The sequence below is a fragment of the Pristiophorus japonicus genome, chromosome 16 (assembly GCF_044704955.1).
Source record: "Pristiophorus japonicus isolate sPriJap1 chromosome 16, sPriJap1.hap1, whole genome shotgun sequence".
Lineage (NCBI taxonomy): Eukaryota > Metazoa > Chordata > Chondrichthyes > Pristiophoridae > Pristiophorus > Pristiophorus japonicus.
Window position 1 is genome coordinate 54,033,055 of NC_091992.1, and position 58,310 is coordinate 54,091,364.

Here is a 58,310-nt window from a genome sequence, read left to right on the forward strand (position 1 = left end):
TGATCTTATTGAATGGCGGAGCAGGCTCGAGGGGCCAAATGGCCTACTCCTGCTCCTATTTCTTATATTCTTATGTTATGCCCTTATGTTAAGAAGGCATACGGAATGCTTGTCTTTATTGGCCGAGGCATAGAATATAAGAGCAAGGAGGTTATGCTTAAATTGTAAAATACTTTGGTGAGGCCACAGCTGGAGTACTGCGTGCAGTTCTGGTCGCCGTATTATAGGAAGGACGTGATTGCACGAGAGATGGGTGCAGAGGAGATTTACTAAGATGCTGCCTGGAATGGAGAATCTTAGTTATGCGGACAAATTGGATAGGCTGGGTTTGTTCTCATTGGAACAGAGGAGGTTGAGAGGAGACCTCATTGAGGTGTACAAAATATTGAGGGGTATGGACATAGTGGATAGTAAGAGTCTATTTCCATTGGTGGAGGGGTCTATTACGAGGGGGCATAGTTTTAAGGTGGTTGGTGGAAGGTTCAGAGGGGATTTGAGGGGAGGCTTCTTTACGCAGAGGGTTGTGTGGATCTGGAACTCGCTGACTGGAAACATAGAAACATAGAAAATAGGTGCAGGAGTAGGCCATTCAGCCCTTCGAGCCTGCACCACAATTCAATAAGATCATCGCTGATCATTCCCTCAGTACCCCTTTCTTGCTTTCTCTCCATATCCCTTGATCCCCTTAGCCGTAAGGGCCATATCTAACTCCCTCTTGAATATATCCAATGAACTGACATCAACAACTCTCTGCGGCAGGAAATTCCACAGGTTAAAAACTCTCTGAGTGAAGAAGTTTCTCTTCATCTCAATCCTAAATGGCCTACCCCTTATCCTAAGACTGTGTCCCCTGGTTCTGGACTTCCCCAACATCGGGAACATTCTACCTGCATCTAACCTGTCCCATCCCGTCAGAATCTTACATGTTTCTATGAGATCCCCTCTCATCCTTCTAAACTCCAATGTATGAAGGCCCAGTTGATCCAGTCTCTCCTCATATGTCAGTCCAGCCATCCCAGGAATCAGTCTGGTGAACCTTCGCTGCACTCCCTCAATAGCAAGAACGTCCTTCCTCAGATTACGAGACCAAAACTGAACACAATATTCCAGGTGAGGCCTCACCAAGGCCCTGTACAACTGCAGTAAGACCTCTCCTCTCCTATACTCAAATCCTCAGTGAAAAAGAAGGGCGGTAAGAGAAGGGATAACCAGCCGTGAATAACCAAGGAAATAAAGGAGAGTATCAAATTAAAAACCAATGCGTATAAGGTGGCCAAGGTTAGTGGGAAACTAGCAGATTGGGAAAATTTTAAACGACAGCAAAGAATGACTAAGAAAGCAATAAAGAAAGGAAAGATAGATTACGAAAGTAAACTTGCGCAAAACATAAAAACAGATAGTAAAAGCTTTTACCGATATATAAAACAGAAAAGAGTGACTAAAGTAAATGTTGGTCCCTTAGAAGATGAGAAGGGGGATTTAATAATGGGAAATGTGGAAATGGCTGAGACCTTAAACAATTATTTTGCTTCAGTCTTCACAGTGGAAGACACAAAAACCATGCCAAAAATTGCTGGTCACGGGAATGTGGGAAGGGAGGACCTTGAGATAATCACTATCACTAGGGGGGTAGTGCTGGACAGGCTAATGGGAGTCAAGGTAGACAAGTCCCCTGGTCCTGATGAAATGCATCCCAGGGTATTAAAAGAGATGGCGGAAGTTATAGCAGATGCATTCGTTATAATCTACCAAAATTCTCTGGACTCTGGGGAGGTACCATCGGATTGGAAAGCAGCTAATGTAATGCCTCTGTTTAAAAAAGGGGGCAGACAAAAGGCAGGTAACTATAGGCCGGTTAGTTTAACATCTGTAGTGGGGAAAATGCTTGAAGCTATCATTAAGGAAGAAATAGCGGGGCATCTAGATAGGAATAGTGCAATCAAGCAGACGCAACATGGATTCATGAAGGGGAAATCATGTTTAACTAATTTACTGGAATTCTTTAAGGATATAACGAGCATGGTGGATAGAGGTGTACCGATGGATGTGGTGTATTTAGATTTCCAAAAGGCATTCGATAAAGTGCCACACAAAAGGTTACTGCAGAAGATAAAGGTACGCGGAGTCAGAGAAAATGTATTAGCATGGATAGAGAATTGGCTGGCTAACAGAAAGCAGAGAGTCGGGATAAATGGGTCCTTTTCGGGTTGGAAATCGGTGGTTAGTGGTGTGCCACAGGGATCGGTGCTGGGACCACAACTGTTTACAATATACATAGATGACCTGTAAGAGGGGACAGAGTGTAGTGTAACAAAATTTGCAGATGACACAAAGATTAGTGGGAAAGCGGGTTGTGTAGAGGACACAGAGAGGTTGCAAAGAGATTTAGATAGGTTAAGCAAATGGGCTAAGGTTTGGCAGATGGAATACAATGTCGGAAAATGTGAGGTTATCCACCTTGGAAAAAAAAACAGTAAAAGGGGTTATGTTCTTATGTAGCCGTTAGGGCTGCTGACCAAGGGCCGTGCAACGCCGGCATGGACACGATGGGCTCTACTGGCCTCCTTCTGTGCTGTAAATTTCTATGTTTCTATGTTATGAACATGGACCTAATCTCCCCTGTTGTTATACACACCAATACTGTCCATTAATACTCAGACTATACCATCGGTACTGCCCTTTACACCAGCCCAACCTATTGTCGGGTTAGGTTGGGTTGGGTTAGATGGGAACAAAAGTTTCTTCAAGGTCTTGCTGAGCATGCGCGGTGGCGGACGTGGAGTCCAGCGAGTGAGGCACACCCCCTGGCGGCGGCGGCAAGCAGCAGGCCGAGGCGCGCGGCGGGGCAGACGGGAGCGCGCGCTGGGAGCAGGCAGGCTGGCCGCGGGAGAAGCCACGCCCCCCTCGCGCGGGAGGAGCAGGCGGTTAGGCAGCGGCTGGTGTCGCTCGCTCTCATCTCCCGAGTTGCAATGAGCTCCGAGCGGTCGGCGCCGGCCGGCTCCCCCGCGCCCCCGTGCTCGGAGCCCGAGGGCGGGTCCGCCGACTACCGTGACTGGGTCCGCCGCAGCTATCTGGAGCTGGTCTCCTCCAACCACCACTCGGTACAGGCGCTGTCCTGGAGGAAGCTCTACCTCAGCCGGGCCAAGCTCAAAGCGTCCAGCCGGACCTCGGCGCTGCTCTCCGGCTTCGCCATGGTGAGTCACCGGCCGCGCCCAGCATCACTGGGGGGCGCATTACAGCCACACCAACTCTGCACTGGGCTATGAGCACTGGGCATTGCATCAATGGGCATTGGGATATGGGCATTGCAGCAATGGGGCACTGGTATGGGCATTGCAGCAATGGGTACTGGGGTATGGGCATTGCTGCAATGGGGCACTGGTATGGGCATTGCATCAATGGGTACTGGGGTATGGGCATTGCATCAATGGGTACTGAGGTATGGGCATTGCAGCAATGGGCACTGGTGTAAGGTCATTTGCAGCAATGGGGCAATGGTGTATGGGTATTGCAGCAATTGGCACTGGTGTATGGGCATTGCAGCAATGGTGTATGGGCATTGCAGCAATGGGGCACTGATGTTTGGGCATTGTGGCAATGGGAAATGGGGTATGGACATTGCAGCAGTGGGGCACTGGTGTATGGGCAATGGGGCACTGGTGTATGGGCATTGCAGCAATAGGCACTGGTGTATGGGCATTGCAGCAATAGGCACTGGTGTATGGGCATTGCAGCAATGGGCACTGGTGTATGGGCATTGCAGCAATGGGCACTGGTGTATGGGCATTGCGGCAATGGTATATGGGCATTGCAGCAATGGGCATTGGTGTATGGGCATTGCAGCAATGATGTATGGGCATTGCAGCAATGGGGCACTGATGTATGGGTATTGCGGCAATGGTGTATGGGCATTGCAGCAATGGGCATTGGTGTATGGGCATTGTGGCAATGGGTATTGCAGCAATGGGTACTGAGGTAAGGTCATTGCAGCAATGGTGTATGGGTATTGCAGCAATTGGCACTGGTGTATGGGCATTGCAGCAATGATGTATGGGCATTGCAGCAATGGGGCACTGATGTATGGGTATTGTGGCAATGGGAAATGGGGTATGGACATTGCGGCAGTGGGGCACTGGTGTATGGGCAATGGGGTATGGACATTGCAGCAATGGGGCACTGGTGTATGGACATTGCAGCAATGGGGCACTGGTGTATGGGCATTGCAGCAATGGGGCACTGATGTATGGACATTGCAGCAATGGGGCACTGGTGTATGGGCATTGCAGCAATGGGGCACTGGTGTATGGGCATTGCAGCAATGGAGCACTGGTGTATGGGCATTGCAGCAGTGGGGCATTGGTGTATGGGCATTGCAGCAATGGTGTATGGGAATTGCAGCATGGTGTATGGGAATTGCAGCAATGGGGTATGGGCATTGCAGCAATGGGCACTGGTGTATGGGCATTGCGGCAGTGGGCATTGGTGTATGGGCATTGTGGCAATGGGTATTGCAGCAATGGGGCACTGGCGTATTGGCATTGCAACACTGGGCACTGGTGTATGGGCATTGCAGCAATGGGGCAATTCACATTATGGTTGAACAACACACTGATGGGTTTGGCAATAGCAGCAAATAAACTTATAATACCACAGTGCCTGTGTAATGTTATTTATTCAGTTATCAGTGTTATCCGATCACATCTCTGCCGTGCAGTCATAACTTCATAAGGAAAGGAAAAATACATTTTACTAAGTTTTTTGCATTTGAATTATGCAGCATAAATAATCAAGTAAAGTTGGAATTTAATGCTGAAAATGTAAATTTTCAGGTAATTTGAAGCGACTTTGAATTAAGAACAGACTGTAAATAAATTTGCTGATTTCTTCTAATATAAGCAAAGATATTAAGGGATAAGGGGCAAAGGCGGGTATATGGAGTTAGGACACTGATTAGCCATAATAATTGAATGGTGGAACAGTTTCGAGGGGCTAAATGGCCTACTCCTGCTCTTATGTTTCCATGATTGAAACAAAAGCAAAATATTGCAGATGCTGGATATCAGAAACCGAAGCAAAAATGCTAGGCAACACTCAGCAGGTCAGGCAACACCTGTGGAGAGAGGAAGGTAGAGTTAACGTTCCAGGTCGATGGCTTTTCGTCAGGAGTTGAGTGGGTTGACCCTACATGCTGCTCCCCACAGATGCTGCCTGACCTGAGTGTTTCCAGTGTTTTCTGGTTCTTCCATAAGGTCTTGTTGTGGCTTACGAAGTTTCACTGCCAGGAGACGAGTGATTTTTAGCTGCTCTTAGATTGTGGGGTGTTTTCGTGTTGCCACTTCCAAAGTGTGGGTCTGGCGCAGGCACGTCAAGGTTAATTTGGCAGAAGATTTAATTTCAAATCAAAATGGCTCTTCCTAATGGCTTGTCTCTGCACTCTGGCAGGTTTGTTCTAAGGTTGCCCGAGGACCACCATGTTGGGAGCTGATAGCACTAACACCCCACCGTAAATCAGTATCAGAACAGATTCAATCTCTGGCTGAGAGAGCAGGAGTTCAGACATTAGCTGAGTCATGTTGGCCCTCTACAACCCCATAATTGAGTACGATTGATCAGTTCCAAGCAAGTGAAAGATTTTGGTGACACGTCATTTTGTTGCGATCGTCACGCTAAATCATCACTTTTGCTGCCAGAAGTGCTAATTTTATTATGTGATTCTGTAGGCAGCAGGGCTGTAATTCAATCCACAAGCCACATATCACTCGCATGATTTATGACCTGAGAATAATTTGTTTGAAATATAGCCTTCATCTGAGTTTTAAGTGCATGTGCTTTAAGTACCCTGCTGCATTTTCAAAAATTTGGCAAGTAAATTATTCATTTGTGAATTTTTCTGTATCTTGGACATCAGAGGCCTGTTTCTGTGTACCTTGGATATCAACCAGCAGCTATTCTCCTTTTCTGATGGCCCGCTGACCACGGCAGTTTTCTGACCTGTAGCACCATGATCAAAATGTTAAACTGGTGGAAAAAGTACATTGTGTACATTGTACAAATTATTGGACATAAGTTATAAGAAAAAACTTGCATTTATATAGAGCCTTTCACACACACAGGAAATCCCAAAGCACTTTACAGCTAGTCGATCACTTTTGAAAGTCAGTCACTCTTGTAATGTCGACAAACAAGGCAGCCGATTTAAGCACAGTAAGGTCCTAAAAACAGCACTGTTGATGGCAATGCTTGAAGGATTAAGTGCCGTAACCTGCAGGGCTACGGACCAAGAGCTGGAAAGTGGGATTAGGCTGGATAGCCTCTTGTTGGCCGGCACGGACACGATGGGCCGAAATGGCCTCCTTCCATGCTGTAAACTTCTATGATTCTTCTATGATAACCGGTGTCCAGAACACCAGGGGAACTCCTCTGTTTCTCAAATAATGTCACAAATCTTTTGCATCCACTTGAGTGGCAGAATAAGACTTTGGTTTAACATCTCATCCAAAATCCAGTTCGCAGCACTAATTTCATCTTCAAGAGATGAATGTTTCATCTATCTAGTAGTAGTGATTAATTTCTGTAATGAATCGCAGCTCCTGTTAGGATAAAGGCCCAATAGACTAACGCATATACTTGTGAATAAAACCATAAAATCTACCGAATAAAGCTGTAAGAAACGGCCATATATAGTTACAGTGATATTTCACTGCTCAAAGTTCCATTTGCAAAACTAAGAAATCCTCCTATAAGACCACGGCAAGGGTGAACGTTACGAAGCTTCTGTCCACCAAACGTCACATCCTCATGTCAGCTGGAGTTCACAAAAACATTTTCTCTCTCTTTTTAATTTCAACCAACACGTTCCTATCTGTTAATGCTCTGCTCCTCCAGCTCTGAGATATTTAAGTGGTGGCATTCTCTCCAGACCCCTACTGCTGACTTTAAATCTCCTTTTTAATCCTCTGGGCAGACTCGGCTTTTAAATCGCCCCCTTGCATCTATCCTGCTGGGTTGTTTCCAGTTTTAAAACCGCAGCAGGTTGAGATCTGTGGCGAAAGTAGCATTTAGATATTGCAGCAATGGAGGGACTGAGTGGGGAAAGAGCTGACTAACCCTCTGATAGCGATGTACTATGTGGAGCCGCTGGATTCAGCACTGAGAGAAAAGAAACCTGAGAGAGCGTTTCATCGGTGTCTAAGATGATTTCACCCCTCCTCTGATAATCTAAAGACCTGAATTTCTAATTTAGTATGGGAGTACATGCAGTAGAAATAGTATATTGTGGAGGAGGACTTAAGTAGTTAAATTTATGGAGAAAATGTTTATGATAGTAATTTGATGAGCGTTACTGTCTATTAGTAGTTGTCCTACATTCCGCCCACCCTTGGATCTCAAACGCAGAACTGCTGAGTTTCCATGTTGATTTATTCTCCTTCTAGCGACATGCTTGGAGCAGATTCAATTGGGATACTTGCTGTATTAATCCTCAAACCGAAGCCAAAAGCAAGGTATTTGAGTGAAATGGGGACGCAAAAGAGAACTGTAAACAGCACATAGAATGAGGTTGAGTGCAGTGAGGAATAGTAACAGAATTACTGGAGAAATAAGAAACGTCACAGAGGGGAAATCAACTGGGAACCGTTTCCAGGCAGTGGGCTAAGAGAGAATAATGGGTCACACAGATTGTGATGACGTGGAGTAGTTTCAGCTTCACATCAGTGCAAACTACTGTAAGTCCGGTTGGTTGTGCGAAATGAATTTAGGCAAACACCAGGGTTGTGTAATGATAATTTGAGGTCACACCCTCTGCCAACAATTTCAACACTTAGTCAGCTGTAGCGTGCAAATCTTTCTTCTGTTTCCTCATCTTGAACAATATATACACTTAATTATTTAGCTGTGTTTTTTCAGTACCAACGTTTATTGTCTTGCATTTCTCTATTAGTTGGTATTTGCCATTCGGTATCTGGTTACATAAGACTCTAAAATGCTGATCATTTATACTTGCCACCAGATGCTCTTTAGAAGCCACCTTGTGAGGTGAATCTCTGGAGGTGCCAGTGTCACTTCATTGTATTACAATGGGCTAGTGGACATCACACAGGTAGCACCCTAATCAATTATTAACTATGCTTGCAGCAGAGGTACTAGGTCCCAGAGCATCCTGCTTGTCATTACAGCTCCGCTGCGGGTAAAAATTCTGATTATCGTCAAGAATAGTCATTCCATTTTACAACTTCCGCAACCATCTTGTTCTTTTCTTCTGTTATTTTTTTCATTTTTTTGTCGCAATTCCTCTTACTCAATGTTATTTTTCTCTACTCTGCATTAATTCATCCTTTATGGGCCAGTTTATGCGAAAGATTTATTGAACTCTCCCAAAATCTAGATATTGGGGTAGGAGAAGCTGTTGACCTAAAAGTAATTAATTTTTTTTTTAAATTGCAGTCTATGAAATGAACATATTTAGTAGCTAGTTGACTATGGACGCAGGGGAACATAAACTTCCTTTGTGAGTCTCTTCCTATCGCAGTGCCCATCTCCCATGCTCTAATGCTTTGGTTTATTTCTCCTAGTCTTCCACTCTCTGTCTCCCTTCTTGTCTCCTTTTATGGCTCTGTGACACTTTTTCTTCTCTACTCTCTATAAATCTGGGTCTGAAACAAGATTTTCTGTCACCGTCTTTCTGTAAGTCTGTCCTTCCTCCAACTCTCTTCTATATGCATCCCTCTCTGTGTATATAACATACAGTTTGTGTATCACTCTATCTGTCTCTATTTTCTCTGTCTCTCTGTCTTTCTCTATATGCCTGTCACAGAGTTCCTTCTCTCATGTTGTGCCTTGTTTTTTACCTTTAGGATTTGCTTTGCATCTTTTTCTTTCTTTCTTTCTGGCCTTTTACTCTTTTGACTTTCGCCGTATTCATTTCTAATTTGCTAAAGCACAGATCCACAGCTGAGCTTGAAAGGGAGTTATGCTTAGGGTTGGAGCTGGCAGAGAGAGGTGCGAGACTCAGCCAGTCAGGACCTGGCTGTACGCAGAAAAAAATAATTTAAAAAGATCTTCAAATACTGAAAATAAAAAGGTAAAAATTCAGGTGAACTAGATAATGAACTAGGGAATTTGAATAACTGGGAAGGATGAACGTAAAGTTAAAAATAAAGAATAATGGCTGCCTTTGTCTTGAGTTGTCAGCAGGGCTCAGTTGGTAATATTTCCATCTCTGGATCAGAAGGTTCAAACCACCTACTGTTGGAAATAGCCAAGTTTAAGGCTATCTCTGGTCACTTTAATAATCAGCATTGACAAAACCAATCTGGTGAATATATTTTGTTTAATCAGAGTTTAAGATGGAATATAACACATTAGTTATACAGCAAAAACATACGACCGTGACAAGTGGTTGATACCGATACCGATCGGACAAGCTGCTGGCGCACAAGAGCAGTTCTCTGGCTTGCAGTCTTTTTCTCTTTGTCTAGAGCTTCTTTCGGTAAAGCATGGCCAGCCCAACTTTCCCTTGCACCGTTTTGAGAACAACGTTGAGAAAGGTACATATGTTCTCTTTTTTAGGGGTGGGCCTGACATGGGATATTGACAAGAACTTTTGATCTGTAGAGGTTTCTCTAAAAATTTGCTATCCAATACCGTATCGTGTTCTTTGTCTTGATTCTTGTGTCAAAGCTCGCCCTAAGGATTTTAGCCACATGTCTTGTTATACCTTCCCAGGATTCATTCTTTGAAATTCGCACCTTATCTCTTTCGTCCGGAGCCTGCCTTTGATGCCATGAGGCTGAAGCCAGAAACCTGTTCGCTTCAGAGTGTTACCTCCTTTATGACGTAACAAATGTTTAACACATTGTCTTAAAGATACATAAACAAAGTTGAAGTCTTAACTTGAAAACAACAGATAATGGCTGTCATACTGCAGAATGCTATAACATCTCAGCAGGGTACCAAAACATCAGCATTTCTAAGCAACTAATATCAGTCTAAGGAGACATTTTGTCTCCAATTCAAAACAATGATTTAAACACAACATTCTTCGTATCAATTTTATACATTTTGAACCCCTGATTTCTAACACGACCCAGGAATTGAACACATGATCAAGGCTGACATATCAGAGCAGGACCAAGCAGGTGCTTCATTGCTGAGAGTGCCATTCTCTAAATGAGATGTTAAACTAAAGTGCTGTCTACAGAATCAGATGGATATTTAAAAGTCTGTAATGCTAATCAAAGAACAAGTAGTTTTCCAGAAAGTTTTGGCCAACATTCTTCCCTCAACCAATAGCACCCAAAGCAGATTAATTTAGTCATTTGTTGCTGTTTGAGACCTGTGTGTGCAAAATTGCTGCTATATTTGCCTATACCTGTATAACAACAGTGTCACTGGATTGTAATGTCATCCATTGTGGAGTGCAATGCAATGTTTCTGAGAAATGTAATATAAAATGCCTTTTGCATTTAGACTTTTTGTGAAATTGATTTTTGGGGTGTGGTTGGTAGCTGTGTAAAAATGCTGGAGGCGATTTACAGTACGTTCTCACATACAAAACTTTTATAGGTGAGCCCACATGAATTTGGAGGATATGTTGCCTTGTAAGGATAGGGAGTAGGTTTTGTTCCCCTTTAATACAATTCCCTTTTGCATAACTGGTTGCCTGATTTATCACAGCTCAATAACACAAGATAGCAAAAGGCATTCATTCAGTGCACAGTGCACTAGGAAGCCACTGCTTAAAAAATGAATATTCACTTCATACAGCTGCCAGCAACGAATGTAAAACACATTTTATACCAGCAACCATCAGCATTACATTAGTACCAAAAAACTACTACAGTCAGCCTGCTCTTAATTCAAAGATAATTCAAATTGTCTGATAGATCACATTTTTGGCACTAGATTCCCACTTTGTTATTTACATCGCTTATTGGATTATTTAGTTTCCCCCATTGCAAAAAAAGACTTCAAATTATCAGGTATAGACTGGATGGGAACCCGAAATTATATGTCAGATTTTTCTAATTTTATTCATCTGTTTTGCACGATGTACCCATCAAAATATGACAATGAAATATAGCTCCAACAAATACACAGATTTGTGCACACTTTTGCCAACCTTCATTATCTTGTTGAACTGAAGACTCTCCCACTCCAACTCATTCTTTCCCAGGTCCTCAAAGCTGTGGAGTGCCGTATCTGTCCCAATGTTCCCTCCTTCCTACAGTCTACAGGTTTCTAAATTGCAAGTTTTGTGTCGCCTAATCGTCATTTGATTATTCTGAATTGCCTCGTCTTCTCTCCTACTCCTGTCACACCGAGTATGGACTTTGACTCTTCACTAAACTTTTTCACTAAAAGAATACATATAAATCCAATGAGTTTGGAGCTATTGTGGGCTCTGATGCACACTTGATACTTCATATTCGTATTTTTCTGAGGAATCATAGAAGGTTTTAATTTATGTGCAAGGTAAGTATTTTGATAGCTCTACAACAACTACTCACTTTCTTGCCATATCCTCAATCCCTTGTCTTCACATCGAATTACCCCTTAAACCCATTTGTACTGCCCACTTCAGTGGTTTTTCATGGTAGCCTATTCCTCAAGTCTATTACTTCAAGTAAAAGATCAATTTCATCACCTTACACTTCCTAATTTACTAAAGAAAACAATCTCAAATTTCTTTATCTTTCTTTGTAACTTACTTTTATAACTTTACCTTACCTTTTGGACTGTCAATCAATGGCTTAGTTTGTAGTACCCTCGCCTGAGTCAGAAGGTTGTGGTTCAAGTCCCTCTCCAAGACTTGAGCACAACCATCTAGTGCAGTGCTGAGGGAGTGTCGGAGGTGCCATCTTTCGGATGAGATATTAAACTGAGGCCCCGTCTGCGCTCTCGGGTGGATGTAAAAGATCCCATGGCACTATTTTGAAGAAGAACAGAGGAGATCTCCCCGGCGCCCTGGCCAATATTTATTCCTTAACCAACATCACTAAAACAGATTATCTGGTCATTATCACATTGCTGTTTGTGGGAGCTTGCTGTGCGCAAATTGGCTGCCACGTTCCTACATTACAACAGTGACTACACTCTAAAAGTACTTCATTGGCTGAAATGCGCTTTGGGACGTCCAGTGATCGTGAAAGACACTATAGAAATGCCTGCCTGTCTGTCTTCAATTGCCCTTTCAATACTGTCTTGTTAGAAACAGATAATGCTGGAATTGCACAGGTCAGTCAGTGTTTGAAAGAGAAAAGGTAGGTTAATGTTTTTGGTACAAGAAGCTCTGCAATTGGAATGTTAAGCTGTAAAGTTGACCCCAATATTGATTTGAGTTCTCAAATGTAATTTGCAGCTACAGCATCAGTGAAAACACATGCTCCATTGCACTCTTACGTATGTACCTTACGGACCTGACCTCGTTCGGACCTGACCCAACCAATGTTACTTTGCCACTTTTCTCCTTCTCGTCCACTGAAAGTGTTGACACATGCTGGGTACAGTTCCATAGGAACGAGAAGCACTAGAACATTTCTGTTTTTACTTGATTTACAGCATTTGCAGTTTTTCATTTTTATTTTACGGACTTTTAAAAAAAAAATGGAGCATTTGGGTGCAGATGAGTCAAGGTAATATGTCCTTACTATACAGTACAAATGCACACGAGGCCCAAACTAGAGAGAAGGTCACTCTGTGACCAGTCCTTTATTAGCCAGCACTGACGTGGAGAAGATGGGTGGAGCTTCCCCTTTTATACCTGAAAGTCCAGGTTAGGAGTGTCTCTCACAAATTCACCACCTAGTGGTCAGTGTTCTCACGGTGTACAACTTAGGTCAGTTTATACATGAATTACACAGACAGTTGAATACATGACACAAGGGGTTTGTGACGAGCTATTCGCAGTTTATGTTTCAATCAATCATCACCATTTCCAGCTAAGTAAAATAGTTATCACTGACGGTGTCATGACAGAGGGTCCAGTTTTGTTTTTAAATCTAAAGAACAGAATAACTTGTACATAGAAAATAGGTCCAGGAGTAGGCCATTCGGCCCTTCGAGCCTGCACCACCATTCATGGCTGATCATTCACCTCAGTACTCTTTCCTGCTTTCTTTCCATACCCCTTGATCCCTTTAGCAGTAAGGGCCATATCTAGCTCCCTCTTGAATATATCCACCGAACTGGCATCAACAACTCTCTGCGGTGGAGAATTCCACAGGTTAACAACTCTGAGTGAAGAAGTTTCTCCTCATCTCAGTCCTAAATGGCTTACCCCTTATCCTTGGACTGTGTCCCCTGGTTCTGGACTTCCCCAACATCGGGAACATTCTTCCTGCATCTAACCTGTCCAGTCCTGTCAGTATTTTATATGTTTCTATGAGATCCCCCCCTCATTCTTCTAAACTCCAGTGAACGCAGGCCCAGTCGATCCAGTCTCTCCTCATATGTCAGTCCTGCCATCCCTGGAATCAATCTGGTGAATCTTCGCTGCACTCCCTCAAAAGCAAGAACGTCCTTCCTCAGATTAGGAGACCAAAACTGAACACAGTATTCCAGGTGAGGCCTCACCAAGCCCCTGTATAACTGCAGTAAGACACCTGCTCCTATACTTAAATCCCCTAGCTATGAAGGCCAACATGACATTTGCCGCCTTCACCGCCTGCTGTACCTGCATGCCAACTTTCAATGACTGATGTACCATGATACCCAGGTCTCGTTGCACCTCCCCTTTTCCTAATCTGCCGCCATTTAGATTATCTGCCCTAGTGTTTTTGCCACCAAAGTGGATAACCTCACATTTATCCACATTATACTGCATCTGCCATGCATTTGCCCACTCATCTAACCTATCCAAGTCACCCTGCAGCCTCTTAGCATCCTCCTAGCAGCTCACACCGCCACCCAGCTTAGAGTCATCTGCAAACTTGGAGATATTACTCAATTCTTTCATCTAACTCTAGTTACTGCCTGCCATTCTGAAAAGGACCTGTTTATCCCGACTCTTTGCTTCCTGTCTGCCAGCCAGTTCTCTATCCATGTCAATACATTACCCTCAATACCATGTGCTTTAATTTTGCACACCAATCTCTTGTGTGGGATCTTATCAAAAGCCTTTTGAAAGTCCAAATACACCACATCCACTGGTTTTCCGCTGTTCACTCTACTAGTTATATCCTCAAAAAATTCTAGAAGATTAGTCAAGCATGATTTTCCTTTCATAAATCCATGCTGACTTGGACCGGTCCTGTCACTGCTTTCCAAATGCGCTGCTATTTCATCTTTAATAATTGATTCCAACATTTTCCCCACCACTGATGTCAGGCTATAATTCCCCGTTTTCTCTTTCCCTCCTTTCTTAAAAAGTGGTGTTACATTAGCTACCCTCCAGTCCATAGGAACTGATCCAGAGTCGATAGACTGCTGGAAAATGATCACCAATGCATCCAGTATTTCTAGGGCCACTTCTTTAAGTACTCTGGGAAGCAGACTATCAGGCCCTGGGATTTATCGCCCTTCAATCCCATCAATTAGGGCAGTGAAGGCTCGGTGAGTGAGTTATTGCGCTGTAGATAGGGCAGTGAAGACTCTGTGGGTGATTATTGTGCTGTAGATCGGGCAGTGAAGGCTCTGGGTGATTATTGTGTTGTAGATCAGGCAGTGAAGGCTCTGTGATTATTGTGTTGTAGATCGGACAGTGAAGACTCTGTGGGTGATTATTGTGCTGTAGATCGGGCAGTGAAAGCTCTGGGTGAGTTGTGCTGTAGATCGGGCAGTGAAGGCTCTGTGGGTGATTATTGTGCTGTAGATCGGGCAATGAAGACTCTGGGGGAGTTGTGCTGTAGATCGGGCAGTGAAGGCTCTGTGGATGATTATTGTGCTGTAGATCGGGCAGTGAAGACTCTGGGGGAGTTGTGCTGTAGATCGGGCAATGAAGGCTCTGGGTGATTATTGTGCTGTAAATCGGGCAGTGAAGACTCTGGGGGAGTTGTGCTGTAGATCGGGCAAAGAAGGCTCTGGGTGATTATTGTGCTGTAGATCGGGCAGTGAAGACTCTGGGGGAGTTGTTGTGCTGTAGATCGGGCAGTGAAGGCTCTGGGTGATTATTGTGCTGTAGATCGGGCAATAAAGACTCTGGGTGAGTTGTGTTGTAGATCGGGCAGTGAAAGCTCTGTGGGTGATTATTGTGCTGTAGATCGGGCAGTGAAAGCTCTGGGTGAGTTGTGTTGTAGATCGGGCAGTGAAAGCTCTGTGGGTGATTATTGTGCTGTAGATCGGGCAGTGAAGGCTCTGTGGGTGATTATTGTGCTGTAGATCGGGCAGTGAAGGCTCTGGGGGAGTTGTTGTGCTGTAGATCGGGCAATAAAGACTCTGGGTGATTATTGTGTTGTAGATTGGGCAGTGAAGGCTCTGGGTGAGTTGTGCTGTAGATCGGGCAGTGAAGACTCTGGGGGAGTTGTTGTGCTGTAGATCAGGCAGTGAAGGCTCTGTGGGTGATTATTGTGCTGTAGATCGGGCAGTGAAGACTCTGGGTTAGTTGTGCTGTAGATCGGGCAGTGAAGGCTCTGTGGGTGATTATTGTGCTGTAGATCGGGCAGTGAAGACTCTGGGTTAGTTGTGCTGTAGATCGGGCAGTGAAAGCTATGGGTGATTATTGTGCTGTAGGTCGGGCAATGAAGGCTCTGGGTGATTATTGTGCTGTAGATAGGACAGCGGAGGTCCTGTGGATGAGTAGTTGCACTGTAGATGGAGCAGCCGAATCCCTGTAGATGAGCTGCTCTACTAGCAGCAGTGATAGATGTGCAGTTCACCCTAGTGTTACACTGCTCCAAATGTCCCAAGTTTGGAAGGACAGGATCTATACTTGTTCTGTGGGATGATTCCATTTGTGGACATTGCATGGAATTTTTACACCCCACTATTGTAATTACCTTAACATGTCAACACTTGATGGAAACCATACAGATTATGTGGAATCTTTTCAGAGTAAAAATATCAAGTGCAATGTAATCACTGCCAATCTTCGAACTACAGACAGCTGGTACAAGAGAGGAACATCCATTGCAGCTGCTGCTAAGAGCTGGTGATTTTATTATGCATGCACAATTTTCTGTATAGTTGCTGAGATGTGTTTGCAGTAAGTACGAGCTGTGGGAAACAATTAACAGGTTTGTTTTCCCTCTGAAGCTGCAAGCCGAGATTCAGATATTGGGCTGTACAAGTGACAGCTGCCATTTTTATTATACTTGGCCCTTGTACTTTTAAATAAAGTCACACTAACTTCCTTCATCCCTCCCCTCCAACTTGAAAAACATGAGCATGAAGGTGCAGCAGACTCAAATGCTGGAGTTTTCTTATGTCTGGCATCTCCCCACCCTCTCAAACGGAATATGGTTCTGCGGGCCTCAGCTAGCTTTTGATACTTTGATGTGGCTTTTTTTCATCTATTAGTTATCCATTGGGTTCCCCGGGCAACCTCAGGGCAGTAAAGCAAAAGAATGAACAGAATTGTGCGATGGAGCAGTTTGTATTTTTCAGCAAAAGTCATGAAACAGACAAAATCGAAGTCTTGACAGTCAAGGTTTCTTTAAAATGTTTAAACCAAATGTCTCTTCGTTGTTCTGTGTAAATGGATTTGATAATTAAACAAACAATATTTCATGATATGGTTACTGTTCCAGCTGTTTTCCAACACCTATTTTCTCATATCATTGGCTTAACAACAATTTCAGTAAGGCCAGGTCTCCTATATTTCCCACTATATTGAAATTGGTCCGGCTAAGGCCTGATGACTAACCCTGTTCGTGATAAGTAATTTACCAGAAAAATATGTAGGATCTTCATTTGTCATTTTGGATAATGGAAACCATTGCACAGTTAGGCCACTTTTTATAGACTAAACCAGTGACCATATTTAGTTGCAATGAAAAATGATTGACAGATGCAAGCCAACATAGGCAAGGGACTATATACAGCTCAGTCAGTAATTTGCATACAAATTGGCCTCTGTTTAAAAAGTCAGTCGTTCTTCCAGTTTATCTGGTGGTACGTAATGCTGTTTATTGAGGACTAAGTAACTTCCATATAAATAATGACAAAGAGGAACAGCAGACTATTTTTTTAAACTAGAAATGCCGAAGTTATGAGGTGCCAGCCATGGCTCAGTGGTTATCACTTTCACCTCTGACTCGGAAAGTCGTGGGTTCAAGTATTACTCCAGGGATTTGAGCACGCAATCTAGTCTGACGCGTAGTACTGAGGAAGTGCTGCACTGCTGGAGGTGATCTCTTTCGGATGAGACGCAAAACTGAGGCCCTCTTAGCTGCACATAAAAGATCCACGGCACGATTCAAAGATGCGCAGGGGAGTTCTCACCAGTGTCCTGATCAATATTTATCCCTAAACTAATGCCTAATTATTGCATTGCTGTTTATGGAACTTTGCTGTGTGCAAATAGGCTGTCTTGTTTCCTATATTATAACAGTGATTACACTTCAAAAATATTTCATTGGCTGTAAAGCACTTTGGGGAGTCCTGAGGTTGTGAAAGGCGCTATATAAATGCAAGTTCTTTTTTTAAAAGATGTATTTCCTTTTAAGTTCAAGCTATCTGAAACAGTTGGGAAACAAAAATGTTGAGCCTTTAGACCTTGGTAGAGTAGGATAGTGGCTTGAAACTGCCAGCTTCCCTGTCATAGCAGCCTTCTCATTTTTAAAAGTAACAATCGGAAATTACATTTTCTTCAGACTTATTGCGTCAATTGACATTTTAATCAAGCTGCTTTCTTCTTCATGAAGGCAAATCCTGCCTTTTCATGCAGCTGGAATGTAGCTGCTTCATGATTAGGAAACTTGAGTGAAAAGATAAGCCTCTGTTTTAATCTATTGAAATTTGAACTGCACAAAAATAAAGACAAATCCTATTTCTGTTAAATGTAACTTTTTAATAAATATTTCATATTGCTGCAACTTTCATTTCAATTGGATGCACCTTGGTTTAGATCACTGCTACTCCATTGCATAAGACTAATGTGCTGCACCTTCCTCATGTTGTTTTTCTGTTTGTGAAACTTGGTTAGGGAAATTGGCAAGGATTTGGGCAGTTACCGCAGCTTAAAATGAATTGTGACATACGCAATCACGCTACTTGCTGGAGTTCACTGCTGTGATGTCATTAAATTCTGGGTTTTCTTGCATAACTACTTGCTGAAGCAGGGAACGTTAAGTAGAGGTGGGACTGTTCAAAAAATTTGAAAGGATAAATAATGAAAGATTACTTCCACTGATCAGTGAGTCAGTAACAAGGGGACGCAAACTCAGGAGTAATTGTCTAAGCAATGATGGGGAGGTTAGAAATTATTTTTTTCATGAGATATTAAAGTAGTTATTGAAATCAAACCACTCGAGATTTTAAAAGGGAGTTAAATAAACACTTGAAGAAAAACATTAAAGGGGATGGAAAAGAGCAGGGAGATTGGGTTAGAGTAGATTCAGTGGCAATTGCTAAATGGCTTCCTGTGTTTCTAAGATTTTATGTGGCTATGTTTAGCATGTATTTTTGTATCATTTTTATACAGAAACCATTTTATATGGTTGCGATTAGAATTCTGTTCTGATTTTCCATCTAGATTCATGAACCCAGGCCGCCTTCATCAAAGAATTGTGAACCTGTGGAATTCTCTACCACAGAGAGTTGTTGAGGCCAGTTCGTTAGATATATTCAAGAGGGAGTTAGATATGGCCCTTACGGCTAAAGGGATCAAGGAGTATGGAGAGAAAGCAGGAATGGGGTACTAAAGTTGAAAAAATGATCAGCCATGATCATATATATTCAAAAGGGAGTTAGATGAAGTCCTTACTACTAGGGGGATCAAGGGGTATGGCGAGAAAGTGGGAAGGGGGTACTGAGGTTGCATGTTCAGCCATGAACTCATTGAATGGCGGTGCAGGCTCGAAGGGCCGAATGGCCTACTCCACCTATTTTCTATGTTTCTATATTGAATGACGGTGCAGGCTTGAAGGGCCGAATGGCCTGCTCCTGCACCTATTTTCTATGTTTCTATGTATCTCTCTGACTAAAATTGTTGATCAGGAGATCATTTTTGTTTCATGGAATCATCTGGTTCAGGGAATCAGGACATATGGAATTGCAGCAATTCTGTACCCATTGGCCTTTACCCATTGAGCCATCCGAGGAGCTCACTGTTGCTTGCAATTCCCCCTCTGCAGTGGGATGCTCCATTTAGTGTTTCACACTTGCCAAAATGCACGCTTTCTCTTAACGGAGTCAAGTTTGAGAGGTGAGATGGGCTCAAGCATTTTCTGTGCAGCTTGATGTGGTCTCTGTCATTCGCTGGTACTGTAAACACATTTGTACTCACAGTAATAGTGATAGATATATTAAACAGGAAATCCTACCAGGAAATCCTCCTGTCACTGAGTATAACTGTAAATAGAGTGAACGGAAGGAGGGTTTGTGCAAGCAATTATTTTCATATACTGAAGATGCTGAGAGTAGATATTGGATGGATAAATCCTATCTCGTACTTTGGGTTATTAAACTCATCAAGAACTGACAAAGTTCTCTCAGTGAGGCAGCTGAGGTTGAGCAGCAAGATGGGCCTGGGAAGTTTCTCTTCACTGTTCCACCTCGTCCCCCTCTCCCAAAAATGGGCATCATAGGAAAATCTAGATTTATATATGTTTAGAAATCCGTGCTCAGCTTCATTAATAGCAGAAGATAAACTGTAGATCTTAATAGCGATGAAGCATCGTATTAAAGGAACAGCTGTGAGAAACAGTGGCAAAAGTTACACCTCTTCTCCAATTCAGGGGGTTCGACTTCTCAATGACTGCATCAGGCTTAATCTCGTCATGCATGACCTCGGTATCGTTTTCAACAGAGTTCAGCTTTACACTCTACATCTGGTCCTGTTGGCAAGATTACCTCTGGAGCATTGCTCATCTATGTTCCCACCTCCCTTGCAGCTACTAAAAACCTAATCAAAGCTTTGATCATCTCAAGGATTGAGTTGCCCAACTTTCTACTAATTTCTGCCTGTAACTTTCACAAACTCCAACTCATTCCAAATTCCGTAGCCCATGTCTTATGCTGCACACCCATCGCTTTGTCCCTGCCAAGATCCACTGATCACTCCCTCAGCAAGCCAACTTCAAAATCCTCGTCCTCATTTTCAGACCCCTCCATGGCCTTGCCCCATGCTGCTCGAGTGATCTGCAGTTTTGCGTCACCAACTGGTAACTCCCGCTCCCCCGATACCAGATTACTGCTTATTCCCTGCTTCTTCCAGCTTTGAAGACTGTTCTTTCAGTCAATCTGTCCTTGCCCTTTGGAACTCACAACCTACCTTCAAAAGCATTTGACCATGTGTTAGGGCTTCCCCCCTCCCCAAAATATTTTTTTATTTATCTTGGACTGTGCCCCCTATTTTGCATCTTGAGTGCTCTAAAACATTTTCTTCACATGATGAGTGCTATACAAATGCAATGGGGAAAATGCTGATGAGCAGTATTTCCATGTTAGTGGTGCTCTGTACAGTACAGTGTGCCTTCCCGGTTTTGCGATTTCTCATTAATAATTGTCCAACACAAGCAGCTTATTAGGCATATATGTATTTGGCATCGGATGAGCAATGAGATAACAGTACACATCCTGGAACTCGATGATTCATTTAAACAGATAAATCCTGATATGCTTAACCTGAGAGTTTAAAAGAACACATTTATGTAATATAGAACTACAGGAAAAATGCACTTAAGATTTATTGCCAAATCTAATGAACCCTCACTCTAAATCTATTTCTCCCCCGCCTTCCGTCTCTGACTCCTGCTGGGTTGCTATTCCAGGGGTGCCAGCAGTACCTTAGTCATCCTTCATGCGTGAGCCTAGGAACTGATTATTGGTAGGTTGTTCATCGACCGAGGATGATATAGTCAAGCCGAGTTGTGTTCTAATCCAGTACCCAGATAGACACACCTAGCAATCAGGAGTGAGAACCATGCTTGATTTATTTTTTTCTGCTTCCTTGCTCAGTGCTGCTCCAGCCAGTTGTAGCACCCCAAATGTACCTGAGATGAGCTAGTTCTGCACACATTAAATTTTGAGTCCGAGATCTGATCTGCATGGACCTCCCTTTATTCTCAACTCCCATATCAAGTATGAGAAGCTCAAGGATTTCTTTGGCTCCAAAAGTTAGGATATCATTTGACTTCTCTTATTCCACAAATCCCTTTGACTCAGCACATGACCAACGTCACTAACCTCTCTTTCCTCGGACTTGGTCCCACTTGTCAAAAATGCAATTAACATCCCCTTCTTTAGAAATTCTACCTTAACATCTCTGTCATCTGCATCTACCAGCCCATCTCTAACCCCTCCTTCCTCTTTTAGGTCCTCAAATGCATTATTGCCACTAAACTAGCATCTACATCTCCCTATTTTAATGCCTTCACTTCGGTTGCTGTCCAACTCACAGCATCAAGGCCATCCTGATGAAAGATGCCAATGATACATGAAACTAACCATGGTGCACCATCACTCTTTCATGATTCTTACTGTCTCTAACTTTCAGCACAATCAACCACTCCATTCTTGCCCATATCCATTCATCTCTGGCCCACCTCCACTTGTCTGTGATTCTCCTCCATGACATTGTTCTATTCTAGTATTTGAATGTTCCAACATAATCAGTACCTCTCCTTGGATTGGTTTCTCCCATCCTTGCATGGTCACCTGCATTGTGTTATGATGACGCCCTCCAATACCTCATCCACATGTTGCCCCTCGCCAACATCATCCCAAAACACGGTTACCTTCCATATGCATGCCATTGAGATCCAATTTTACCTCAACACTACTGTCTTTGACTCCATGACTACTGACTGCCTTTCAGACAAGTTGCAAAATTGGTGGAAGCCTTTCTGCTTGGCTGCCACCCAAAACTTTACATCTTTTCTTGCTCAAGTTGAATAAATAAAGGGATACAAAGCCTTAGTATCATGTTTGACCATGTGCTGAGCTTCAAACCTCGCATCTGGTCCATCTCCAAGATTGCCCACTTCCACTTTTACAACATGACCCACCTGTGTTGCTACCCCACTCCTACTTCTGCTGAAATCCTCATCTTAGTCATTGTGTGTGGCTTGATCTCTCCAAAGCTCTCCATACAGCCTCTTAAGCTCAACCCGAAATAAACTATAACTTTCCCAGAACAGTAATATTCTTCTCTACTAAAATGCACACAACCATCAACCCAGTTGTGGCTGAGCTGCATTGGTTCCCCATATCCCACCCCATCGACTTCAAAACCTTGTGCTCATTTTAAAATCCCACAGTGGCTTCACTTAACTCCAATTCCACAGCTTCCTGAAGCTTTGTGTCTTCTTCATACCGTCTGCATCTCCTGCTATGGCCTATTGTAAACTTGGGTTTCCTTCTTCCCCCCCCCCCCCCCCCCACTGCCCCCAAAATCCATTATCAGTGGCAATCTTTACATGGGATTCCGAAAACCTACCTCTTCAACCACACCTTCAGTCATCTTCAACTTCCTACTTAGTGTCTGCTAATCTCCTGTAAAGCACCTCGTGATGTTTGTTACATGATGGATGTTACACATATGTAAAATGATACCGCTTAGTACTATAGCACGCAGTATATTTACATAAAAGTTAAAATACATGAAAAGAGCTTTTGGCTGATCCCTTGCAGTCAGGAGAGCTGTGTAAATAGATAGAAAAAAATTTGCATCTATAATTATTGTTTTTTGTCTCGGCAAAGTACAGGTTGTGGTAAGGAAATCCCAGTGGCCAATTATAAGCTGGTGTTTGGGGTTAACTCCTATATAACCTCTCTAATTACTGCTTGATGTGCAGTGTGCCATTAACTGTGATCAGGAGCTAGAGTATACCTTGAATGTAATTGCAGGCAGTAATTGGGTTGCTATAGGGACATAACATCCAGTCATTAGTCTTCTGCTTATCATTATAGATGTAGCAAGTTGTTTAGAATGATCAAAGCCAACCTTTTGGCAGAATCTCTTGACACAGTAGCTGCTAGTGACTGCTCAAGTAGAAATTCACAGTAGCAAGTTAATGTGGTTGCCTTAGAATCATAGAATGATTACAGCACAGATGATGGCCATTAGGCCCATCGAGCCCGTGCCGGCTCTCTGCAAGAGCAATTCAGCTAGTCCCACTCACCCCGCCCTTTCCCCGTAGCCCTAAACATTTTTTCCTTCAGGTACTTGCCCAGTTCCCTTTTGAAAGCCATGATTGAGTCTGCCTCCACCACCTTTTCAAGCAGTGCATTCCAGATCCTAACCACTGGCTGCGTAAAAAAAAATTTTGCTCATGTTGTCTTTGGTTCTTTTGACAATCACCTTAAATCTGTGTCCTCTGGTTCTCAACCCTTCTGCCAGTGAGAACAGTTTCTCTACTCTGTCTAGACCCCTTATGGTTTTGAACACCTATCAAATCTCCTCAACCTTCTCTGCTTTAAGGAGAACAACCCCTAGTAACTGAAGTCTCTCATCCCTGGAATCATTCTCGTCTTTCGGATGAGAATTTAAACCAAGGCCCCGACTGCTCTCAAGTGGACGTAAAAGATCCCATGGCACTATTTCGAAGATGAGCAGGGGAGTTATCCCCGGTGTCCTGGCCAATATTTATCCCTCAATCAACATAACAAAAACAGATTATCTGGTCATTATCACATTGCTGTTTGTGGAAGTTTGCTGTGTGCAAGTTGGCTGCCGCGTTTACCACATTACAACAGTGACTACACTCCAAAAGTACTTCATTGGCTGTAAAGCGCTTTGCGACATCCTGTGGTCGTGAAAGCCGCCATATTAATGCATGTCTTTCTTTAAATCATTTCTGCACACTCTCTAAGGCCTTCACATCCTTCCAAGCGTGGTACGCACAATTGCACGCACTACTCCAGTTGAAGTCGAATCAGTGTTTTATAAAGGTTCATCATAACTTCCTTGTTTTTGTACTCTTGCTGTTTCCCCAGACTACTCTTCGAGCAGTTTTCATGGACCTATTTTGGCTTCACTTCCTATGGTTCAAATAAATTCTGAAATCAGCTGGAGAAATTTGGGGAGAAGGGGGCTGACCCTAGCATTTATCTCCCTCCATTGATCATCAGTAAATCTGGTGGTTCACCCAACACGAGGGAACGCCTTCAATACTTTGATGCATAATCTGACTGAGAGTTGTTAAAGGAGAGAGTAATCCTATTTACCCATATCTTGTCCGGCAAATGTCCTCAAAACTCTTGCGCCTGATAAAAGCAGGTGCATGGCCTACTTTTACAGGTATAAGAGTCTTAAAACACACTTAAAACATACAAAAATATAATAAAATAAAATGTAAAAACACATTTTCTTTTTAAAAACCCTGCCCACTACGTTAAATTTATTTTAAACCATAATTTTAAAAAACTTTTTAAAAACATGGGGGGAAAAAACAATTTTCTCGAAGATATTTATTAACTTTCATTTCAATTTATTTTATTTATGTGAGGAGTTTTTATTTTTTATTTGGTGTTAATTGTGTTTCGGTTTTTGTTCTCAATAGCAATGAGAACTCGTAAATATGGAGTTCCCGTTGCTTTTAATTGAGAATACTTTACCTGATTGGTTGAGCAGTCACACATGACTGCATCTTCTGCGTGGGAACCTGGAGGACAGGGGCGCACTTCGCAGCGCAGGAAGAGAAGGCCTCTCCCACGGAATCTTATGCTCCTCTGGGACCACCAGGTACTTGCGTAGAAATTTTTCAGGTCAGAGGCATCTGCCCGCGAGAAGCCTCCGACCGCAATTCCTGGGCCATTGTTTAGCACTTTCAAAGAACTGGTGCAGGTATGATGGGCCGAATGGCCTTTTGTGCTGCATGATTCGATGATAACGTTCAGCTGTAGCCAATTAATGCGTGTGCTTGTGGGGAGCACAGAAATATTTGGAGACATTTTGTTGAGGTAGCACTGGACAAATCACTGATTTCCTGTGGCGTAATCCATACTTCTGGTGAAGGCTAACTTTATTAAACTTATGTGATCAAGGGCCAGACCTCTGGGTGCCGATGCTGTCTGAGAGAGAGAGTTTCACAGGCAGGGGAAATGTATATTAAATGTTGCTCCTCAAGGATGGACTCTAGCATGGAATAGGCCATTATTTATCATCTCCACTAATCTGTATGGCTTTGACTGTACCCCTTGTGTTGAGTACAAGGAAAAGAGAGTGTCAATGGGTCAATATATAAGCTCTGTAGAGCAACTTACAGGTGGCAATGGACTGAGCTTGCTGTCCGATTTATAGCCGGTCACCAGGTTGTCCAGCCACACATACTGTTTTCTTTGCCCAGTACAGATTAGATATAATAGAACAAAATGCAAAATACTGCAGATGCTGGAAATCTGAAATGGAAACACAAACGGTCGTGTACCTGAAAGGTTAACCCGATGTTTCTCTCCACAGATGCTGAGTTTTCCCAGCATTTTCTGTTATTATTTTAGATGTAATGAGTATTTGTAACTGAAGAGAATTTCAGTCCTTGCATTGAATAAAATTGGTTAACCATGATTAATTTTGCCTGCTACTGTATTTTACTGTTTTCCAAATAACAGGGTTGAACTAATGGACTATATATTTTATATTATTATGCGTTCCAATGCTCTCCTGACCGGCCTCCAATCTTCCACCCTGCACCATTGAGCTCATCCGAAACTCTGCTGCCCACATCCTAACTTGCACCAAGTCCCATTCACCCATCACCCCTGTGCTCGCTGATCTACACTGGCTCCTGGTCTGGCACCGTCTCGTTTTTAAAATTCTCATCCTTTCAAAATCTCCCCGTGGCCTCACCCCTCCATATCTTTGTAACCTCCTTCAGCTATACAATCCTTTGAGATCTCTGCCCTCCTCCAATTCTGGCCTCTTGCGCATCACCAATTTTAGTTGCTCTACCGTTGGTGGCCGTGCCTTTGGATGCCAAGGCCCTGAACTCTGGAATTCCCTCCCTATACCTCTCCACCTCGCTACCTTGCTCTCCTCCCTCAAGATGCTCTTTGACCTAGCTTCTGGTCCTAATACCTCCTTATGTGGCTCAGTGTCAATTCTTTTTTGATAACGCTTCTGTGAAGCGCCTTGGGACGTTTTACTACATTAAAAGACAACAGCCTGTATATGAATCTTTAAAAAAAGCACAATTTTATAAGTTAAAAGAGCTTGCATTATCTAGCATCTTTCACATACTCAGGATGCCCCAAAGCAACAAGGTGATTGTAGTCGCTGTTGTAATGTAGGAAAATGTGGCAACCAATTTGTGCACAGCAAATAGATAAATGATCGGTTAATCTGTATTATTAAAGTTGGTTGAGGGATAAATGTTGGCCAGGACAGCAGTTTTCTTGGAATAGTGCCATATGTCCACTTGAGAAGAATGGCTGGACCTCTTTTTAACAACTCATCCAAAAGGCAAAACCGTATTCCTTCAGTGCTGCACTGAATTATCAGCCTGGACGATTTGCTGAGGAGCCTAACGACATTGTTATTCGGGCGCTAATGCTACCACTGAGGCAAGGCTGACTCTTTACAAACATGAGCAAAGTATATGGTAACTCTTGTAACTCTTTCAATTTGCTGAGACACGGCTCTGGCAGTTCAGTCTAGATGATAGGATAGAAATGAAGATCACCCTGTACTGGTAATTATTTGATTTTGTTACCACGTATCCGCTATATTTAATCAAACATTGGACTGTCCTGTACAGTTGCTGTATTAGATTTTATGGAGCTCTTGCAAGCGAGTTGTTTCACTGACACTGGATTCCTTTTTGAAACAGTGGGTACTACTGTGCATCCCTGACTGTATCTCAGTGCTGCTGGCACTCTGTGGGTGGTGCTTTTGGCGCTCTGGGGGCGGTGCTTCTGGCGGCGGTGCTGCCAGCAGTCTGGGGCGATGATTGGTCTTCCTGAAAGTGACTTTCTGTCATTGGGTATTAGTGCAATCATTCCATCATTTTGAGTTTCTAATCAAGATTTCACAAGGTTATTTGATGAGTTTAAGTAGAAGAAAATATGCATATGCCCAGAGTCTTTCCTTTTACTGGAACATTTATTCTGCTTAAAAACCCAGTAACATTCCTTATTTGGAAGTCACTATGAATGTGTGAGGCTTGCAGTAAATGTTGTACGCACAGTGGTTCTGCCCTGCCTTTTACTGTCGGTGGCATCAACCATACCATTCTAAACAGGAAATGCTAGAAAAGTACAGGAGGTCGAGAGCCTTTGAAAAGTAGTGTTACATTATGGGCTGTTTCCCAAAACCATCTCCAAATGTAAACAGCTTAATGAGAGTTTTCAGAAGTCCACTGGAGCATCCACGATGCTGAGAATGACGTGAGTATCACGTTTAGTGAGTTGGTCTTACCGCAGGAGAAGGGTCCACAGCCAGATAGGGAATGGAAGACCAGCAGGAAGAGCAGTGCAAGAAAGATAGTGCAGGGGTTCCCTGTGGTCATCCCCTGCAAAACAGATACACTGCTTTGAGTACTGTTGGGGAGGATGACTCATCAGGGGAGGGCAGCAGCAGCCAAGTTCATGGCACCGTAGGTGGCTCTGCTGCACAGGAGGGCAGGAAAAAGAGTGGGAGCGCGATAGTGATAGGGGATTCGATGGTGAGGGGAATAGATAGGCGTTTCTGCGGACGCAACCGAGACTCCAGGATGGTATGTTGCCTCCCTGGTGCAAGGGTCAAGGATGTCTCGGAGCGGGTGCAGGACATTCTGAAATGGGAGGGAGAACAGCCAGTTGTCGTGGTGCACATTGGTACCAACGACATAGGTAAAAAAAGGGATGAGGTCCTACGAAAAGAATTTAAGGAGCTAGGAGCTAAATTAAAAAGTAGGACCTCAAAAGTAGTAATCTCGGGATTGCTACCAGTGCCACGTGCTAGTCAGAGTAGGAATCGCAGGATAGCGCAGATGAATACATGGCTTGAGCAGTGGTGCAGCAGGGAGGGGTTCAAATTCTTGGGGCATTGGAACCGGTTCTGGGGGAGGTGGGACCAGTACAAACTGGACGGTCTGCACCTGGGCAGGTCCGGAACCAATGTCCTAGGGGGAGTGTTTGCTAGTGCTGTTGGGGAGGAGTTAAACTAATATTGCAGGGGGATGGGAACCTATACAGGGAGACAGAGGGAGACAAAAATGAGGCAAAAGCAAAAGACAGAAAGGAGATGAGGAAAAGTGGAGGGCAGAGAAACCCAAGGCAAAGAACAAAAAGGGCCACTGTACAGCAAAATTCTAGAAGGACAAAGGGTGTTAAAAAAGCAAGCCTGAAGGCTTTGTGTCTTAATGCAAGGAGTATCCGCAATAAGGTGGATGAATTAACTGTGCAAATAGATGTTAACAAATATGATGTGATTGGGATTACGGAGACGTGGCTCCAGGATGATCAGGGCTGGGAACTCAACATCCAGGGGTATTCAACATTCAGGAAGGATAGAATAAAAGGAAAAGGAGGTGGGGTAGCATTGCTGGTTAAAGAGGAGATTAATGCAATAGTTAGGAAAGACATTAGCTTGGATGATGTGGAATCTATATGGGTAGAGCTGCAGAACACTAAAGGGCAAAAATCGTTAGTGGGAGTTGTGTACAGACCTCCAAACAGTAGTAGTGATGTTGGGGAGGGCATCAAACAGGAAATTAGGAGTGCATGCAATAAAGGTGCAGCAGTTATAATGGGTGACTTTAATATGCACATAGATTGGGCTAGCCAAACTGGAAGCAATACGGTGGAGGAGGATTTCCTGGAATGCATAAGGGATGGTTTTCTAGACCAATATGTCGAGGAACCAACTAGGGGGGAGGCCATCTTAGACTGGGTGTTGTGTAATGAGAGAGGATTAATTAGCAATCTCATTGTGGGAGGCCCCTTGGGGAAGAGTGACCATAATATGGTGGAATTCTGCATTAGGATGGAGAATGAAACAGTTAATTCAGAGACCATGGTCCAGAACTTAAAGAAGGGTAACTTTGAAGGTATGAGGCATGAATTGGCTAAGATAGATTGGCTAATGATACTTAAGGGGTTGACTGTGGATGGGCAATGGCAGACATTTAGAGACCGCATGGATGAATTACAACAATTGTACATTCCTGTCTGGCGTAAAAATAAAAAAGGGAAGGTGGCTCAACCGTGGCTATCTAGGGAAATCAGGGATAGTATTAAAGCCAAGGAAATGGCATACAAATTGGCCAGAAATAGCAGCGAACCTGGGGACTGGGAGAAATTTAGAACTCAGCAGAGGAGGACAAAGGGTTTGATTAGGGCAGGGAAAATGGAGTACGAGAAGAAGCTTGCAGGGAACATTAAGGCGGATTGCAAAAGTTTCTATAGGTATGTAAAGAGAAAAAGGTTAGTAAAGACAAACGTAGGTCCCCTGTAGTCAGAATCAGGGGAAGTCATAACGGGGAACAAAGAAATGGCAGACCAATTGAACAAGTACTTTGGTTCAGTATTCACTAAGGAGGACACAAACAACCTTCTGGATATAAAAGTGGTCAGAGGGTCTATTAAGGAGGAGGAACTGAGGGAAATCTTTATTAGTCGGGAAATTGTGTTGGGGAAATTGATGGGATTGAAGACCGATAAATCCCCAGGGCCTGATGGACTGCATCCCAGAGTACTTAAGGAGGTGGCCTTGGAAATAGCGGATGCATTGACAGTCATTTTCCAACATTCCATTGACTCTGGATCAGTTCCTATCGAGTGGAGGGTAGCCAATGTAACCCCACTTTTTAAAAAAGGAGGGAGAGAGAAAGCAGGGAATTATAGACCGGTCAGCCTGACCTCAGTAGTGGGTAAAATGATGGAATCAATTATTAAGGATGTCATAGCAGCGCATTTGGAAAATGGTGACATGATAGGTCCAAGTCAGCATGGATTTGTGAAAGGGAGATCATGCTTGACAAATCTTCTGGAATTTTTTGAGGATGTTTCCAATAAAGTGGACAAAGGAGTACCAGTTGATGTGGTATATTTGGACTTTCAGAAGGCTTTCGACAAGGTCCCACACAGGAGATTAATGTGCAAAGTTAAAGCACATGGGATTGGGGGTAGTGTGCTGACGTGGATTGAGAACTGGTTGTCAGACAGGAAGCAAAGAGTAGGAGTAAATGGGTACTTTTCGGAATGGCAGGCAGTGACTAGTGGGGTACCGCAGGGTTCTTTGCTGGGGCCCCAGCTGTTTACATTGTACATTAATGATTTAGACGAGGGGATTAAATGTAGTATCTCCAAATTTGCGGATGACACTAAGTTGGGTGGCAGTGTGAGCTGCGAGGAGGATGCTATGAGGCTACAGAGTGACTTGGATAGGTTAGGTGAGTGGGCAAATGCGTGGCAGATGAAGTATAATGTGGATAAATGTGAGGTTATCCACTTTGGTGGTAAAAACAGAGAGACAGACTATTATCTGAATGGTGACAGATTAGGAAAAGGGAAGGTGCAACGAGACCTGGGTGTCATGGTACATCAGTCATTGAAGGTTGGCATGCAGGTACAGCAGGCGGTTAAGAAAGCAAATGGCATGTTGGCCTTCATAGCGAGGGGATTTGAGTACAGGGGCAGCGAGGTGTTGCTACAGTTGTACAGGGCCTTGGTGAGGCCACACCTGGAGTATTGTGTACAGTTTTGGTCTCCTAACTTGAGGAAGGACATTCTTGCTATTGAGGGAGTGCAGCGAAGATTCGCCAAACTGATTCCCGGGATGGTGGGACTGACCTATCAAGAAAGACTGGATCAACTGGGCTTGTATTCACTGGAGTTCAGAAGAGTGAGAGGGGACCTCATAGAAACATTTAAAATTCTGACGGGTTTGGACAGGTTGGATGCAGGAAGAATGTTCCCAATGTTGGGGAAGTCCAGAACCAGGGGTCACAGTCTAAGGATAAGGGGTAAGCCATTTAGGACCGAGATAAGGAGAAACTTCTTCACCCAGAGAGTGGTGAACCTGTGGAATTCTCTACCACAGGAAGTAGTTGAGGCCAATTCACTAAATATATTCAAAAGGGAGTTAGATGAAGTCCTTACTACTCGGGGGATCAAGGGGTATGGCGTGAAAGCAGGAAGTGGGTACTGAAGTTTCATGTTCAGCCATGAACTCATTGAATGGCGGTGCAGGCTAGAAGGGCTGAATGGCCTGCTCCTGCACCTATTTTCTATGTTTCTATGTTTCTATGAATTGAAATCTGCCTCTTTATTCTCCATTGTGCATTTTGGCTAGTGTAGCCAATCAGCCTTCAATATGGTAAATCCTCAGGGTACCCACTATGTCTCCGTAACCTTAAATGGGGGAAAATACATCACCAGACCACTTTATACAGGTTAAATTATGTTCTGTGTTTATTTAGATGTAAAATGATGTGGAAGCAAAATGCCATAAATAGGATCAACAAAACATACAACGTACAGAATAAGTTTACTGTTGCCCCATGACACTGACATCAATCCTAAATCACAATCATAATGGATCTCCATTTGCTTTGCCATTATATGGGAACAAAGGACTATAGGCATCTAGCAGTGAATTAATCGATACAGGGGCATACATCTATTATTAACATACCAGTTTAGAATGACATATCTGTCCAGGTGCCAATCACAAACTTAACACTTAAAATACCCCTTTCCCTTTCAAAGGAGCCCCTTAACTTGGCTGATTCAAGATCAAAGTTTCCTGGACACTGTTTCACTGACACAAACAAATTGTCTGCTAATTGCCATTCCAAATTTTCAGTACAGTGCTTTGAGTCCTTATCAGAGTTACCACTGCTTTAAAGTTCATATACAAGATATATTCTTACTTAAAACCTGTTACATCTGTAACATTTTCCAATTCTGATGCAAGATCACTGACCTGAAATGTTAACTCTTTTTTCCTCTCCACAGATGTTGCCAGACCTGCTGAGAGTTTCCAGCATTTTCTGTTTATATTTCAGATTTCCAGCAACCGCAGTATTTTGCCTTTGTAGACAGGATATAATGTGTCTCTCAATGGCTGAAAATGCTACATCCATCATAGATTGGTTCTGATAAGGGGTCACGCACCTAAAATATGTGTTGCAGATGTCCAGCATTTTCATTTTTTTTTATTTCACAGTCCCAGTGTTCAGTTTTTTTAGTTGCTTCTTTCAAGAGCAAATTGCAGCCTCTCCGGGTGCGTACGATGTGCACATGCGCCCGAAGAGGCATTGCAAGTGCCGGTTCTCAGCGCGCAATGCGCATGCACCAAGATCCGGCATTTGCGAACTGTCAAGATGTCTTGACGGATCGCACGCATCCCCGGGAGAAGGACATTCGCACACAGAGATTGGGCTATTTGCCCAACTCCTGCCCAGTGAATGTCCTTCAAACTCTTATGCCTGGTAAAAGCAGCGTATAGCCTGCTTTTACCAGCGTAAGAGTTTTCAAAGATAGAAAAAATAAATGTTATCACTAATTTTTATATTATCATGAAGGTAAGTTTATTTCAATTAATTTTAAATATGTGAGTTTTTTTTTTATTGCGTTGTGTTTCTGTGTTTGGGGGGGGTTTCTCATTGATAGTAATAGGAGCTCTTACAAACGGAACTCACCATTATTATCAATGAGAATATTCCATATTCATTGGTGGTCCAGGCCCACGTGATCCAAGGTTGCGCTTACATTCCTGGGATGTGTGAGCCCATACGCTGGGCTGCGTATCTAGGCCTCGGACAGTAAGTATATGTTCCTCCGGGACCACCAGGTAATTTCGTTTATATTATAAAAAAAAAATTTCGGCGGAGGCATCCGCCCACAGGAAGCCGCCGACCGCAATTTTTAGGCCATTATGTTCACATCATTCCAGCTCCTAAATCGGGGGAAGATTTTCCTTGTGTTTATTGAAATTGTAAACAATTCCTCATGCATACTTACGCCTGTTTTTTTTGTATCTGAAGCCTCTACGTGTGTGAGTCTCAGTGGTCTCAGCAGGCTATTTCACCATGTGGAATAGCCCAATCCTGTTCTCACCCCATTGTCCCCACCTGTACTTTAGAGCAGGAGGCAGTGGTAGTGGGAGCCCTGGCTGATTTTCCCCCCCCTCAGTCCAGCCGATTGCTGCCTGAGGTTTTCCAGCTATTTGGTCAGTTGTAGCATTCCTACTGACGTCCTGTTGACACTAGCTAACCCAGCACAGACTGAGACCTAAACAAAAGCAAAATACTGCGGATGCTGGAATCTGGAATAAAAACAGAAAATGCTGGAAATCTCAGCAGGTCAGGCAGCATCTGTGGAGAGAGAGGAAGCAGAGTTAACGTTTTGGGTCGACGATCCTTTGTCGGAACTGGAGAGTGTTCGGAAAGAACAGACTCTTAACAAGCACTGAAAGGGGGAGGGGTAGAACAAAAGGGAAGGTCTGTGATAGGGTGGAAGACAAGAGAGATTAGAGAGACAAAAGGGATGTTGGCCCAAAATCAAATGGTAATGCCAGGAGTTAGAAAAACATTAGTAAAGATCGGGTGTGAATGGTGGGATAATGACCAACTGCCATTAGAGACAAGGAGAGAAAAAAGGGGAGGGGGGAAAGGGAGCCAAAGATGGCCAGCGGTTACGCTCTGAATTTTTTGATCTTGATGTTGAGTCCAGAAAGCTGTAAAGTGCCTAAATGAAAGATGAGGTGCTGTTCCTCGAGTTTGCGTTGAGCTTCGTTGGAACAGTGTAGGAGACCAAGGTCAGCGTAAGGTCAAGGTCAGGAATGCAGTGGAAAATTAAAGTGACAGGCGACCGGAAGCTCAGGGTCACACTTGCGGACTGAACGGAGGTGCTCCACAAAGCGGTCGCCCAATCTACGCTTGGTCACGCTTACTAACGTATTTATATATAGATTTTCGCACAATAATCCTTTAATCTCTATTTCAGAAATGGTGCCTGGAAGGGTTATGTGGCTTCCTGCAATGTGGATCCGAGTTGCTCTGTTTATCAGTCTATGACATTACCAGTTCTTTCCATTTATCTGCAACTACCAGCTCTAGTTGCCTTATTGACATGTGAGCCTCCTCAGCCAGATCACCCAGATGAACATCATGGTTCATTAATGGATGCCTTGCTCTTATTGTGCACTTTATAGCATATCATTTTCAAAGAGCCTTTTTTAATAAAACTGTTTAATAAACTTCTTGGCCCTATGATACCATGACCACTAACTTTACAATAGTTAATATTTCACTTTGCCTATAATAGATATCACTGTTACCCTGATCTTTACCATGCCCTTTAAATAAAATGTAACGCCTTCCCAGACTGAGATCGTTGTAGCTGTTGTCTCATTTACACATCAGTAGTCACAGTGTGATGGGTCATGGGTTTATTGCAATCTAAGCTGCAGTTATACCTAATATTTTTATCACTTGTATTGGAGCAATGTGATATTTTTTTGTTGCTGTCACATCTAGAAATTTTTGAAGAGGGAAGAGAGCACGAAGATATCAGGTTTATTTTCTGGGGGGGGGGTGGGGGGAGGGGAATGGGAATGGGGAGCTCTTGGGACATCTCCACTTTACCTTCCCACCCCCAAGGAAATGTTGACTTTTGACCCTGTTTTGGTGCTGTAATTCTGCCTTTAAAGCCACTAACAGTTTGTTCTGGAACAGTTACTGATACTGTAAATATTAAAGTTGTTACACTTGATCCTTAAGTTTTGCACATCAGACAGAAATACATGGTTAGTATGGAGTAGCAGGTTCTCTGCCTGTATGGTACAAAGTTTTCAATGAAACCCCAACATTTCTTAATAGATAATAGATTCACTGCTGTTCATTAAACCAGCTAACTACGAGGAGAAAATAACTATTGGAATCAAAGCTCATAGAATCATAGAAATTTACAGCACAGAAGGAGGCCATTTGGCCCATCATGTCCGTGCTGAGTTATAGAATAGTATTCAGGATAAGGCCACAAATTTAGCAAGTACTTAGTTTTGCAGTAATGTTACAATATGGTTACATCTTCCACCATAAATTTGATGTGGCCCCTCATTAGGGATTTACATAGAAATGACATCACAGAAGGTGGCCATTAAGCCCATTGTGTCTGCTGGCTCTAGATCTTCAGCTGGAGCCACCCGCTCTAATCCGTTTCTATGATCCAATTACAAGCTGCTAGTTAACTATGCAAATTGGCAATTTTCTCCTTTACCTACTCAATTGCTTAAATTAATATAGATTCTCACAAATAAAACAGGTAATGAATCAAAAACCATTGAGTATCCAATTCAACCTCTGCTAACCAGCACTAGATTGCAAGCAGCACACTGATACAAAAGTGCATATTCATTGGTCATAGGCGCTCGCGGCCTTCCGCGAGAGGTGGGCACCGGAGGGACTGGAGTGCATCATCACGCCCGGCAACCAAATTTTAATTTGATTTTACGTTTTTTAAGTTTAATTTGTTTTAATTGACGGTGCTTTTAGTGTCCCCCTTCCCTTTTATAGGGGGCACTGGAAAATTTGATTTTAGCGCCCCAAAAAAAACCCAAAAAACAAAAAAAAAGGGGCCTTGAAAATGTCTGGAGTGTCACCCAGGTCGGGTGGCACCGTTTAATGTTTTTATGTTTTGCAGGTAAACTCAAAAGAGTTTCATTGGTCATAGGAACTGGAATAGGCCATTCTAGCCCCTCACGCCCACTTCACCATTCAATTATACCCTGGCCGATCTGCACCTCAACTCAATTTACCCTTGGCTTGGCTCCATATCCCTCGATACCCCTACCTAACAAAAATCTATTGATTTCAGTATTGACTGCTTCAATTGTCCCAGCATCTACGCCATTTTGGGGGAGAGAATTCCAGATTTCTACTACCCTTTGTGTGAAAATGTCTGGCATCAATTTATGGATAAGGCAAAACCTCCAACTGAACATAAGATTGAAGCCATTTGTTTTCAGTAACTTAAGTAGACTCTGTTCCCTTGCCGTTGACTCCATTCCTTCCCTGTCCAGGCTGACTCTGATTGCAAAATGTTGACATCCTATTCGGCACACAGCTGAGCTTCCAATGCCACAATCTGTTCACCACTGAGATTGCTTCGCAGCCTACACACACTGTTAAAACATACCACATTTGTACAATTTGGGAGGAGGCACCTGCACAGAGACCAATTTGCCAAAGATGTATTGTGCTACAGACAAATCTGGGCAGCAATGTGTGGTAAATGTGTGAGGCTTGATTCACGGAGAGACTTTGCTTACGCAACCAATTGGATTCTTTTTGTAGGTCGCTTTAAGTTCTCCTGGTGCCCCAGTCATCATTCCTCCCTCCGACAAAGCGACCAAAAAGACAAATGAAGTGGTAATTTCTCATCCTGCTGTTTGTGGATGTTACTGATGCAGAGCACTGGCCTGGTTTACGTACACAATAACAGATGCTGCACTTGCATTCCGAGTAGATGTTTGGTCGATGTGATAACACGCAACATCAATTTAAATATTTATTTTATCCGTTTGCCTATCTGCTGCTTAGTCATGACATTGCTTTGGATACCCAGTGGCTCAGTGGGTAGCATTCACATGTCTTGAGTCAGAAGGTTGTGAGTCTAAGTCCCACTCCAGGACTTGACAATCCGATGCATGGAGTCCATCCCAAAATCAGAACACTGTCAGTTTCTTCAGTTGATATTAATACTGAAATGGGCTTGTGCAAGCTGATGGTGTGGCCTCAGTTATATCCCGTCACAAAATCAGATACCCTTATTGCACAGCTACTTTTCAGCCATTGCTTGCAAAGTGTCAGCTGTGGCTCAGTGGGTAGCACACTTGCCTCTTGAGTCAGAAGGTTGTGGGTTCAAGACCCATTCCAGGAACCTGAGTACATAAATCTAGTGCTGAGGGAATGCTGCACTGTCAGAGGGTGCCGTCTTCCGGATGAGACGTTAAGCCAAGGCCCCGTCTGCCCTCTCAGGTGGACGTAAAAGATCCCATGGCACTATTTCGAAGAAGAACAGGGGAGTTATCCCCGTGTCCTGGCCAATATTTATCCCTCAAATCAACATAACAAAAACAGCTTATCTGGTCATTGTCACAATGTTGTTTGTGGGAGTTTGCTGCTGCGTTTCCCACTTTACACTACACTCCAAAAGTAATTAATTGGCTGTAAAGCACTTTGAGATGTCCGGTGGTCGTGAAAGGTGCTACATAAAGCAAGTCTTTTTTACTTGCACCACTGGAAACTACTAACTGGAGAGACTGCATAAATTACGCTGCGTGAGTGGCATAACTTTGAACATAAGAACATAAAAAATAGGAGCAGGAGCAGGCCTTTTGGACCCTTGAGCCTTCTCCACTATTCAACAAGATCATGACTGGTCTGATCCTGGCCTCAACTCCACTTCCCCGCCCGCTCCCCATAACTTTTGACTCCTTTATCATTCAAAAATCTGTCTATCTCCACCTTAAATATATTCAATGACCCAGCCTCCACAGCTCCCTGAGGTAGAGAATTCCAAAGATTCACAACCTTCTGAGAGAAGAAATTCCTCCTCATTTCTGTTTTAAATGGGTGACCCCTTATTCTGAAACTACGCCCCTAGTTCTATTCCCCCATGAGGGGAAACATCCTCTCTGCATCTACCCTGTCAAGTCCCCTCAGAATCTTATGTTTCAATAAGATCAGCTCTCTCTTCAAAACTCCAAGGAATATAGACTCAACCTTTCTTCATATGACAACCCCTTCATCTCAGGAATCAATCTCATGAAACTTCTCTGAACTGCCCCCAATGCAAGTATATCCTTCCTTAAATAACGAGACCAAAACTGTACGCAGTACTCGAGGTGTGGTCTTACCAACGCCCTGTACAGTTATAGTAGGACTTCCCTACTTTTATACTCCATCCCCTTTGCAATAAAGGCCAGCATTTCATTTGCCTTCCTGATTACCAGCTGTGCCTGCATGCTAACTTTTTGCGTTTCATGTACAAGATCCCTTTGTACTACAGAATTTTGTAATCACTCCCCATTTAAATCATTTGCTTTTTTATTTTTCATACCAAAGTGGATAACCTCACATTTTCCCACATTATAGTCGATCTGCCAACTTTCTGCCCACCCACTGAGCCTATATATATTCCTTTGTAGATTCTTTGCATCATACTCGCAACTTGCTTTCCCACCCATCTTTGTATCATCAGCAAATTTGGCTACGTTCCACTCGGTCATAGAAAATAGGTGCAGGAGTAGGCCATTCGGCCCTTCAAGCCTGCACCACCATTCAATATGATCATGGCTGATCATGCAACTTCAGTACCCCATTCCTGCTTTCTCTCCATACCCCTTGATCCCTTTAGCCGTAAGAGCCACATCTGACTCCCTTTTGAATATATCTAACGAACTGGTCTCAACAACTTTCTGTGGTAGAGAATTCCACAGGTTTACAATTCTCAGAGTGAAGACGTTTCTCCTCATCTCGGTCCTAAATGGCTTACCCCTTATCCTTAGACTCTCACCCCTGGTTCTGGACTTCCCCAACATCGGGAACTTTCTTCCTGCATCTAACCCGTCCAATCCCGTCAGAATTTTATATGTTTCTATGAGATCCCCTCTCAGTCTTCTTAATTCCAGTGAATATAAGCCTAGTCGATCCAGTCTTTATTCATATGTCAGTCGTGTCATCCCGGGAATCAGTCTGGTGAACCTTCGTTGCACTCCCTCAATAGCAAGAATGTCCTTCCTCAGATTAAGAGACCAAAACTGTACACAATATTCAAGGTGTGGCCTCACCAAGGCCCTGTACAACTGCAGTAAGACCTCCCTGCTCTTATACTCAAAATCCTCTCGCTATGAAGGCAACATGCCATTTGCCTTCTTCACCGCCTGCTGTACCTGCATGCCAACTTTCAATGACTGATGTACCATGACACCCAGGTCTTGTTGCACCTCCCCTTTTCCTAATCTGTCACCATTCAGATAATATTCTCCTCCCTGTTTTTGCCACCAAAGTGGATAACCTTACAGTTATCTACATTATACTGCATTTGTCATGCATTTGCCCACTCACCTAACCTGTCCAAGTCACACTGCAGCCTCTTAGCATCCTCCTCACAACTCACACTGCCACCCAGCTTAGTGTCATCTGCAAACTTGGAGATATTACATTCAATTCCTTCATCCAAATCATTAATGTATATTATAAATAGCTGGGGGCCCAGCACTGAACCTTGTGGTACCCCACTAGTCACTGCCTGCCATTCTGAAAAGGACCCGTTTATTCCTACTCTTTGCTTCCTGTCTGCCAACCAGTTCTCTATCCATGTCAATATATTACCCCCAATACCATGTGTTTTAATTTTGCACACTAATCTCTTGTGTGGGACCTTGTCAAAAGCCTTTTGAAAGTCCAAATGCACCACATCCACTGGTTCTCCCCTGTCCACTCTACTAGTTACATCCTCAAAAAAATTCTCGAAGATTTGTCAAGCACGATTTCCCTTTCATAAATCCATGCTGACTTGGACCGATCCTGTTACTGCTTTCCAAATGCGCTGCTATTACATCTTTAATATTTGATTTTCCCCACTACCGATGTCGGGCTAACCGGTCTATAATTCTCTGTTTTCTCTCCCCCCTCCTTTTTTAAAAAGTGGGATTACATTAGCTACCCTCCAATCCATAGGAACTGATCCAGATTCTACAGAATGTTGGAAAATGACCATCAATGCATCTACTATTTCTATGCCACTTCCGTAAGTACTCTGGGATGCAGACTATCAGGCCCTGGGGATTTATCAGCCTTCAATCCCATCAATTTCCCTAACACAATTTCCTGACTAATAAGAATTTCCTTCAGTTCCTCCTTCTCGCTAGACCCTCGGTCCCCTAGTATTTCCGGAAGGTTATTTGTGTCTACCTTAGTGAAGACAGAACCAAAGTATTTGTTCAATTGGTCTGCCATTTCTTTGTTCCCCATTATAAATTCACCTGATTCTGACTGCAAGGGACCTACATTTGTCTTCACTAATCGTTTTCTCTTCACATACCTATAGAAGCTTTTGCTGTCAGTTTTTATGCTCCCTGCAAGCTTACTCCCATATTCTATTTTCCCCCTCCTAATTAAACATAATATAAGAACGTAAGATAATGAATGATCTGTCCTCCTCTGCTGAATTCTAAATTTCTCCTAATCCTCAGGTTTGCTGCTTTTTCTGGCCAATTTATATGCCTCTTCCTTGGATTTAACACTATCCCTAATTTCCCTTGTTAGCCACGGTTGAGCCACCTTCCACGTTTTATTTTTACGCCATACATGGATGTACAATTGTTGAAGTTCATCCATGTGATCTTTAAATGTCTGCCATTGCCTATCCACCGTCAATCCTTTGAAATATCATTCGCCAGTCTATCCTAGCCAATTCACGTCTCATACCATCGAAGTTACCTTTCTTTAAGTTCAGGACCCTAGTCTCTGAATTAACTGTGTCACTCTCCATCTTAATGAAGAATTCTACCATATTATGGTCACTCTTCCCCAAGGGGCATCGCACAACAAGATTGCTAATTAATCCTCTCTCATTACACAACACCCAGTCTATGATGGCCAGCCCTCTAGTTAGTTCCTCAACATATTGGTCTAGAAAACCATCCCTTATATACTCCATGAAATCCTCCTCCACTGTATTGCTACCAGTTTGGTTGGCCCAATCTATATGTAGATTAAAGTCACCCATGATAACTGCTGTACCTTTTATTGCATGCATCCCTAACTTCCTGTTTGATGCCATCCCCAACCTCACTACTACTGTTTGGTGGTCTGTACACGACTCCCACTAGCGTTTCCTGCCCTTTGGTGTTCCGCAGCTCTACCCATACAGATTCCACATCGTCCAAGCTAATGTCCTTCCTTACTATTGCGTTAATCTCCTCTTAAACCAGTAACGCTACCCTTCCTCCTTTTATTTCTGCCTATCCTTCCTAAATATTGAATACTCTTGGATGTTGAATTCCCAGCCTTGGTCACCCTGGAGCCATGTCTCCATAATCCCAATTACATCATATCCCTAAATTCATCCACCTTATTACGAATGCTCCTCACATTGAGACACAGAGCCTTTAGGCTTGTTTTTTAACACTCTTTGATCTTTTAGAATTATGTTGTAATGTGGCCTTTTTTGATTTTTACCCTTGATTTCTCTGGCTTCCACTTTTCCTTAATTCCTTTTCTACCTTTTGCTTCTGCCCCCATTTTACTTCGCTCTGTCTCCCTGCATAGATTGCCATTCCCCTGCCATATTAGTTTAAACTCTTCCCAACAGCACTAGCAAACACTCCCCCGAGGACATCAGTTCCGGTCCTGCCCAGGTGCAGACCGTCCGATTTATACTGGTCCCACCTCCCCCAGAACTGCTTCCAATGTCCCAGAAATTTGAATCCCTCACTCTTGCACCATTCCTCAAGTCACATATTCATCTTAACTATCCTGTTATTTCTACTCTGACTAGCACGTGGCACTGGTAGCAATCCTGAGATTACTACCTTTGAGGTCCTACATTTAAATTTAGTTCCTAGCTTCCTAAATTCAGCTTGTAGGACCTCATCCCATTTTTTAACCTATATCGTTGGTACCTATATGCACCACGACAACTGGCTGTTCACCCTCCCCCTCCAGAATGCCCTACAGCCGCTCTGAGACATCCTTGACCCTTACACCAGGGAGGCAACATACCATCCTGGAGTCTCGATTGTGGCTGCAGGACCGCCTATCTATTCCCTTTACAATAGAATCCCCTGCCACTATAGCTCTCCTACTCTTTTTCCTGCCTCCTGTGCAGCAGAGCCACCCACGGTGCCATGAACTTGGCTGCTGCTGCCTTCCCCTGATGAGCTATCTCCCCCGAACAGTATTCAAAGTGGTATATCTGTTTTGGAGGGAGATGACCCCTGCACTATCTTCCTAGTCCTACTCTGCCTGATGGTCACCCATTCCCTATCTGCCTTTGTAAACTTTATCTGCGGTGTAACCAACTCACTAAACGTGCTATTCACGACATCCTCAGCATTGCGGATGCTCCAGAGTGAATCCATGCGCAGCTCCAGTGCCGCAATGCGGTCTGACAGGAGCTGCAGCTGGATACACTTCCCGCACACACAGCACTGATCTCTGTGGCACCCCACTAGTTACAGTTTGCCAATCTGGAAGTGTCCCTGATTTCCCACATAGCACACGAGGAGCCTGACACAGGACTGGGCTCTCCTGCCATGACTTAACCCTTAATCCCTTCATCCAAGTCATTAATATGGATTGTAAATAGTTGAGGCCCCAGCACTGATCCCTGTGGCACCCCACTAGTTAGAGTTTGCCAACCTGAAAATGACCCATTTATCCCGACTCGTCTGTTTTCTGTTAGTTAGCCAATCCTCTATCCACGCTACTGTATTACCCCCAAACCCGTGAGCTCTTATCTTGTGCAGTAACCTTTTGTGTGGCAACTTATTGAATGCTTTCTGGAAATCCAAATATATGACATCAACTGGTTCTCCTTTATCCACTCTGCTCGTTACATCCTCAAAGAACTCCAGCAGATTTGTCAAGCGTGATTTCCCTTTCATAAAACTTTGACTTGCAAACATCTAGGTCAAGCCTCTACGTAATGGAAACAATGTTCCGGTGTGGTTAGAGATACATTTTTTGACCCCAAATTACACGGGGAAGTGAACTCTTAAGTGAATCACAAGGACCAGCTTGCTAGAATACACAATTACATGGGGCTAATTTACTCGAATGGCCTGCAAAACACTAACTCTTTCTGATATGAATGCCAACAGTGTAGCCAGTTAAACTATCTATCACCTTTAAAAGAGGTTTAAATGATGGGCATGTTACCTTCTGAAGAAATAAATTAAGATTCAAAGTTGTAGCCAGTAAGATTAGGAATGCTGGAGCATGTCTGTCGCAGGATGGATTCATCTCAGTTTCATCAAATTCTCCTCACTGCAAGGAATGAATTGATGGATTAGAGGGAGAAACCTCGAACAATAGAACACAACAAACAGAAGGGATCTTGTGAAGAAGTTGGATTTATCTCCAGCAGACTGAGGTGCTTTGCTCTACTGCCCAAAGACTACACCACGGGACTATGCAGCAAAGTACACCTTGCTCCAATAATCCTCTGCATAAAAACAATTTTCCTAACTTCCCTCCTCACGCTTTTAAATGAATAACCCCTTGTCACTGACTCGTCAATCAGAGGAAATAGTCTTGGTCACTCTATGAAAATCTTTCAAGAATTTTAAAAGCTGCTATTAAATCTCTTCTCTACTAAAAATAATCCTAGTATCTCAAGATAGTTATCAGTGCGGAACTCTAGCTTCCCATCCCTGGCATTAGCCTGGTGAATCTATGGCTTTAATACCTTTCTACAATGGGCTGCCCTAAATTGTACACAGTACTGTAATTATGGCCTAACCAATGTTTTCTACCCTACTTATAAAATGGATTTGGCGTTCTATGTCACTATCTACCTGCACTCACAGTCTTGGGATTATGGATTTGGACTCCTAGGTGCCTGTTCAACATTTGTTCATCCACACCCTCGGAACATCTTTCAGTAAGTGTATACTCCCATTCCGGAGTGTATTGTTACCTCTCACTTATCCACCTTTAATTGCCACCTGTCTACCCATTCTGCTAACCTCTCTGTGCCTTCCTGAAGCCTTCTGCAATTCTCCTCATTGTTTGCAACCACTCCTAGTTTTATGTCATCGGTAAATTTCAAGATTGTACTTAATGGGCTGGATTTTCGACGACTTTGCGACCGGGATTTCGCCACAATTTGACCCTCTGCCGCGAAAACTCGGTTGGCGAGATCCTCGGGCACCTTTTTGCGGCGGCGATTCCGCGTACCGCTGTGGAGAGAAATATCTATAGGTATGTAAAGAGAAAAAGGTTAGTAAAGACAAACTTAGGTCCCCTGCAGTCAGAATCAGGGGAAGTCATAACGGGGAACAAAGAGATGGCAGACCAATTGAACAAGTACTTTGGTTCAGTATTCACTAAGGAGGACACAAACAACCTTCCGGATATAAAAGGGGTCAGAGGGTCCAGTAAGGAGGAGGAACTGAGGGAAATCTTTATTAGTCGGGAAATTGTGTTGGGGAAATTGATGGGATTGAAGGCCGATAAATCCCCAGGGCCTGATGGACTGCATCCCAGAGTACTTAAGGAGGTGGCCTTGGAAATAGCGGATGCATTGACAGTCATTTTCCAACATTCCATTGACTCTGGATCAGTTCCTATCGAGTGGAGGGTAGCCAATGTAACCCCACTTTTTAAAAAAGGAGGGAGAGAGAAAGCAGGGAATTATAGACCGGTCAGCCTGACCTCAGTAGTGGGTAAAATGATGGAATCAATTATTAAGGATGTCATAGCAGCGCATTTGGAAAATGGTGACATGATAGGTCCAAGTCAGCATGGATTTGTGAAAGGGAGATCATGCTTGACAAATCTTCTGGAATTTTTTGAGGATGTTTCCAATAAAATGGACAAAGGAGTACCAGTTGATGTGGTATATTTGGACTTTCAGAAGGCTTTCGACAAGGTCCCACACAGGAGATTAATGTGCAAAGTTAAAGCACATGGGATTGGGGGTAGTGTGCTGACGTGGATTGAGAACTGGTTGTCAGACAGGAAGCAAAGAGTAGGAGTAAATGGGTACTTTTCGGAATGGCAGGCAGTGACTAGTGGGGTACCGCAGGGTTCTGTGCTGGGGCCCCAGCTGTTTACATTGTACATTAATGATTTAGACGAGGGGATTAAATGTAGTATCTCCAAATTTGCGGATGACACTAAGTTGGGTGGCAGTGTGAGCTGCGAGGAGGATGCTATGAGGCTGCAGAGTGACTTGGATAGGTTAGGTGAGTGGGCAAATGCGTGGCAGATGAAGTATAATGTGGATAAATGTGAGGTTATCCACTTTGGTGGTAAAAACAGAGAGACAGACTATTATCTGAATGGTGACAGATTAGGAAAAGGGAAGGTGCAACGAGACCTGGGTGTCATGGTACATCAGTCATTGAAGGTTGGCATGCAGGTACAGCAGGCGGTTAAGAAAGCAAATGGCATGTTGGCCTTCATAGTGAGGGGATTTGAGTACAGAGGCAGGGAGGTGTTGCTACAGTTGTACAGGGCCTTGGTGAGGCCACACCTGGAGTATTGTGTACAGTTTTGGTCTCCTAACTTGAGGAAGGACATTCTTGCTATTGAGGGAGTGCAGCGAAGATTCACCAGACTGATTCCCGGGATGGTGGGACTGACCTATCAAGAAAGACTGGATCAACTGGGCTTGTATTCACTGGAGTTCAGAAGAGTGAGAGGGGACCTCATAGAAACGTTTAAAATTCTGACGGGTTTGGACAGGTTGGATGCAGGAAGAATGTTCCCAATGTTGGGGAAGTCCAGAACCAGGGGTCACAGTCTAAGGATAAGGGGTAAGCCATTTAGGACCGAGATAAGGAGAAACTTCTTCACCCAGAGAGTGGTGAACCTGTGGAATTCTCTACCACAGAAAGTAGTTGAGGCCAATTCACTAAATATATTCAAAAGGGAGTTAGATGAAGTCCTTACTACTCGGGGGATCAAGGGGTATGGCGTGAAAGCAGGAAGGGGGTACTGAAGTTTCATGTTCAGCCATGAACTCATTGAATGGCGGTGCAGGCTAGAAGGGTGAATGGCCTGCTCCTGCACCTATTTTCTATGTTTCTATGTTTCTATCAACGTGCAATGCCGCGGATTGCATTACCGTCGTACCTTCGGCTCTCTCCGGACCCGTACTCTGCGCCCAGAATACCGACAGGGTCAAACCTGTCGGTGCAGACCTGCCAGCAGCGGTAAGTATGAAGACCTGCAAGAAAGGTAAGTTAAAGCATTTCTTTTTCATTCTTTTTCAGTGATTTAGTAGGCCAGGGTTTTGTGAATGTTTTTTTGCAATTTTTTTTGTTTTTTTCCCCCTCCCAAGGCTCCTCTTGCAGCACTACCTAAAGTTGCCGAAACTCACGGTTTGCGCTGCGAATCCTTGTGCAACGCTGACTTTACCGATGATGTAAAGACCGACAGTTCGGCCTAAAAACTGTAGCGCAGCGAAAACAGTCATTTTGGTGAAAAACTACTGTTTTTGCCAAAATCCGAAAATCCCGCCCCTGATGTCCAAATCATCTATTTATGCTGAGAAAAAATTTGGACCAATCACTGACTTCTGGGGTGCACCACTTCCCAACTCTTCTCCAATCCAAGTAACGCCCATTTGCTTATCTGTCAACCAGCTTTCCACTGTGTGGGTAGGGGATGGGACTCTTTGCTCAACTTCTGATAAGTATGAGGAGAGTTGGTTCTGGTGGTTATACCATGTCCACTGTACAGATGTATAGACAGGATGTCCCTGCTCGAGATGAGATTCTTTAGCCAAAAGTGGAAATGATTTAGCTGTGGCCAAGGCAGTTTTCCTTGTATTGAGTGACTGCTTAGACTAGCCCAGATTGGATATGCTTCTCCTCTAATGGAAACTGGCAGTTCATCTGTGGTTTCTAAAGGAGACAGCTGGAGTCACGACTAAATCCTAACCTCACCTGATCACCATGTAATTTGCTTCATCATCTTTACTACTTTCAACCAATGCGTGATGAGCCTCGATCCTGCATCTAGGTGTCTCCATTCTAAAAGCGGTAAAATCGCAGTATTTGTTCCCTTTTGCCTGTTTAGTAGAGATCTTTTATTGGCCTGATTTTGCCCCAGCGTTGCCAGGGAAACCATTATGAACAGTCCCATCATGCATTTGTTTTTTTCTAAATGATTTATATAATTGTTTAAAAAAACATATACAGGGTGTATTTACATGTATTCATTCATATAAAAATGCCATCGTTGATCCACATCTAGGGGATGCAACTCCTATTATCAGCAGTTTTATTTTTAGTTCCAGAATTTTGCTGACAAAAATGAGCTGAAATAAACCAGACCCTATAATATTACCCACGTAAATACTGTACAGTGAAAGGACTGGCTCGGCAAAGTTAAAATACTAGCAGCAGATCCAATTACGTCAATCTGAAATATCTCTGCATCATTCTACCAGTTTCATGGAAGATTTGACATCTTCCTTACTCTTTGCAGCTTTTGGGTTGCTAAGCAGCTGTGTAAACAGCCTCAGTATGATGCTCTTTGCAGCCAGTATTAATTCACATGGATAGCTCGTCACATATCTCATCCTATTTACTGTACAGCACACTGTTCATAGGACACCATGGTCCTGCTGCTCTAGACTTCTGTAGTAGAGCCACTTTACTCAATCTCTGCTGTCTGCAACGGCTTTTCTTCACACCCCAGCATCGTTACCTCTGGTGTCCCCCAAGGATCTATCCTTGGTCCCCTCCTATTTCTCATCGACATGTTGACCCTTGGCGATATAATCCGAAAACACATTGTAAGTTTCCACATGTACGCTCATAGAAATATAGAAAATAGGTGTAGGAGTAGGCCATTCGGCCCTTCGAGCCTGCACCACCATTCAATAAGATCATGGCTGATCATTCCCGCAGTAGCCCTTTCCTGCTTTCTCTCCATACCTCTCGATCCCTTTATCCATAAGGGCCATATCAGACTCCCTCTTGAATATATCCAATGAACTGGCAACAACAACTCTCTACGGTAGAGAATTCCACAGGTTAACAACTCTAAGTGAAGAAGCTTCTCCTCATCTCAGTCCTAAATTGCTTACCCCTTATCCTTAGACTGAGTCCCCTGTTTCTGGACTTCCCCAACATCGGGAACATTCTTCCTGCATCTGACCTGTCCAATCTCGTCAGAGGTTTATATGTTTCTATGAGATCCCCTCTCATCCTTCTAAGCTCCAGTGAATACAGGCCCAGTCGATCCAGTCTCTCCTCATCTGTCAGTCCACCCTTCCCGGGAATTAGTCTGGTGAACCTTCACTGCACTCCCTCAATAGCAAGAACGTCCTTCCTCAGATTAGGAGACCAAAACTGAACACAATATTCCAGGTGAGGCCTCACCGAGGCCCTGTACAACTGCAGTAAGACCTCCCTGCTCCTATACTCAAATCCCCTAGCTATGAAGGCCAACATACCATTTGCCGCCTTCACTGCCTGCTGCACCTGCATGCCAACTTTCAATGACTGAATGTACCATGACATCCGGGTCTCGTTGCATCTCCCCTTTTCCTAATCTGCCATTCAGATAATATACTGCCTTTGTGTTTTTGCCACCAAAGTGGATAACCTCACATTTATTCACATTATACTGCATCTGCCATGCATTTGCCCACTCACCTAACCTGTTCAAGTCACCCTGCAGCCTCTCGGCATCCTCCACACAGCTCTCACCACGCCCCCAGCTTAGTGTCATCTGCAAACTTGGAGATATTACACTCAATTCTTTCATCTAAATCATTGATGTATATTGCAAATAGCTGGGGTCCCAACATTGAGCCCTGCGGCACCCCACTAGTCACTGCCTGCCATTCTGAAAAGGACCCGTTTATCCCGATTCTCCGCTTTCTGTCTGCCAGCCAGTTCTTTATCCACGTCAGTATATTACCCCAATACCATGTGTTTTAATTTTGCACACCAATTTCTTATGTGGGACCTTCTCAAAAGCCTTTTGAAAGTCCAAATACACCACAACCACTGATTCTCCCTTGTCTACTCTATCAGTTACATCCTCAAAAAATTCTACAAGATTTGTCAAGCATGATTTCCCTTTCATAAATCCAAGCTGACTTGGACCTATCCTATCACTGCTTTCCAAATGCGCTGCTATTTCATCTTTAATAATTGATTCCAACATTTTCCCCACTACTGATGTCAGGTTAACCAGTCTATAATTACCCTTTTTCTCTCTCCCTCCTTTTTTAAAAAAGCTGTGTTACATTAGCTACCCTCCAGTCCATAGGAACTGATCCAGAGTCGATAGACTGTTGGAAAATGATCACCAATGCTTCCACTATTTCTAGGGCCACTTCCTTAAGTACTCTGGGATGCAGACTATCAGGCCCCAGGGATTTATCGGCCTTCAATCCCAGCAATTTCCCTAACACAATTTCCTGCCTAATAAGGATATCCTTCAGTTCCTCCTCCTCACTAGACCCACTGTCCCCTAGTACATCCAGGTGGTTATTTGTGTCTTCCTTCGTGAAGACAGAACCGAAGTATTTGTTCAATTGGTCTGCCATTTCTTTGTTCCCCATTATAAATTCACCAGAATCCGACTGCAACGGACCTACGTTTGTCTTCACTAATCTTTTTCTCTTCACATATCTATAGAAGCTTTTGCAGTCACTTTTTATGTTCCCTGCAAGCTTCCTCTTGTACTCTATTTTCCCTCTCTTAATTAAACCCTTCGTCCTCCTCTGTTGAATTTTAAATTTCTCCCAGTCCTCAGGTTTGTTGCTTTTTCTAGCCAATTTATATGCCTCTTCTTTGGTTTTAACACTATCCTTAATTTCCCTTGTTAGTCACAGTTGGGCCACCTTCCCAGTTTTATTTTTACGCCAGACAGGGATGTACAATTGCTGAAGTTCATCCATGTGATCTTTAAATGTTTGCCATTGCTTATCCACCGTCAACCGTTTAAGAATCCTTTGGCAGTATGTTCTAGCCAATTCACGCCTCATACCGTCGAAGTTACCTTTCCTTAAGTTCAGGACCCTAGTGTCCGATTTAACTGTGTCACTCTCCATCTTAATGAAGAATTCTACCATATTATGGTCACTCTTCCCCAAGGGGCCTCGCACAACAAGATTGCTAATTAGTCCCGTCTCATTACACATCACCCAGTCTAGGATGGCCAGCTCTCTAGTTGGTTCCTCGACATAATGGTCTAGAAAACCATCCCTTATACACTCCAGGAAATCCTCCTCCACCGTATTGCTACCAGTTTGGTTAGCCCAATCTATATGTAGATTAAAGTCGCCCATGATAACTGCTGTACCTTTATTGCACACATCCCTTATTTCTTGTTTGATGCTGTCCCCAACCTCACTACTACTGTTTGGTGGTCTGTACACAACCCCCACTAGCGTTTTCTGCCCTTTGGTATTCCGCAGCTCCACCCATACCGATTTCACATCATCCAGGCTAATGTCCCTCCTTACTATTGCATTAATTTCCTCTTTAACCAGCAATGCCACCCTGCCTCCTTTTTCTCTCTGTCTATCCTTCCTAAATGTTGAATACCTCTGGATGTTGAGTTCCCAGCCTTGGTCGCCCTGGATGTCTCCGTGATTCCAATTACATCACATCCGTTAACTGCTATCTGCGCAGTTAATTCGTCCACCTTATTCCGAATACTCCTCGCATTGAGGCACAGAGCCTTCAGGCTTGTCTTTTTAACACACTTTGCCCCTTTAGAATTTGCTGTAATGTGGCCCTTTTCTTTTGCCTTAGGTTTCTCTGCCCTCCACTTTTACTATTCTCCTTTCCATCATTTGCTTCTGCCTCCATTTTATTTCCCTCGGTCTCCCTGCATAGGTTCCCATCCCCCTGCCATGTTAGTTTAACTCCTCCCCGTCAGCACTCACAAACACTCCCCCGAGGACATTGGTTCCGGTCCTGCCCAGGTGCAGACCGTCCGGTTTATACTGGTCCCACCTCCCCCAGAACCGGTTCCAATGTCCCAGGAATTTGAATCCCTTCTGCACCACTCCTAAAGCTACGTATTCATCTGAGTTATCCTGCGATTCCTACTCTGACTAGCACGTGGCACTGGTAGCAATCCTGCGATTACTACTTTTGAGGTCCTACTTTTTAATTTAACTCCTAGCTCCCTAAATTCGTCTCGTAGGACCTATCCTGTTTTTTTACCTATATCGTTGGTACCTATATGCACCACGACAACTGGCTGTTCACCCTCCCTTTTCAGAATGTCCTACACCCGCTCCGAGACATCCTTGCCCCTTGCACCAGGGAGGCAGCATACCATCCTGGAGTCTCGGTTGCGGTCGCAGAAACGCCTATCTATTCCCCTTACAATCGAGTCCCCTATCACTATAGTTTTCCCACTCTTTTTCCTGCCCTCTTGTGCAGCAAAGCCACCCATGGTGCCATGGACTTGGCTGCTGCTGCCCTCCACTGATGAGTCATCCCCCTCAACAGTACCCAAAGCGGTGTATCTGTTTTGCAGGGGGCTGACCGCAGCGGACCCCTGCACTACTTTCCTTCCACTGCTCTTCCTGTTGGTCATCCATCCCTTATCTGGCTGTGTACCCTTTACCTGCGGTGTGACCAACTCGCTAAACGTGCTATTCACATCATTCTCAGCATCGTGGATGCTCCAGAGTGAATCCACCCGTAGCTCCAATGCCGCAATGCGGTCCGTCAGGAGCTGCAGGCGGATACACTTCCCGCACAGGTAGTCGTCAGGAACACCGGAAGCGTCCCTGACTTCCCACTAATTACAGGAGGAGCATAACACGTGTCCGAGCTCTCCTGCTATGACTTAACCCTTAGATAAACTTAATTTGGCAACAGCAATGCTAAATGTTACTTACTGATATAGAAGAAAAAAGAAAAGCTACTCGCCAATCATCAGCCAATCACTTACCCCCTTGGCTGTGACATCACCTTTCGATTTCTTTGTACTTCTTTTTTGCCTCCTTGCTCCACCGGCTGGCCTCTCCGACTCACAAACTCCCGAGCCTCTCCGACGCTGGGCCTTTTGTAGGCAGCCTCGATCTCCAGGCTCCGCCTCTCCACTCAAGAACCCCAGAGCCTCTTCTCGATGCTGGGCCTTTTGTAGGCCGCCTCGATCTCCCCGCTCCGCCTCTCCACTCACAAACCCCAGAGCCTCTCCTCGACGCTGGGCCTTTTGTAGGCCGCCTCGATCTCCCCGCTCCGCCTCTCCGACTCACAAACTCAGACACAATTATGAATTCCCATTTAAATGAAATGGAAAATTGTCTTACCTAATAGAAAATAAATATATTCTTCTGAATTTTTTATGTTCAGCAAGGTGTTGGGGGATGAAACATCCTACATATGAAGCACCCAGTAACAGTATCAAGGACAGATGTAGCATGCTTAGTGCAGAGAATATCTCCCTCCTCACTGCCCCAGCACAGAAGAGCATTCTCTACCTTACCAGTGTGATTTTTCCCAGACTAATCTTGCTGTTGTTTCCATGTGGGTTTGCCAATCTAGTATGTGTCAAATAATATTTAATAAGGTTTTTCATTTTTTTTCTCGCAGGTTGCCATGGTTGAAGTTCAGCTGGAGATGGAGTACAACTACCCCAAGTTGCTGCTCATTGCCTTCAGTGCCTGCACCACCGTGCTGGTTGCTGTCCACCTCTTTGCCCTTCTGATCAGCACTTGCATCCTCCCCAATGTGGAGGCCGTCAGCAACATCCACAATCTCAACTCTGTCAACGAGTCACCGCATGAACGCATGCACTACTACATCGAGCTGGCTTGGGGCTTCTCGACTGCACTCGGCATCCTCCTCTTCCTCACCGAGGTGGTCCTGCTCTGCTGGATCAAGTTCCTGCCAGTAGACAACGTTGTGAGGAACAAGGGCACTGCGTCCGGTGGGGTCCAGACAGGAGGGGGGCACGCTGGGTGGAACGCAGCTTTGGCGTCCACCATTATCATGGTACCGGTGGGCCTTATTTTTGTGATTTTCACCATACATTTTTACCGTTCGTTGGTGGGGCACAAAACAGAGCGTCACAATCAGGAAATTGAAGAACTGCACAAGCTGAAGGTACAGCTGGATGGGCATGACCGGGTCTTGCAAGTGGTTTGAAAAGTAGCAATAGCAAAAAAAATAATTAGTCCAATCAATCCTGGGATTCTGAGCTTCAAGAGCCCATTAGATCTCAGTTGCAAATGCCAAATGGACTCGCCTGTTACATTCAGAAATCCAAGTTTACAACTGTGGCTTTGACGTGTCTTTGTGGTTCCAGTATTTGCTGCGTTGTCAAGAGAGAGAGGAAAACTGTCCTAGCTCGAGCAACTCTTTCCCTTTGTTGCCGAATGAAGATGTAAACTGGAATTCTAAGGCTATACAGAAGTACTTCAGATTGCACTGATACCTTGCCAGGCATTGATGAACTGTGACTTGAACTAAAAGGACACCGGCCCAAAAGAACTTACTTCATTACAGGGTTAAAAACTCTAGAGGCACCAGATGAAAATGTGGACCAATCCCAAGTTTTCTCCAGTCCACCATTTTGTTACAGTACAGGAGTTGAACATAGGTCAGAAATCTGGATAAATGGCTCCATCTGCAGCATACAGAGAGAGAGAGTGTGATGGATCAGACCAGCAGTGAAAAGCTGTAACAGACGATCCAAGGATCAATAGGAATGGTGTTTGCCATGTTTCTGGAGTGTCAGCGATTTATACAGTAGATTCTTCCCCTCCCTATCATTAAGAACATAAGAAATAGAAGCAGGAGAGTAGGCCATTTGGCCCCTCGAGCCTGCTCCCCCATTCAATAAGATCATGGCTGATCTTGACCTCAACTCCACTTCCCCATCCGCTCCCCATAACCCTTGACTCCTTTATCATTCAAAAATCTCTTATCTCCACTTTGAATATATTCAATGACCCAGCCTCCACTGCTCCCCAGGGTAGAGAATTCCACAGATTCACGACCCTCTGAGACAAGAAATTCCTCCTCGTAGAAACATAGAAATTTACAGCGCAGAAGGAGGCCATTTCGGTCCATCATGTCCGCGCCGGTCAACAAAGAGCCACACAGCCCTCGGTCAGCAGCCCTGAAGGTTACAGAGAGGTAAAGAGCATCTAGCCCAACCAGTCCGCCCTACATAACTGCGACACCCCATGCGCCGAAACATTCTACAGTCCACCCCAACTGGAGCCATGTGATCTCCTCTACATTTTAAATGGGCAACATCTTATTCTGAAACTATACCCCCTAGTTCTAGATTCCCCCACGAGGAGAAAGATCATCTCTCTCTACCTTGTCGAGCCCTGTCTACCCTACCCTCAACTGAAATTGATAATAGCAGCTTTAATAAAATAAAACCTGCTTTCTCTTGCTAGGCACCTCCAGGACTAAAATGTATCCAATGCTGATTATAAGAGTATGATGATCCAGTGGGGGCTTGCCTATTAATGTCCCCCCATTTGAGGCCTCTGCTTTGCAGCATTGCTGCTATGAGCTAATGCTATCCGGAGCTAAGCGGAGTGGGTGCTCAACCTGTGCCCCTCTACTCTGGCAACGCGTACCAATGCTCCAATGCAATGTGCCACGGTACCGCCACAGTATTAACGGTAAGCTATTAAAATCCTGACAGGTGGGTCACCTTATTTAATCTAAAGCCCAGATCCTGCTGTATACGCTGTTCAGTGTATTCAACTGTTTCGATCTCAGCAGACAGTTACACCGCTGATGTGGAGTGAAACTGAGGCTTGCCCTGCCCATTACCTGTCAAACCCTCGACATCTAGGGGAATAGCTCTTGCGAAAAGGAGGAGAAATGTAACTTTAAAAATTGCTTAATTTATCACGCTCTCACTTCTCCCCTAATTTTTTCAACCATGGTACTGTCCTGCACTGTGGAGCTTGGCCTTTCAGCTTATTCAGTTAAAGTTTCAGCATTTTGATTACTGAGTTTTAATAAAGGAGCAATCAATTGTTACAATGTTAAATTTTAGGTATTTTTTAAAATAACAGTTGCAAGAAATGATATAACATTTGCTTGTATGAAATCTGGAGTGATGGGAGCGGAGCCAGTTTTGATTATGATTATAGAAAAAATCCACATCGGACCTTATCTGCCTCTGTCGGAGGGCAGCGGGGCGGTGATTGTTAAGGTTGGTGCCTTTTTAGGATGGATTTTTGCGTACTGTGTTAATGGTAAGGTATTAACATCCAACACTTAACCTAATTCGAGTGTTTAATTCCTGATGAGCAATCTTTAGGTAAGGGGCAGAAGGAAGTAACTGAGTTTCCGTGAGGATATTGATGGGTGAAGAGGAAATTGGGCTGCTGCATCCATATTTCTTAGTTGGGTGAGATAGGAATCCGTCACTGAGTGCACACATTGTTTTGCAGGCTTGTGGATTTGTAAGATACACATTTTGAGGGCGATCAATTCAGCCCTACTGCACACACCAAATAAGAGACCAACTGTCGCATGTTTGCCGTTTTGATGTTTACTTGTACAGCACCAACATACTTTACTACAATTGTGGCCTTGTTACTGAAACTAGTGACCTACTGTGCTTTTTCTAATACATTATTGTGGTCTGATTGTTCCTTGGATCAGGCAGTGTGTAGTCTTAAGCTTCCCATGTACAATATATGCTGACCTTTTGTGTGTGTTTTATATGTGAACACTTAATTGTCTTAATCTTTATGGGGTCAAAAGCTTCTGTGGCTTGAGTTGGAGAACAGTGTAGTGTGCCGTTGGTTCGCTGTGCTTCATTACAAAACTTAAAGCAACAGTAACTTACACGAGGGGCAACAGTTGGTATACTGTTATTTTCAATTTTATAAACTAGATTCGTGGGCAAATGAGATGATGCCTTTTTTTTTTAAATCTCTTCTCTGGCACTTTGACCAGTATTTTCTGCTTGCAAGCCTTGTACATACTCTGTATACAGTACCTTTTATTGGTTTGCTAGCTTGGTGGCTGCATGGATGTTTGTCCTGTAGCTGTTGAAGAAATGAAAGTTACATTTGAAATAAAGTATTGCCAAACAGGTTTTGTAACATCAGAGCCATGAACTGTGGTTATTATAGATTAATCTTGCACAAACATGGTGCTTTGAAATCTGTCCTCCCACATCCGACGTGTTTTTTCTTTGCCATCGCATTTCAGCTGTCCAAAATAAACTGTTTTTGTGCAGATGATTGTGGGTAAGTCAGGGTAGCAGACATCGCATTCCATTGTGGAGTAATAATTAATTAATTGTGATGATACTGACGCTCACAGAATGGTGAGGATCCCGCCCAACCACTCCCGGGTGGTGAGTTCCTGGTCTCAGCCAGCACATCTGGGAGAATCAGTGTCTGGAAGAAAGCTGCATCCCGAGAAGATGACGACACCAGGAATACGACTGTAGCACTGGCAGAAACACGCAAACAAATCGGGAGTGCTTCAGAAAGCGTTAACACCTTGCGAATAATCCGCTGGCTTAAAGATACTGAGAGGACATAAAACCTGTCTCAAATCAGTATAGTTTCAGTTGAAGTACTGGAAGTGGGTTGGACACTGGATTTAAATCCAGCAAAGAATGTTGGGATGAAAGCTGTCTTTTCGACAAAAGTATCTTTGTGAAATTAGTTTGCTGCATCCCAATCCGGCAGGCCTAATGTCACCATCTGACTCGGAACGGCCACAGCATAGCTGATGTGGGAAATGGAGCATTGTCAGATTGGTGCAATACCTACAGCTCCATTTTGCTTCGAGCTATGCTCCACCTGACTCGGGACTGCTTGACGAAGGGTGACTTGAAAGGAAAAGTGCTCCATTCTCCAGCACCATCATCCATCATGTGAGTGAAGGGAGTGGGCCACAAAAATCACAAGTGTCAAGTGAAGCTGGTACAAGGCTCGATACGTGGTGCGCCCAATGGTAACTTCATTCAATGTCTGACAGCGAAGGGGTTTTTAGGCAAGCTCACAATGACCAGAGCAATGCTTAAATTTAGCTTGAATAGGGTGAATTTTAATAAATCAAGATAGTTGTTTTCACCACAAAGTTTCAATCTAAATATAATTGTCATGCCTGACATTTCAGCTAATTCTTCCTCCAGTTCTTTGTTGTGTTCCAGATTATCTCTGACTGCTCGTGTCCTTTAATGGTGCAGTATCACTAAGAACATAATAGGAGCAGGAATAGGCCATTTGGTCCCTCGAGCTTGTTTGGCGCCATTCAATAAGATCATGGCTGATCTGATCCTGGGCTCAGCTCCACTTCCCTGCCCGCTCCCCATAACCCTTTACTCTCTTATCGTTCAAAAATCTGTCTATCTCTGCCTTAAATATATTCAATGACCCAGCCTCCACAGCTCTCTGGGACAGAGAATGCCACAGATTTACAACCCTCTGAGAAAATAAATTTCTCCTCATCTCAGTTTTAATTGTGCGGCCTCTTATTCTAAGACTATGTCCCCTAGTTTTAGTTTCCCCTATGAGTGGAAATATCCTCTCTACATCCACCTTGTCGAGCCCCCTCATTATCTTATGTTTCAATAAGATCACACCTCATTCTTCTGAATTCCAATGAGTATAGGCCCAACCTACTCAACCTATCTTCATAAGTCAATCCCCTCATCTCTGGAATCAACCTAGTAAACCTTCTCTGAACAACCTCCAATGCAAGTATATCCTTCCTTAAATACGGAGACCAAAACTGTACGCAGTACTCCAGGTGTGGCCTCACCAATACCCTGTACAGTTATAGCAGGACTTCTCTGCTTTTATACTCTATCCCCCTTGCAGTAAAGGCCAGCATTCCATTTGCCTTCCTGATTACTTGCTGTACCTGCATACTAACTTTTTGTGTTTCATGCACAAGGACCCCCAGGTCCCTCTGTACTGCAGCACTTTGCAATTTTTCTCCATTTAAATTATGATTTGCTTTTATATTATTTCTGCCAAAGTGGATAACCTCACATATTCCCACTTTATACTCCATCTGCCAAATTTTTGCCCACTCACTTAGCCTGTCTATATCCCTTTGCAGTTTTTTTGTGTCCTCACAATTTGCTTTCCCACCCATCTTTGTATCATCAGCAAACTTGGCTACATTACACTCAGTCCCTTCATCCAAGTCATTAATATAGATTGCAAATAGTTGAGGACCCAGCACCGATCCTTGCGGCACCCCACTAGTCACCCAACCGGAAAATTGCCCATTTATCCTGATTCTCTGTTTTCTGTTAGTTAGCCAATCCTCTATCCATGCTAATATATTACCCACAACCCCGTGAACTTTTATCTTGTGCAGTAACCTCTTATGTGGCACCTTATCAAATGCCTTCTGGAAATCCAAATACACCACATCCACTGGTTCCCCCTTATCTACCTTGCTCGTTACATCCTCAAAGAACTCCAGAAAATTTGTCACACATTTGTCCCCTTCATAAAATCATGCTGACTGCTTGATTGAATTATGCTTTTTCAAATGTCCCGCTACTGCTTCCTTAACAATGGACTCCAGCATTTTTCCAATGACAGATGTTCGGCTAACTGGTCCATAGTTTCCTGCTTTTTGTCTGCCACTTTTTAAAAAATAAGGG

General features: G+C 43.7%; 1 protein-coding gene across 1 annotated transcript; it reads left to right on the forward strand.

The window, feature by feature from the left end:
* The first annotated feature begins 2,894 nt into the window (after window positions 1–2,894).
* orai2 (ORAI calcium release-activated calcium modulator 2) lies at window positions 2,895–55,781 on the forward strand. The gene is made up of 2 exons (XM_070857336.1): window positions 2,895–3,194; window positions 52,283–55,781. The coding sequence occupies exons 1-2, from the start codon at window positions 2,970–2,972 to the stop codon at window positions 52,835–52,837; spliced, it is 780 nt and encodes a 259-aa protein (XP_070713437.1). The 5' UTR covers window positions 2,895–2,969; the 3' UTR covers window positions 52,838–55,781.
* Window positions 55,782–58,310: the final 2,529 nt, after the last annotated feature.

Bases quoted from the DNA above. Each gene is read 5' to 3' on its own strand.
- orai2 (XM_070857336.1), top strand. From the start codon at position 2,970: ATGAGCTCCGAGCGGTCGGCGCCGGCCGGCTCCCCCGCGCCCCCGTGC. The intron at 3,195-52,282 runs GTGAGTCACCGG...TTTTTCTCGCAG, and splicing joins TGCTCTCCGGCTTCGCCATG to GTTGCCATGGTTGAAGTTCA.